Here is a 72,089-nt window from a genome sequence, read left to right as displayed (position 1 = left end):
TGACGTAAATTTCTGAACTTATTAATTAATTAATAGTTTTATTATACTTTTTATATTCTTTTTTGTACATTTTACTTGCACTTTTAAAGACTCTAAATTTACATTGGAATTGAGACGTCTATATTCGTCTTTTTGCTTTCATGTATACATATCTTTGTAATTTAATAAATAACCAAGCTGTCTGATAATGCATATACACTGAACAAAAGTTCTAACCGATCACCCTGAGTTTTCGCTTACATATGAAAAAGAATAATACCAATAGATCCGACTTTTATTTTATTTCGGAGAGAATGAACCTATTGAGAATAATAAAATCAAAACATTTTCTATTTAAATAATACGTTATCGATATTTAAAAAAATATATATATTTTTATGAACAGCCACTCACCTGTCTGATAGAGGCTCCAGCATTCAACATGCTACGGCACGATCCTGCATCGACATTCGTGCCATGTTTTATGTTTTTTCACTTATAAAGTTAACAAGGATTTATGCAATGTAAAATTTAATACTCATCACGCTCTGCACGAACATTTCGTGCCAAAATGTGTAAACCGTGCCCTGTCTCCCGCGTGAGTGCATGGAACCGTATTAAATTATTTTTCTTTCCACAAATCGGTAGAAAATGACAAAAAATCACCTCTGCAAAATGTTATAAGGTGCTATTGACCCGTTATATAATAATCAAAATTTAAAAAGTGATCGGTTAGAACTTTTGTTAAGGGTATATACTTACTTATATTCTCACTATTACATAAAGACCTCCAAATAACCATTTTCGCATACGAAAAGTGTAAAATAAATGTCCAATTTAATATTTTTAATTATTTTATATAAAAGTTTTTAAAAGTCTGTAATAATTTATGAAATATATGAAAAAGAATAATAATAAAATATAGGGGGACGAGTTAGGGACGAGTTGATCACGGGACGAGTTGACCAAAAAGGTGACGAGTTGACCACAGGACGAGTTGACCACGGGACGAGTTGACCCTAAATCAAAAAATGAGATCTTCATTTCGCTCACTTTGAAAAATACGAAAGCACGGACTTTAATCCGTGACGAAAGTGACTTGTAAAAAAATATAGAGTTTAAATTGAAATCTATACTCAAATTGCAGTTTGCAGACGTATATTATCAGAAATATATATTATTTATTTTCAAAAATAATCATTATGATGATTTAATCACCATTCGTTTGCATAATTTCTCTTACACATGTTCTGCGATCTACCTGTCGCTCACATTGAAAAAAAACGAAAGTGACTTGTAAAATATGAAATAAAGCGTTGAATTGAAAGTTATACTAATAGGCGTATATTATCAGAAATTAATATTATTTGTTTTCAAAAATATCATTATGATAATTTGTACCCCGTTTTTTAAAAATAATTTCTATATATACAAGTTCAGCAATCTTCCTTTCGCTCACATAGAAAATACGAAAGTGACTTCTAAAATATCAAATATAGTGTTTAATTGAAAATATTAATTTTACAAAGTGCAATTTATAAACATTTTCAATTCAAACTCTATATTTGATATCTTACAAATCACTTTCGTACTTTTCAATGTAAGCTAAAGGAAGATCGCTGAAATTACCCCCCCCCCAAAAAAAAAGTGGGGAATAAAACTATAAATCATCATAATGATTAAATTAAATTTAGAAAAAATAAATAATATTAATTTCTGATAATACACGTCTACAAACTGCAATTTTAGTTCATTTTCAATTTAAACTCTATATATTTAATACTTTACAAGTCACTTTCGTTTATTTTTCTATGCAAGAGAAAGGAAGATCGCTGAACTTGTATATAGATATTAGGCCAATAAATGGCAATTAAATCATGAGTATGGTTATTTATTATTATATATATAATTAGTTGCTAATAATATGCGTCTACAAACAGCAATTTTACTGTAAAATTCTATTAAAACGGTACAATTCAAATTCTAAAAGTCACTTTCGTCAAAAATCTCACTTTCGTATTTTAGGCAAACCCAACTTAAAGCAACGCCAGGTGTCAAAGCCACCACACCTACATGATTTTAGAGATGGGCTTAGACTCTAATAATTCAAACTTATTAAGTCCACTTTTACAATCACGAATAGATAAATTTAGGCTGCAATTTTTTGAAGTAATTGATAAATTATTTGAAATATAATTCTATTTTGTTTGTGGTTAACGTCGCACTATAAAAGTAATATGGCGACTATAAGCTTACCTAGTGGATGATGACCATAGGTACTTCGTCGTGCATTATTTCAGGCACAAACGGGTGCCTGTGTAGAACAAGCCAGCTGAACAGCCGACTCACATGATATGGCCCTTATATATCCAACAACAATGTAATAAATCAGTTAATAGAATAGTTTAATGTTATAATTAAAGATGTTCGACAGGGTATACACTTTATAAGCGGTTGTTTGCATATACATGTATAAACCCCGCCTTTCCTTGTTGATCTTGTTTACCTGATTTTGTTCATAAATTGTGTTTTTAGTTTACATAAATGTCACGATTACATTATCCTTCCTATACTTACACTGGCACAATGCAAATGACCGTAGATTTCATGATCAATCCTGTACATTGCTTGGTCACCTTCATTGTGATTGATCATGAAATCCTATGTACAGTTATTTGCACTGTACCTTTGCTCTGGCACAGTAGGTACAGTTTATTGCATAAATGTAGGCAATAGTAATGGTATACTACTGGAGAGTCTTCCCATGAATTATACAGTGGCTAAACTGTGATCCGGAGTTAAAAGTACCAACCACCACCATAAACTTGGGTTAAATGGTTACATAAACAGACACTAATGACCACCATTAATGCTTGTTTCCAATATAACCAAAGTGTTCTTCATATGTTTGGCCTAGTCGTCACATATATTTGTCATTTTGGACATTAAGTCACTTAATATAAATCAATTAAATGACCTTTTCGAATGCATCTCTGTTCACTTTTTTCAAGGTCAACCAGGACTTCTGAATGTAAGTAGTTCGCACATTTCTGTCTGATATGCCCTCGGAATGCCTTTTCCTGTCCGTCCTTTGGAACACGAGGCAGACAAATTTTAACATTATCTGCCCAATTATCACCACTATCTATATTTTTCATGGTAGTGTTTTTATAATTTTAATCAAGAAAACAAAATAGTATAAAAAGATTTTTTCTATTCAAGATATTGTATCTAGGAAAGGTTCCACAAAATGACCATCCAGGCTTGAAATTTGGGAGCTACAGAACTTTATTCGCACATGTATCTGCTATAAATGTTTTGTCCAAAAGATTTTTTGGACGTAAAACATGAACATGATTTTTTGGATTTATTTCAAATTCAAGTGATTGTTTTTCCAAGCAGCACATATCCTTGGTATCCCTTTTCCCCAACTCGAATACGGACAGAAGATTTTGTTGTCATTGATTGACAGACAGGAACTTGGTGTTCATCTGGAACAAAAGATCATTGGTTTTGATAGAAATCAAATAGATTACAGATACTTTATTTCATGCTTTCCAGTGTTTTATTGTAATATATCAGATGATTATATTCTGATAAACCACTAGTGAAATTTATAAAATATAATTTTCACTGTAGCCGGACTATATCTGAATGCGGATGAAAAGAAAATCAAAACTGAATGGAATAACAGGCAAAAATAAATGCCGTCATGCGTAAATTTTGCTTCTTTCGGAAAAGAATGTTGAGGTCACCATACATTATGTTAAAAATGTAACAAAATTAAAGAAATTTAACAGAACTATATTTCAAACTTGTTGATGTGACGTCATGATGTGATGACGTCACGAAGGAGAATGCGCGACGTTACGCGGCAAAATCAGTAAAATTACTTAAAATCACTTAAAACGCATGAAATAAAAAGAAAATTTATTTGTTTTACATATAAGATTGAAAATATATTTCATTCGTGAACACCAGCTATTATATTTTCACTCGTGGCTACGCCACTCGTGAAAATATTGCATCTGGTGTTCACTCAGTGAAATTATATTTCAATCTTACATGCAAAACAAACAAATATCCTCTATACATTTTGCAAATATTGATCAAAATATATTAAAAGATTCAAAACAATAAGATTCTCATAATAGTAAAACTATCAAGTTATATTATTACATAGCTATTTATCAAAAATGTTACAAAATAAGACAAAGTTTGATTACTATGTGTTTGTTAATCATATTATCTCGCAAATTACAACAAGTTTTAAAACTAAACTGAATGATCTTGCCATTATTATAATTGGTAATGACGCATAGAAATTCCTAAACAGTAATTCTGATTTTTTATTTGTGCCTACACAATGGTAAAACTTTACTTAAAGCGAAAAATAAATCAAAATAGAGTAGCAAAAATAATAATGTTAAATTTATGTTCCGTATTTGCTTCCGTAGAACAAAAATCGTCAATTATCAATTCATTCTTTTTGTTTCGTTTAAATTATAAAGAAATGACAAATCGCAAATGAAAGGATAATACAAAATTTACGTCTAGGTGTGTTTTCATGTCTTTTCAAAGCTTTTGTATAATAAGTATTATTTTTTTACAATGACGCAAGCATGAATTATTCGCCGATTTCTTTATTATTTAAATGTTATCTTCAAGAGATTTGCGATATAAACATCTGAAAAAAAATATTGGATTAATTTAAACCTATCTAGTCTGATTTGGAGAAAAACCTTGTATTTTACCTCAAACGGTTTAGAAATTCCAAAACGCAGGTTGTTGGAAGCCGTCATAGATTCTATAGAACTGTCGCGATTGATTATAAAGGGATTGGCAATACAAACAATCGACTTACCTTCCACGTCTGGATCGTAGCCACGCTAGGAATTGCCTAATTCTTCTTAGTAATATATAACACTAATATGGCGCCCAACTTTCAGACCTAACACACTAGTTCCAGTTGGTCCGGAACCATCCGTTAACTTCCGTCAACTCCCGTAACCAGTACCATACGGTACTACACTACTTCGTGCGCACGTAATACCTTCCATTTCTAAAATGGACAGGGAAGTGCTTTTTCATGACTTGTTTGAAATTAAAAGCTATCGCGTGTGCACGTAATAAATTGTACGTGCGCACGTAGTAGCTATCGCGTGCGCACGTAGTAGTCATAGCGTGCGCACGTGGTAGCTATCGCATATAGTAATTAATATCGTTTTAAACATCAAATAAACACGTTTCTCAGATGTCAAAGTAAGAAAAGGGCTGTACTCAATTGAAAAATGCCTTACGTCAAGTTAAATTCTTAAATAATACAAAAATGGTATCGGGCCCACCGCACTGCGTTGCAATCGAATCCACCGCCGTCTGCGACGAAAACTTTTTTTGTCATTTATTTTATAAACAGGCAATAACAATTTCCCAATTTTCCAAATTATGGTTAATTTGTGAAAGTATCATTGATTCGATGTGATGCCGATGTATTATGGGTCGTTTTGCACACATTTGTATGTGTTTTAACCAAAATTAGGCAAAAGTGGCGTCCCCTCATCAAACTGTACAGAAGTGTTTGCATAAACGGCAATGAATTGCACCGTGCCCGTGTAATAGGTTGAAAGAGTACATATGTGGGCTCCAGTCTCACTGAGTGTTTCCAGTAAAACATTAAAACATAAAACAAAATTCAGTCATATACTTACCGAAAACAACAAACGGCCATATTTTATCCATCGCTTCTGCGACGAATACTCCACCGTCGCTGCGGTAGACCCACCGCTTCTGCGAAAGCTATGGCCAGTGTGATTTAAATATTTTCCGATGTCCCCCATCGGGTGTGCACGTGATAGATAAGATATTTCTGATGTCCTCCATTGCGTTCCCACGTGATAGATAAAATATTTCTGATGTCCCCCATCGCGTGCGCACGTGATAGAAAAATATTTCTGATGTCCCCCATCGCGTGCGCACGTGATAGATAAAATATTTCTGATGTCCCCCATCGCGTGCGCACCAGATAGATAAAATATTTCAGATGTCTCCTTTATGCCGCCGTAATGTGCTCATCCAGAAATTTATTGAAATCTATGAAACGCTTACTGAATATGTCTAATTTGATTAAGGGAATGAATAAATTATGTATTGGCAGCTGTGTTCCCAATTACAGATCATGTAAAGTTGGCCCTTCCTTTAAAAAATGCCGTTTTTTTTAATGATTCTATATATTTATATTGTGACCACCTATAGTGTGAAGAGTTTAAAACATAACTTATGTACTTTGTGTAAAATCAAAACATGTTTTCTTTATTATAATCTTTTAGTAGACTATGAAGCAATTTTTAATATTTTCTAATATCAAATTTGAGCATAATAAAATCTTTAATCTGTTGATAAATACTAAAAATATTTGCGCATTACTTATCCTTGGATATTGACCAGAAGGCCAATCATCTTTCGGCATTCAAATTTTTTATATCTCTTTAGATTTTAAAACTTTAGTTATTTGCCTCAGCCTTATCATATAGTCTGATATTTTGAAACCTTTTCCCATTATCCATATTTCTCTTTCACAATTATTTCTATTCATTTTAATCAAATATAATTTTCTGTTCAGAAATATGTATGGCCGATTAATAAATAACTGTTATTGAAAATTTGAATGCTGAGGTAATCTTATAAATCATATCAGGCTTTGTTACAAAACTTCCACTTCCATTAGTTTCGTTTTTTTTTTTTGGAGAGCTCATTTTTACAACTAAATATACATGTATGTACGTTGTATACGATAACGTAGGTTGGAAGGTTGGATATCAATGTTTGCAGTAAATCATCGGCATTCAAGCATCTATATACAGATCGATTCTTAATTCGTAGATAATAAACGACTCTACTTATTAGTGCCATGACTTTAGAAAATATATAATAAATTTTGTAAACAGATGAGTATAATTTGCTCCATCACAAATAAAAAAATACGAACAAAACAGTGATACTTCTTTTAGTTTTAATAACAAAATGAACTACAAAACGTGAGAAAAATAAATAAATAAAGCAAAATGTGCTAATAATGCACGTGTAATAATATACAAAATTGAGCAACATATAACTTTTTCAACTTCTGTCACTTTTCTATACATGATATTAATTTAGTCATTTCTATACCGAGTGAAAATCAATTATGTTTAGTTCCATAATTAAACAACTAATCTTCTATGTACATACTTACAATAAAAGACAACAAAACACAGCAAAAGTATACCATCTTATGTACATTAACTATGGCACTTCTATAATTACATCATGGAATTATATTCCATCTTTTGTTTCCATTTATCAGAGACATAGATGTTATCTATGTCTCTGCATTTATATATAAAAAGACGATACGGCGGGCAAATCGAAGATATAACGTGCTACAACGGCTTTTACAGAAGCCAGGGTGTAACTAAGTATTCTGAATGTTTCCTCTCGTATCTTTTAAACATACGATGCATATGATATCACCCTTGTTAAAGTATTCTTTACGATTATCAAATGTATAAATTTCATCATATTCAATCTTTAATAAATGCACGTAGAAAGTATTTTTCACTCCTCATAAAGTATAAACGATGAATTTTCAATGTTTGCTCCACGTGATGGTCCAATAAAAGTCACTACTGGGTCCAATTTTAGTCTTGTTTTCATTTCCAAACCCAAGTCGATACTAATTATTGCATATCGTACTCCTTATAGCCTCGTTTTCATTTTTGCGACGGACGCGCCCTCAGGCGCGTTCAGAGCTAAGTCATCTACATGGGAATTCGTTGGCTACAATCGCGCAGTGTGTCCTAAACCGATTAACAGCCCAAGAAATAAAACATGAATTTGATCCTTCAAAACTCCCATACTTTGTCTGGATATCTTAAAATCTTCCATATTTGGCCTTTTCAATTTCAAATTAAGTTATCCAAGTTAAAATATGAACGTATATTATTGATAAAAACGTTGTAGTCCCGTAGTATTATTGCGCAATATGCAAATTACTGCCGAAACGATTTACCGCTGTCGAAAAAGTAGGACAGCAAATTATACTACAATAAAGGTGTAACCTCTGAGTTCCAAGACATTATTAGTAGGAAATAAATATTTCTTCATTATACAAAACATTATTATTAACAAATCGAAAGTTAATCAAAAGTTTTTCGTGACTCTAGGGATAACTCGCGCATTAATAAAAGAAGAACTATTTTCATGACTCATACCGCGGGTTAGCTGAATATTCAGCAGTTATTAATATCTGAGATACAGTACAATGGTTAGTAGAAATATCTATTTTTGAAAATGCATGTAAGAAGAGAGTTTAATTTTCAACACTTGACCGCCATGTTGTCTTTCATGGTAAGGAAGTTATAATATCAGTTCTACTTCCGATTCTTGTGGTTTGTTTTACATATTTTTCTAGGTCATGATATGAGTTAACCTTCGCTATTCTAAAAATAGATTCTGCTTCACCTGTTTCTGATTTTTGGACAGGCGATTAGGGAGTACACATTTATATACATGTAATAAACCAATACTTTTAGAAATTCTATACAATTGTAAGAAGCAAACAAGTTGAAAATGGAATTTAGTGTGAAATTGAAAAGGACAACTAAACACTGTAGTGCTTAAGTGACATTTAAATTAAAATAAAAACGATGTGCTCTGGCCTCTACATCTTTACCTTGTAAATAAAAAAAATCTAAAAAATACACTATTAATTGCTGATGATTTTAACCAAATTTATTTTTAATGAGACATAAAAAATACAAATGGCACAGGCTAAAACGCAGACGCTTATGCAGACAATATAGAATATATAGTAAAACGCAGACAATATAGGTACATGTATATAGTGTTTTCACAAAACGCAGACAATATAGATATAGAACAGAACAGAACATATATTTTATTTTGAATTAAGCATATACAGCTCATCTTCATATACAACAAATATATACATGCATGAATATGAAAAATGGTAAGCGCATATCAATAAATAAAGTAAACTAGTGAGAGTGTAATACAACACATGTAATATTTACAATCCTTATTTATTTCATGCTTTCCAGTGTTTTATTGTAATATATCAGATGATTATATTCTGATAAACCACTAGTGAAATTTATAAAATATAATTTTCACTGTAGCCGGACTATATCTGAATGCGGATGAAAAGAAAATCAAAACTGAATGGAATAACAGGCAAAAATAAATGCCGTCATGCGTAAATTTTGCTTCTTTCGGAAAAGAAAGTTGAAGTCACCATACATTATGTTAAAAATGTAACAAAATTAAAGAAATTTAACAGAACTATATTTCAAACTTGTTGATGTGACGTCATGATGTGATGACGTCACGAAGGAGAATGCGCGACGTTACGCGGCAAAATCAGTAAAAATTACTTAAAATCACTTAAAACGCATGAAATAAAAAGAAAATTTATTTGTTTTACATATAAGATTGAAATATATTTCATTCGTGAACACCAGCTATTATATTTTCACTCGTGGCTACGCCACTCGTGAAAATATTGCATCTGGTGTTCACTCAGTGAAATTATATTTCAATCTTACATGCAAAACAAACAAATATCCTCTATTTATTTCATGCTTTCCAGTGTTTTATTGTAATATATCAGATGATTATATTCTGATAAACCACTAGTGAAATTTATAAAATATAATTTTCACTGTAGCCGGACTATATCTGAATGCGGATGAAAAGAAAATCATAACTAAATGGAATAACAGGCAGAAATAAATGCCGTCATGCGTAAATTTTGCTTCTTTAGGAAAAGAAAGTCGATGTCACCATACATCATGTTTAAAATGTAACAAAATTAGAGAAATTTAACAGAACTATATTTCAAAATTGATGATGTGACGTCATGATGTGATGACGTCACAAAGGAGAATGCGCGACGTTACGCGGCAAAATCAGTAAAAAACACTTAAAATCAATTAAAAAGCATGAAATATAAGATTGAAATATATTTCATTCGTGAACACCAGCTATTATATTTTCACGAGTGGCGATGTCATTATTGTTGCAAATAGTACATTTCCGGTCATTTCTATCAATATTATTGTGTCTACCTGTTTCTATTAATAAATTGTGAGATGATAATCTAAGTTTAGCCAATATATTTCTTAATTTCATAGAGTCAACAATATCCAGGTATTTAGACCTGCTAAAATCGGTTTTGATATGTTTATACAAATACAAAGAAGAACAAATATGTACACTAGAATGCCAATTTGTGATATAAATATCTTTTAAACGACCATGTAGGACTGGTATTAATATATTTAGCTTAACTGATTCTGGATACATACACACTTCATTAAATCCAGCACTTTGCAAAAGTGTTTTAACTTTAGACAACCAATTTACAGTATTAGACTTTGACTCTATCTCCAATCTCTGACAATTAACAATATAATTTAATATACAATTGCTTGATTTATTTTGGTATATTTTTAAAAAATATTTAACAATTCTTACATGACGTGAAATATATAATGGAAATCGGCCTACTTCTGCAAACAGTGAAAGAGTATTTGTTGACATTTTCACATTAAGCAACCATTTACAGAACTTCCTATGTACAATTTTCCGATGGTAGGCTACCCCATACCTCGCAACTATAATTTAGAATTGGTAGAACATATGCATCAAACAGGTTGAACATAATATCAATTGGAACTTGCTTATCTCGTGTTACATTAAATAATGAGCTCATAGCCCGTAGTGCTTTGCCTTTAAGTGTGTTGGTCGCTGGTAGGAACGAACTTCCGCTTGACAAAACAATACCTAAGTAATTAAACGTTTTTACTATTTCTATATTTAAACCCCCATATATCCACTTATAACTTTTATTTAAAACTCCGCCCTTTCTAAAAACAACAATCTTAGTCTTATCTACGTTAACAGTAAGATGCCATTTGTTACAATATTTTTCTAAACTATTTAAGGAATTTTGTAAACCTTGAGCAGATTCAGAACAGATAACGGCGTCATCTGCAAATAATAGCAAATAAATCGATATTTGATCTAATGTTATACCATCATCTAAATTTTCTTGTAATAAATTTTCTAAATCATTCAAAAAGAGACTGAACATTATTGGTGAAGTTATCTCACCTTGAAAGAGACCCATTTCACTACTGAAAAATTCAGACAACGTATTTACATGTTTTACACACAATTTAACATCTTCATACATTGAATATATTACAGAAAACAATTTGCCATCAATACCACATTTTATCAGTTTATACCATAGGCAGTTCCTATCAATTAGATCGTATGCTTTTTTAAAGTCAATAAAACAGCAAAATAGTTTCTTCTTATCATTTATAAACCTTTCAACCAAAGAATGTAATATAAAAATAGCATCTACAGTGCTATAATCTGCTTTAAACCCAAACTGGGCATCCGTAATTTTGTCATTTTCTACAGACCATTTCTTCAGCCTGTAATCACTGTGAAAAACTTAGCAAAACAACTTGTTATCGTAATTCCCCTATATTTACTCGGGTCTGTTGAATCACCCTTTTTATGTAAAGGAATAATAATACCGGATGACCAACATTTTGGGAAAGATCTACTATCAAGAATATAATTAAAAAGCAATTGTAAAGGATTCACAATATCATTTATACATGCTGTAAAGTACTCGTATAAGATGTTATCAGCAGAACAAGCTTTATTACTACCTAAGCTTTTTGATGCTAGAACAATCTCTTCCACAGATATCGGTTTATCAAGTTCTTCAAATGTAGCATTGTTGCCTTCTGATTCTAAGAAAGTTTTTACAAAGTCATCGCAATCATTATTAGTTTCACGTTTATCATGATTTGTAGAAAGATTTTTAAAATGTTCATAAAAAGAGTCAACTGTTATTTCTTCACCCCGATTTCCTGGCGATTTCTGTTTAAACGTCTTCCAGAATTCACGTGGTGATTTATGTTTTATTGTATTTAGAGATTGGGCAAATGTTTTATTATAATTATTTTTACATTTACGACAATAATATTTATAGTCCTTTTTCTTGGTATAAACGTTCATTCTTTTCTCATCATTTGGGTTGATATTATATTCATACATTGCCTTTTTAAACAATTCATGTTTTTCTTTGCACACTTCGTTATACCACTTTTGCCTGTTTACGTCTGTACCAGTAAAATACACAGTTTTACTTTTTGTGCAGCGTTCAAAGTATTTCTATATATAGTAGAAATGGTTGTAATGGGAATTAAAGGTAAAGGAGGATGATAGCCCTATATAATGAAATAAATATATGTATATTTATTAAAATAGATAAATTTATTAGAATAAAACAAAATATATATTTATTAGAATTATTTTTTTAAAATGCATTTATGGATGGAAGGTATTTAAATAATTTAACAATGATCAAAGGGTATATATTATTAAGAATTACATACAGGCATTTTATTTTCAATTTTAATTGTATTTTGATAATCTACCCCTTTTATGTATAATTTGCACTTAAAAAAGATATTTTATTGGATGCTATTCTGATATTATTCTAAAGTAAATTGAATAATTGCAACCAATTAAAGGATGAAAGATCAAAGAGAAAATTAGTTTCCTATATATGTATATCATATACAAATCGAAATGACATGGTTTGTTTGATATTGATAATAATTGTTTGAATAAAAAGAGAAAACAAGAAATGTTACATGGGAGATGAACATTTATATATGTTTTTGCCGAATAAAATATTGAAATTTTTAACATTTATAAATGACAATATTATAGTTCAAAAGAATAATAATAAAAGACATGAACAAAAGAATTAGTCCAATAATATAATGTCCTTATAAAATTTGGACAAATAATTATATAATTTTAATCCTAATATCCAATCATATCATTATCAAGACATTAGTGTTAATGATAATTATTATTGAGCTACTATTTTTATAGTATAAAAATACATTTTTTGAATATCCTTTTCTCATACATCTTATAGTATTAATAATAAAAGAGTGATACATATTGTGGATAATTTCTGTTGCTGGATTTATCATTTGGAGATTATAAAATTATTACTGATATGTTTTATAGCGAACAAAATGTCATCAATGATGTGGTACCATTCTTTTCAGTAAGTGCATAAAGTATTTCAATGGCTTACTTATGTCATGCTTCATGATTGCATATAGTTGTTGATGATTGTTTGAAATTGATTAGATTAGTGTCACTTCACATGTGCATAATTAATTGCCTATAGCCAAGGGGATTAGAGTTACCCCCACAGTTTGTCCCCTGTTGATAAGGAAAGTGTGACCACATCCTGTGTCCAATGTTGCAACTCTTATTCTGAGTTTTTTGAATGTGCAGTTGGTTTAAAACAGGGAGAAGTTATGTCCCCTTTATTATTTTCATTATTTATAGAAGACTTAGAGTTATTTTTGCAAGAAGATTACACTTGTGGCCTTACGATAGATGACATTACCTTCATTTTGATGCTTTTTGCTGATGATATGGTTATATTAGGTAGAACACCTTCAGAACTTCAAAAACACTTTGATATGCTGAAAATATATTGTGATAAATGGGGATTATCAGTAAACACTAGCAAAACTAAAGTAATGGTTTTTAGAAAACGTGGGAATACAAAGCAAAATGAAACATGGACCTATGCTGGCAATAGCTTAGAAGTTGTAAATGATTTCAATTACCTTGGTACAGTGTTTAATTATACTGGAAACTTTGCATCTAATCAAGAATACATAGCTGGGAAAGGACTCAAAGCCCTTAATATCTTAATGACTAAAATTAAAGCTTATAAAATAAGCCCACAGACTGTGTGTCAACTCTTTGATGCTTTTGTAGGTTCAATTCTAAATTATGCTTGTGAAATCTGGGGTTTTTCTAAATCAAAAGAAATTGAACGAATACATTTAAAGTTCTGTAAACAACTACTTAATGTTAAAACTTCAACAAGTAACATGGCCATATATGGTGAATTAGGTAGATATCCTCTTTACATAAACAGATATACAAGAATGATAAAGTTTTGGTGTAAAATATTGACATCTGATAATATTATTATAAATACTCTGTATAAAGAATTATGTAAATCAGTAGATACTACAAATGTTAGGAACTGGGCAACTAATATTAGGTCCTTACTAAATGACTTTGGTTTTTCATATGTGTGGAATAATCCTAATGCTGTGAATATGAATACTTTCCCAGACATTTTTAGGCAGAAAGTATATGATGTCTTTGCACAGACATGGTTCAATTCTGTAAATAATTCAGAAAAACTTTATTTATATAAAAACTTTAAAACATGTATTGATTTTGAAATTTACCTGAATGTGTTGCCTAACACCCTTCGGAATTCACTGTCCAGATTAAGGTTGTCATCCCACAAGCTACGCATAGAAACTGGTAGATATGCACAGAACCGAATAGAACGAAACCAGCGTTATTGTACTATCTGTAACGAAAGAGATATAGAGGATGAATACCATTTTGTTATCAAATGTAAAGCCTACATGCCTTTAAGACAGATGTATATAAAACCTTATTTCTATAGAAATCCTAGCGTGTATAAATTCAATGAATTATTACAGTCAAAAAATGTTGGTGTAATAAAAAAATTAGGTAAATTTGTTTATGAAGCGTTTAAGCTTAGAGAAACATTAAATTGACATGAAATATTTGTGAAATGTAAATGTATGATACCTGTTTTAAAAGTAATTCAACATGCACAGGCCTGCATTACTTTTGTATGTTTTTTTTTTCTACAGTACGGTAAAATTGTAATAATAGATAATTTATTAATGTTATAATACAGTAAACTAAATTTATGTCTAGATTTGGTATACTGGTGCCTCGTATTTCCGTGGTACCCATATTTCCAAGGTATCAGACTTAAACAGTCTAAAGTGCCTCCTAAACTTCATGAATCTGCCAGTAGTTTTACTTTTACTATTTTATTGTATTTTTATCGAAATATTACAAATAGAACTAAAAAAAAATATTTTATTTAGTTTTAGAGAAAGGTTACTTAATATTTCACAATTTTTCTTTTAGATTGCATACCTTTTGAGAAAATCTTCTTTGTTAAACAACCATTGAGGTATTTGATAAGTGCCAAAGAGAAAATCGCCCCTTTCAGATGAGCCTAGGTATAGGTGTACTAATAGATAAAGTTTTACATTGGTTTTGCTTTTGAAACTGTTAAAAGGTAATTGCCTTGGAAATATGAGAACACAAATTTACTCACAAGGCTGCAGATGGGTGTGCATTGCAATGTTGTATACATAATTGCTTACATGCAAACATTAAATGGAATAAACTGTGATGCAATTGATATGTCTCTCCTACAATATTCACTGTATTTTCCAGAATTTTATCCTCTTAACTTCTGTTGTCTGGGTTAAACAGTTAAGTACCTCGGAAATATGAGGCACCAGTATATCTGTTCATGGTATTGTAAGATTTATGTTTTTTTTTTTGTTGTTTTTTTTCCTCTCTGTTTTTTCACTTATAAAAATGTATGATATATATGTTTTAGAATTATGTACAAAGATGTATATCATAGAGATGTATTATAAGTTATTTCATGCAGCGACATTTGCTAACAAAACATAGTCACAACCTATGGGCTTTTTACATAATCTTGGAACAGTGTTTACATCATGTATATATAAACTTGTACATGTGTACTATACATCAGTTGAGAATTATCAAATATCATGTTATTACGGGCAAATGTCGCTGCATATATTTGTTTGGAACACCTGCTCTGTACATTTATGTAACATACTGTCATATTTTTAACTTACCTACTCAAATATATATCCAGTAATGCGGTCAAATATGTTGAAAAACATCGAAAATCTTTTTCCAGTCATGAAGCGTGGTCGCAAAAAGGCGTGACGGTTTATTATTTCCGGTCTCCATATTTGGCATGGGGACGGTAATGATTGGTTGATATTAGTAAATAACAATGACGTCGATAAAGTTTATGAATGGGCAAATGAGTGTTTACTTTCGGTTTTCCTTATATGGTAATGTTTACTACGGAAATAGCTTACAGGTATTCTGACCCAATTACGGATATATTCACTGCAATTTTACACCTTCATGTATATATGTAATGGACCGAATGGACCACTCTCACTCGAATGCTAGAATTGACTTGTTCATTATTTAGCAGTTATGAACTTGATTATTTATTTATATAATGATTTATGTACAGTACATTATGTTTGTGTATATGTATATGACGAGAAACTATGTAGTTTAAGTCAATAAAATGTTCTTCTTCTTCTTCTGTGTATTATACGAATGCGAATACGAAAACTTTATTTGTATAAAGCATAGTACAATGCTTATAACAAGTATAAATTGTAATATATATAATGTTTGGAGATCAAAACATGGATTTTTCCAGCAAACATAAGATGTTTCATGGAATATAATGTTCAATATTCAATATAATATTTAACATGTTTAATATATATGTTGCGCTTGCATGCATAAGTTTCAAATAAACAGACACCAACCTACAATATCCTGAATAGTCTGCACTTAACTTATTCTGTCATTTTCTAAAATATAAAGACATGAAGAACACTAAAGTCCTACAGACTAAACGTAATATTCACTGTTGCAAGTCAGTTCCTTTGAAAGATATACATGCAAATGCAAACATCTTAAACAATAAATTATGGTTCGAATATATTTCATTTTCAGATATTACTAGAAGAGATACTATGAAATACGTTGTCTATTTGCTAAGTAAATAAATTTAGATAATGCACATATAGTTTTCTTAGAATTAGAAGACATTAGGCTGTCGAATTTTATAACAGACGGCCAGTGACAATAATAAGGTTTAAAAAGCCTTTTCCTCAATTCTCTAGCTATAACGTGGACAGACTAACAAAAAATGATACTCTGTTTCAGGTTGTCTCATTAAAACAAGATTTACATATTCTTTCTGATCTTGGTATATTTTCCTATCGACCAGATTCTACACATAGCTAAGTTATGTGATGACGTTCTAAATTTAGTAAGAGCAATTCTATGATTTTTGTCTGTGATTAAATCAAAATACTTTTCACATTTATAATCATGTTTAAAAATGCTATAAGTTTGCAGGCGACCAGAATTGTTTATATCAGTATACCACTTCTGTATAAAAGTATCTATAATTATTTGTCTGATAATGACAAAGGGAATATCTATATCAAACTGGTTAATCCATACATACGCTAAACCATGGGTTGTTAAAATGTTTTTAATATAAAAAGCCCAGTTTTTCGAGTTATATGTATTCCCAGAATCAACATCTTGCTTAAGCATTGAATAAACTTTTTTTAACAATCTCTGTATCGTCAAGCTTAATAATTTTCACCCAAAACTTAATCATCTTAATTTGTCTCATCACAGAAAAAGGGTAACGGCGTAATTCACCGTATAGCGCCGAGATGTTAGTTGATTTTCGAACGCATAAAAGTCGTCTCAAAAATTTTGTATGTATTTTTTCAACATCGCGTCCGTCATGCATTCCCCAAATTTCTGATCCAAAGTTAAGGATTGAGCCGACAAGTGAATCAAAAATTCTACATTTCTGAGAAACAGATAACTCAATATTATTAAATATGGTAAAAACGTTATAAAGAGCAAATGAGGCATGTTCAGATATATATTTCTGAGTTCTATACCAGTTTCCGTTCTTTAACAAAGTGATACCTAAATATTTGAATGAATTCACCAGTTCAATAAGGGTGTCGTTAACATAAAAGTCATGGTGTGTATGTCTGCCCTTTTCAAAAATCATTGCTTTTGTTTTCGAGGTATTTATCTTTAATCCCCAAAGACTACAGTATCTCTCGACATCAGACATCATCGACTGTAAACTCTGTGCATGGGGACTTAGCAAACAATACTTGGTCGTCTGCGAAAATTTTTAAGAATAGCTGAAGTTCATCAATAGAGAAAATACCTTCTAGGTCGGTATTAATATACCTTAAGATGTCGTTCACGAAGAACATAAACAGCAGAGGGGAATCTGTTTAAAATTAAATTCTTTTTGTTATAAGTAACAGTAAAATGCAGACACTATAGATATATAGTACAACTTTTGATAAATGCAGACAATATGCAACATATAGTAAAACGCAGACAATATAGAAATAATAGAGAAAATATTTGTTTAAAATTAAATTCTTTTTGTTAAAAGTAACAGTAAAATGCAGACACTATATATATAGTAGCATATAGTAAAATGCAGACAATATAGATATATAGTACAACTTTTGATGCAGACAATATGAAACATATAGTAAAACGCAGACAATATAGATATATAGTAAAATGCAGACAATGTAGATATATAGTAAATGCAGACAATATGTAGCATATAGTAAAACGCAGACAATACAGATATATAGTAAATGCAGACAATATGAAACATATAGTAAAATGCAGACACTATAGATATAATAGAGAACATATTTGTTTAAGATTAAATTCAATTTGTAAAATGCAGACACTATAGATATATAGTACAACTTTTGATAAATGCAGACAATATGAAACATATAGTAAAACGCAGACAATATAGATATATAGTAAAATGCAGACAATATAGATATATAGTACAACTTTTGATAAATGCAGACAATATGTAGCATATAGTAAAACGCAGACAATATAGATATATAGTAAATGCAGACAATATGAAACATAAAGTAAAATGTGGACACTATAGATATAATAGAGAACATATTTGTTTAAGATTAAATTCATTTTGTAAAATGCAGACACTATAGATATATAGTACAACTTTTGATAAATGCAGACAATATGAAACATATAGTAAAACGCAGACAATATAGATATATAGTAAAATGCAGACACTATAGATATATAGTACAACTTTTGATAAATGCAGACAATATGTAGCATATAGTAAAACGCAGACAATATAGATATATAGTAAATGCAGACAATATGAAACATATAGTAAAATGCAGACACTATAGATATAATAGAGAACATATTTGTTTAAGATTAAATTCATTTTGTAAAATGCAGACACTATAGATATATAGTACAACTTTTGATAAATGCAGACAATATGAAACATATAGTAAAACGCAGACAATATAGATATATAGTAAAATGCAGACACTATAGATATATAGTACAGTATAGTAGGAGACAGCCAAAAAGCATTAGCCATTAATATATTACTTTCTTGTCCACATTTCTTTTATGTTACAAATTATGCAAAGCTAGTATTAAATATTTTATTTCAAATTAATTTAATTAAAATCTAACATAGAATAAAAAAAACCCTTTCTTATATCACTATTTATATATTTATTGTTGATATTATGATACTAATAAAACATTTAAATAAAAACATTTCTAATCTCTAATTAAAATGTTATTTTTGTATCAAATAATAATTCTTATAAATCTCTTATTTTATAAAGTTAATCTGAAAAAAAAGTGGTGACAAGCTGTTAAGAGTCTAATTCACACCTTCTATTTCTATATCGTCTGCGTTTTGTGAAAACACTCTATATCTATATTGTCTGCGTTTTACTATATATTCTATATTGTCTGCATAAGCGTCTGCGTTTTAGACCGGCCCAATACAAATGACTTATATTTCATTGTCTATATGCCCACTATGATATAACACGAAGCAATTCTAAATAGCATTCTCGAATGTATAATGTATTAATTTATGTTTGAAGTTTATTTGCCTGGTTTTATTTTAGAAATATTTCGTTAACAGTTTTTTTCTATTTACATATCATTTCTTGGAATAAATCGATAAGGACACTGATTTACAAGTTTGATCAGAGTTTTTAGGCATAAATTTCATTCTGTATTTAAGTGCTTGAAAGTAGAAAATCTGAATTATATCAGTTTGGGACACAAAATATATTGCTCTACAAATCTCGAACTTGTATGGAACGAATTTTCTCTGTTATATATTTTGTGTTTTGTTTTGTTTTTTTCTAAAAGAAGCCTTAATGTCTCTCCGGTTGCATGTCCGTCGCATTCAGTGCTGCAGCACTTTGATTATAAATCAAATCATACTCCATCTAGCCAGGGTCTTTCAAATATCGGAAAGACCCTGATCTAGCGTAGTTTTTATTTTTGAGAGTCGAACAATGCATATCAGTTACTTATTGAACTTGAAGTAACAAAGTTCTGACAATATGTTACATGTCCAGAATGATGGTACAAAATAAAGAAGTAATTACATATTGTTGAGAACAATACTGATTTTATTGGACAAGTACACAGTTGCAAAATCTATTTCTGACTCGGCTGGCGCCTCGTCGATTTTCGGTATGACAACTGCATGTGTTCTCGTCCAACAGAATTCAGAACTGTACTAATTTCATATTACATGTATATTATTTAAGTCTATCAATTATACAATTTGACTACTGCTTATAAAGATGTACTACGAATAAACAAATGAGTTTTGGGATATACATGCACGGATATATTCAATGTCTAGACTGAATTTAACATGGCAAACATCTTATTATTAAAATTAATTAATTCACCCAATGAATGGCACTGTATTGAAGGATGATCTGTCATTTTTCTTTTTGTACGGAGAACAATGTGTCTGTGTCGTGTGTGTTCCAGTTATAATATGTGTAGACTGGTGCATATTCCACGGTGTCCTTGCTGCCTTTCCCTACTTTAATTTTCACTCGTCCTGTTGCACTCTCAGTCATTGTAGCAGTTGCTGAAAGTGATTTATGTAATCACAATTATTGCTATTTTCTAAATGATTCACAACATTTGTCTAAAACTTTTACAGTCAATGAAATCCAGCAATAGGTTTAAGGACCTCCATTGGGGCACATAAGCTTAAAGCATAAATTTGGTTACTGTGACACCTAAAATAGAAATATTAGCATACAACAATGGAAACTCTTTTCTTTTCTTAAAGATCGTGTGACTCAATCTTTTTATGGTTTTATAACTAAATATGATGCTCAAATGAAGATTAATCAATATCGTAAGTTACTAAAAACATTATTATACTACAGAATTTATCATTTCGTGTAAAGAAAGAGAGGTCATTAGAAATTTATTTTCGATATTTTTAGTCTTAGCCAACTTTTTCAATAAGAGATTTAATTATTACATTTCCTTATAGAGCGTATTAATAAACATTTGCAGTACATATTTTACATATTCTTGGATGTTTTAGAAGAATAATTATAAACATGTACATATACTAAATTTCATTTAAGTTGTGTACACATATTAAATTTCATTTAAGTTTTGTTACGCTCTTAATTACAACATACAGGTTTCCATTATTCGACCATTTTTAGCCATTTGTATACCAGTATTTATTCTGGGGAAAAAACTGAGTGACGAGTTGTCTAAATATTTTGCACGTAAGCTATTGGCTCAAACCCATATTAAATATAGAAATCTGGTGAATATATTTTAGTCATGTCAGTGTAAACCTTCTGAAAATAAACATTTCATGATATTCAAATGATTCAGCTGACATTGAGTTCCATATTAAAAATTCATGACTGTCATTCCTACGGTCATATGTTACGAGGATGTGGCAATACTATTATTAACATTTCATTTACAAAGTGGTACACTTCTAAAATGATATATTGACTCTTTGTAAAAGTGGGGCTACCACATTCCAAAAATATCTTTCTTAAATGCATTATTCTTGTAGAACAATATGAGCCGCGTCATGACGAATCCAACATAGTACGTTTGCGATCAGCATGGATCCAGACCAGCATGCGGAAGCGCAGGCTGGTCTGGATCCATGCTGGTCGCAAACCCATTATGTTGGTTTTGTCATGACGCTGTTCATATGCACTTACGTATATTTGTTGGCATTGATAAGTCTGTGTATAAGCCTCGAAGGCTGTTGCCTGGTTGGGGGAGCGAGACAGACATTGGTTCTTGTGTCGAAAGAGACAGACCATGCTGTTCTGCAACTGAGGTTAGTGGTATACTTCCTATAATAATCTCTACGGGAACCTCGAGATCAAAGCCTGGGCCTGAAGGATCTGCTATAATCTGTACCAATGATATTTTCATTATTTCTTGTGTATAAAGCCATATATCTACTGCACAACTGGGACATTAGAGCCGCGCCATGACAAAACCAACATGCGTTTGTTATCAGCATGGATCCAGACCAGCCTGCGCATCCGCGCAGTCTGGTCAGGTTCCATGCTGTTCACTATCAGTGTCTTTACTAAGCGAACAGCATGGATCCTGATCAGATTGCGCGGATGCGCAGGCTGGTCTGGATCCATGCTGGTCACAAACGCACTATGTTGGTTTTGTCATGGCGCGGCTCATTTTATCCTGTTTACGTAAAATATTTATGTGTGCTACATAACAGAGACATTCTACGTTACAACTATTTCAAGAATCAGTCATTAGATTATGGAAACAATATAAGTACAATGTTGATAAATTTTATAGATATAGCTTAAATATAGCCTTTAACTATTAAACATGATCAATTATTTATACAATGTGAACAATTAATTAATAATTATAAGTATTACAATAGAATATTGTGTTTGTTTTGTCATAAAAGAAGATATATTTGTTCAAATTTATAAGATAACTACACTCAGTGCAAAAATACATTAAACTCATTTGGTTTGATAATATTTGAGAAATTAATATTTCTAAATACAAATGCCCGGATGACCTCGGACAGGATTACCTCTACGAAGTAGTTGATGTCAATGATTTTACAACCATGGAGATAGGAATTCGATACAGGTGGAATGTGCAGCCTTTCATTGTTAAAGATTTCCGTCTCTCCACCTTTAAGTTTCCCATGTTTCAGTTCTCCTATGGTTTGTTTAAAAGCCATGGACTTCGTAGTTGCATGGTATGTAACCACCTGAAACAAAATCAGATTTGAGACGATTTGAAAAAAAAAAATCTTAAAGTAACTATATACATGTGTAAAAGGAAAACACATACCCCCTTTGGACGGGGCCAATGTGACCAAAAGGCTATAATCTGAACAATCTTGGTAGAGGTTTACAAGACAATGGCTTGTGCAAACTATCTATGCACTAGGTCTTTTGGTTCCAGAGAAGTAGATTTGTTTAAATTCCTTTACAGTATTCCTTTCGGTTGCCAAGGCAACAAGATTTCTGCATGGAATCAAAATTCTTTTGACAATTTCGGAATCCCTTTGCACAAGAAACAATCCTGGCAAGTAAAGTTGAAATCGGACTTTTTAAGAAGATTTTTTTAAGTTCACTATATAATCTATGTAACACACACACAGACGCACGTACACGCACACCAACACACACGTACACACGCACGCACGAATCGAATACATACATTCACATAAAGGTGAATCGGAATATGCCAACAAACCGCAGATTTTGGCATAAAAATAGATAATTCCATAACGTTAAAACGGAAGCACAGTGAAAATTATCAATATGGGAATTTATATTGTGCTTATGTTAATATGTAATACTACACTTTATTTAAGAAGAAATGAGAAAGAAATAAAAGATAAACAGAAAATGACCTAGATAAATAATTGAAAAGAGAAAACGGAGCCCCCTAAAATCGCCATAAATGACAAAATTTGTTCTGAAAATATCGGTAAACATGTATATATATTATATGTTATTTTGGTTTTGAAGTGATATATGTGGATATATTTAAGAAATAACATCGGCCTGAGAGGTGTATATCGGCTATTTAACACCGGTTTGGAGTTTTGATGCGTAGGAATTGACCACGAAGGCCGTAGGCCTGAGTGGTTAATTTTGTTGCATCAAAACGACAATACCGGTGTTAAATAGCCGATATACACCTCTCAGGCCGATGTTATTTCGATTCTAACACGAAGAATAAGGAAAATAACTAATGTTACTTTTCAAGCGGAAATAACTTCCGGTGCCGATTTTCGTATAACGCTGTTCGATTTTCGCACCCTACTGTTGCGAAGATATAGAAATTATTAAACAAAAGAAATAATAAGAAAAAACGTTATTTTATCAAGTTTTCAACAATAAAAACTTACGTCGTATTGTGTTTACATCAGTGCCCCATTTATCATTCTTGTCTGTATGAAATAACGTCAACTTGTTTATGAATGAGTTGTTTACTTAGGATGACGTCATTACGCTGCTTACGGATTGGCGCCGTTTTGTCAAAATATTTATTAACTGATATGGATCTAATATGTGGCGTTAGTGTATGTGAGATATTATTTCGGTATTGTATGGAAAAAAAACATTATAGGAACTGAAAATATAAATAAAAATGTTTTTTATTGTTGCTTTAAAATGCTTTGTAAACTATACAATCGAGGGTGAAAACGTAACAGCGCAAATACAAGTAGTCCCTAACCGGTGTTTATTGGCAGTTTAACACCAGTTTCTTTCCTTCTTTGTCTATAGTGACAAAATCACGTGAGTGTTAGAATACCTGTTAAGATTTTATATCACCCGAGCCGTTAGGCGAGGGTGATATTTTATCTTGGCAGGTAATATATCCACATATATCACTCCAAAACCAAAATAATAATTTTATTACCCTTCCCCTGCCGAGTTTAGACGATTTTTTAAAAAATCATTGCTGTTTCAAATGAAACGTCGAAATAAGATTCCCTTTAGGATACCTCTTCGTCACAACATGACGTCACATAAATACATGACGTATTTTTCCCGTACCTTACGAAAGTAAACAAGAGAAAAGGAGTAGTCTATTGAACGCACTTTTTTGTAATTAATATCAAGCTTTAACAAGGTCATATTTGTTTTCCATACTGATGGTAATATGTATCATTACTCTACTTTGGTAAATATTGATCATTTGATAGTTAAAAAGTGCTTTTAAATCGGAATTTACACCGCGTAAAATCGAACCGTACGCGCATCACCTCAGCGCATGTTGTTTACAACGTTGGGTACCAAACGGGGAAATTTAGTGTGTATATTACCCGTCTGGCTCGGTTATATCAATTTCTTTCGGGTGATCAATATCCAATCAAAAAGGCGGAAAAAATCTGGAAGGGTAATAAATATATATATATAGACGTACCATTTGTAAGCATACTTTTGTACAAGTCATTTTTCTGTTACTTTGGTTGTTGATCTCTCCCCGAACTATTATCATTTCTCCCGGGACATATCCTTTCCTGTCAATCGCGATCATGCCGGAAATCGGGTCAGATTCACAGCAAAGACAACATAATCTCTTCTCTCCAGTGTTTGTCGCTCCTTCCTAATAGTAATTTAAACCATAACCTATTAAATTTGTGAAAAATATTTGTACACCTTAGCATGAAGCTTGGTGAAACGATACAAATGTGAAACTGTACGAATTTGCAACTGTACGAATATGCAACTGTATGAATGAAAGTGTACGAATGTGAAAGTGTACGAATGTGAAACTGTAAAAACGAATTTGTAACTGCACGAATGTGAAACTGTAAGAATGTACAACTGTATAAGAATGGTCGCATACCCATTATGTTGGTTTTGTCGTGACGCGGCTTATATCTACAAACAATGAAAATGCTTGTACAATAAGAATAGATACATGTAGCGACTATGAATTGAATTTGATATCTAGAGTATCGACTTTTGTTCTTCTAACAGAAATCTTAAGAACACAGCATTTTCATTGGATGACAGTACAGTTTCACATTCGTACAGTTTCACTCCTGTCGCTATTGTTGTCGTCGAAGTTTCTATTTTCTGTAGAACAGCTTGGATAAACAATACACAGAACCAAATGTTCACAATATTGTTAGAAGTGAAACACATCTATTATAGAAATACACAAAGGTTTATCAGAAACAAATTAGCTGCGTCATGACAAAACCAACATAATGGGTTTGCGACCAGCAAGGATCCAGACCAGTCTGCGCATCCGCGCAGTCTGATCAGGATCCATGCTGTTCGCTTAAAAACCCTATAACAAGTAGAGAAACTGATAGCGAACAGCATGGATCCTGATCAGACTGCGCAGATGCGCAGGCTGGTCTGGATCCATGCTGGTCACAAACCCATTATGTTGGTTTTGTCGTGACGCAGCTCAAATGAAAGGAACAGTATTATACAGCACAAATGAGTATTCGGATATACAATTTTTTCCTCATGGAATCAGAGTGGTAGTGAAGTTACTTACCGTAACATTGGGAATTGTATTTAAATCAAGTGGCACGACAATTGTTATAAGCTTTTTACAGTATTTATCCTTTGCCCATCGGATGTCGATGTGTGCCTTTAAGGAATATCTCACTTGACCAACGAATGCCTCGAATGACGCCGGTATATTTGAAGGAAGCTGGACTTTAAATGGGTATTCATACTTCCCTGGTTTGAATTTTACACTGCTCTTACCTGATTGTTCTGCAAGTTAAAAACAACACATTTTATATACATGTAAAGGTATTGATTAATGTATAGGGATTATCCTGTCTTTGATGAGAAAGGTGAGAATTTACCTGTTTCCTTTATAATATACACGTACACTGTAGTATGTAGCAACGTATATGTAGCAACGCTATGTGTCGCAACGCCGCTATATGTCGCAACTAACGCTAAATGTCGCAACGCTGACGCTATATGTCGCAATCAACGCTATATGTCGCAATCGCCTACCGCTAAATGTCGCAACGTTGCCGCTATATGTCGCACAAAAATCGATCGCCGCTAAATGTCGCAACCCCTTGACGCTAAATGTCGCACTTGGTAGGAAAGTAACAGATGGAACTGAAACAAAAAGTAAGAGTTAAAACATTTAAAGTTAATACCATTTACACATGAAAACATATCCTAGTAAGCAAACAAAATTTTTATTTCGCGGTCTATAGCAAAAACCTTGTATGGCCATAAAAACGGTTTTTGTATTTTCTGATCGCAAGATCAGTAAATACATAGCTAAGATCCACGGTCTAACACAAATTTTCCTAACAGACCTAACAACGCAAAGTAGTTCTCACTCAGAACTGCTTAAAAACCACATTTAAAATAAAGAATAATTTTTAATGTATGCATTTAACGAATTACAGTGCATTAAAAGTTTAGAGTTGTCAATAGAAATATGAGGTTACAATCACAAATTTCGCGGATGAATATCTTTTTTACCCAATGAAAAATGTTCGGCTATTTCCGTAAAGTTTAATCAATGAAAATGCTATTTTTAGCTATGTCGATTACCGAATACTCCAGAGCGTAGTACACAAATAAATCTGACTGTCGAGTAGTGGAATATATACATGTCGTACTGTTTTGGCGAGAAGATTTTCGCTAAATTATTTTCATCAGTGTTAAACAACAGGTTTATAGTGAAGAAATACCTCGAAATTAGTAAGGATTACAAACACGGAATGGAAATTCTCAATTTAGAATTACAATCTATTTGTTATTATTCAAGCTACATATGTATTACTTCACCGTGGTGCAGAGGTAGCGCACTCGTTTAAGGTGTAAGAGGCCCAAGGTTCAAATCCTAGTCGAGGCAACTTTTTTTTTTGAAGTGTCTTTTTTAAGGAAGTAGCCACGATATGCAAGGATAAAGTATGGCTGTCATAAAAAATGAAAATGATTTTTGGATGCAACTCTAGTCATGCAAAATTCCATATGTATCAATCTCAAACTGTTATAGACGCAGTCGCTGCGTAAGATTAATTATAGTATATAAAAATAAACTTATATAGGAAAATACATACAGATAGTCAGTATGATTTAGATTGCAAAGATCAGAAAATACCACAGAGGTTGCAGCCCTTTGATTGATTAAAGGGAATTTGGTTCTCAACCACGGACCAGGTTTGAGATCAAACTTTCTCTTAGAGGATGTCTTTCTCACAAAATGCATCAACAAAAACATTTGGATATACATTTGTTATATTATTTGACATAACTGAGCAAACCGCTTGTTAATGCTAAGGGGGAACTATATCTTAATATATATTTTATATTATACCTGTTTATAATCTGACAAGATAGGCTTTACTACATGTAAGTATTAAATAATACCCAATTGATCTGTTGATCGATATTCGTAACTATGCGGTGTATTGATTTAGGTTTATGACAGAATTGTTGTACTTTCATAACTTTTTATATTTATCTCAATATTTCTTTGGGAACATTAATGAATCAATATACTATGGAATTGCCAAGTGTTGACTGCCTACTGCTTACTGTCAATTGCTTACTGTCAACTGCTTACGGCTTACTACTTATTATTCACTGTTTATAGCATTAAAATAAAAATGGACGACCTATTACAACTATATTGGTCAAAAAATTATTCAGTTGCCGAAATAGTTGCCGTTCTGGAGGTCAAACACAATATAGTGCAGTGGTTTACAGGCCACTTCCAACAGCCTTGCTGTTGGGTAAACCCTTAAGCGATGTGGTTGAGGTGTCCGCCTACGGACCAAGAGGACTGTTGTTCAAAACTCGGTTGGACCCTTGGTATTTTTCTGCCTCCTAATTTACTTTAATGGTGTCAGAAGTGTTTGACGGACTCATGCGGTAAGCAGGGAGTGTCATTCAGGAGAGCTGGCTAGCTCTGAAAAGTAAAGAGGAGAGGAGTGTAGTGGTTGTAGGTATATAGGCCACTTCCATCAGCCTTGCTGTTAGATTAACCCTTTAACGACGTGGTTGAGGTGTCCGTCTACGGACCAAGAGGTCTGTGGTTCAAAACCCGGTTGGACCCTTGGTATTTTCCTGCCTCCTAATTTACTTTAATAGTTTACAGGTATTCTTAGAACAACATTTAAAGGAATTCACTGATAAATTAATAAACGCATGGACTATAACATGGAATTCCATAAACGACAGCAACTATTGACTGCTTACTGTCTACTTCTGACTAACTACTGCCTACTGTTAACTGCCTACTGCTTACTGTCAACTGCTTACTGTCATTTGCCTACTGTCAACTGCTTACGGCTTACTGCTTATTGTTCACTGCTTATAGCATTAAATGTACCAAAACCTAAATAATTATGCGTGTCTGTGCAATAAATCGTTGATAACTCGGTTTGGAATCCTTTGGCTGATATATTGCAAATAAATACGCACAACACACGGTAGGCAGTAAGCAATAGTGTAAGCAGCGCGCAGTAAGCAGTCAACAGTTGGCTGTCGTTTATGGAATTCCATAATATACTGTATTATAATCAAAAATTTCCAATCGATCTTCGTAATGCACAATCACAATACATGAAAAGTTGGACGTAGCTTTGTTTTATCCAAAAATCTTTAAAAGGTCCTTTTGAATATAAATACATGTATATATTTAACTCATTTGAATATGCTAGATATGCTGACATACCAAAGACCCTTTAAGGCACACAGCGGTGTAGGAGCACATTTGTCTCGGAGCACATTTGTCTTACATGAGACCGATGCGGTAGCATTTGTCCCACATGAGACAAATGCGACCTCAAATGTCTACCCAAAAAAACTAATTTGTGCGACAAATGTGCTCCGATCAAGTTTTTTAAGGGACAAGAAAGCTCATTTGTCTCATGTGTTTTTAAGGGACAAGAAAGCACATTTGTCTCATGTCATTTTTTATTAATTATTTGTCACATATTTCCCCACGGCAGAAATACTTTTTTTAGAATCGATGTTCGCCGTTTTACCTCATTTCAAGTGTAATCATCAATAGGTTTGCTTATGCTTTCTTTATGAAAACCTAAAGTGAACTATTAATTATAATAAAATTATCTCTAATTCAAGAAATTGATTGGCTTAACCTGAAAGCGTACACTGAAACATATTAAATCCCGTTCACGATGATACAATGGTGACAGCGCGGTGGCACGATGTTACGTTGATAACAACGCGATGGTGCGATGGTGAAAACACAATGGTACGATTGTGAAACAACGATTGTACGATGGTGAAACAACGAAGGCTCGATGATGAAAACGTGATGGTACTATGGTGAAAGACGATGTTACGATGGTGAAAATATGATGATACGATATGATAAAACTGCGATGGCATGATGATAAAAACGCGATATTATTTTCTCTATCGTGTCATCGCATCATCGTGATTTCATCATCGTGCCATCGTGTTTTAATCATCGTACCATCTCAATTTCAACTTTGTACCATTGTGTATAGCTGTTCAGGGAGACAAAAATGTTACTAATGTCCAAACGGAACACCGTAATCGGTTGATATTGAATGATACAATATCGTAACTGGTTTCGCATCTCGTCGAAATCTCGCGTCTCGCTTCGCATCTCGTTCATCGACGCGAGACAAGAAATTGACTGGGTCATATACCGCTAAGTCGTATAACCTTTATAGTCTACATAAAATCACTTAAAGGCCCATTATTTTATTACTCGAAATAAAGAGAAACAAATCATACAGTCAACATACGTGTTTATTTTTTATACGTTTTACTTTCATTTATGTAGTACTACAAACAAGCTGTTATGACAACGACAAAGTTTGAATGGGATATTATTGGCCGCTCTAAATATAAATTCCGCCGACCGAAAGAGGAGTAAACGTGTAACATGTAACCAAAAACACACAAATTAAAAAACCAATGCAACTAGAAACCAAATGACCCTCTAACTGACCCTTTTAAATGGAGACGAACTACTTTAACTTAACCTTGCTAGCTAACATAAGTTTTTGACCCCATAGGAACTCGGTAGTGAGAGAATCATAATTCTAACACTCACGTGATTTTGTCACTTTAGACAAAGAAGGAAAAAAACTGGTGTTAAACCGCCAATAAACACCGGTTAGGGACTACTTGTATTTGCGCTGTTACGTTTTCACCCTCGATTGTATAGTTTACAAAGCATTTTAAAGCAACAATAAAAAACATTTTTATTTATATTTTCAGTTCCTATAATGTTTTTTTTCCATACAATACCGAAATAATATCTCACATACACTAACGCCACATATTAGATCCATATCAGTTAATAAATATTTTGACAAAACGGCGCCAATCCGTAAGCAGCGTAATGACGTCATCCTAAGTAAACAACTCATTCATAAACAAGTTGACGTTATTTCATACAGACAAGAATGATAAATGGGGCACTGATGTAAACACAATACGACGTAAGTTTTTATTGTTGAAAACTTGATAAAATAACGTTTTTTTCTTATTATTTCTTTTGTTTAATAATTTCTATATCTTCGCAACAGTAGGGTGCGAAAATCGAACAGCGTTATACGAAAATCGGCACCGGAAGTTATTTCCGCTTGAAAAATAACATTAGTTATTTTCCTTATTCATCGTGTTAGAATCGAAATAACATCGGCCTGAGAGGTGTATATCGGCTATTTAACACCGGTATTGTCGTTTTGATGCAACAAAATTAACCACTCAGGCCTACGGCCTTCGTGGTCAATTCCTACGCATCAAAACTCCAAACCGGTGTTAAATAGCCGATATACACCTCTCAGGCCGATGTTATTTCTTAAATATACAACTGCCGTAACGTCGGTCCAACGAACACCGCGTCACCATTCACACCCAGGACCGGTTGACCCAGGAAGTAGACGAAAACGGTGACCCGGGGCCCGTAAAGGGAAAGCAAGGCAGTGTAATCACAGCGAGGCAAGGCAAAGCAAAGCGAGCAAGAGCAAAGCTATATAGGAATCACCAAGTACTAGGGCGAAACCTATTACTGTCCAGTCAACACAACGACTGGTGAACCTATGATATCTCTCCGCAGTACCTATTTAAAATATCGTAAAGTTCGAGACCCGACGGCATACCCCACCCCCAAGCGGTTACCCCAGCCCAGAGATAGGAGACACAGCCGGGTCCCACTTCACAAAAGCTAATTTAATACAAGACTGAATAAGCCACGTCGGCTCGTCTTCCGGTCGACAGAATTTTACCGCCACAATAAATTTCTTAATTTATTCCCCCCAAAATTCTTAAGACCTTTTACAAATTTTTTAAAATTGTAATCCAAATAAAATTCTAACCCCACTTCATTTAAATGAATTCCATCTTGGCGAAAAAAGGCAGTTTTCGAATCAATATCAGGCTTAACCAAGTCGAAATTGCCCAAACTACTAACAAGCTGGCGGCCTATTCTATTTATCCTTGACCTTTTATTTTCTAAAATCTTATAGGCACTTGGGTCGGATCCCCAGACCCGTCGAGGTAAAATGTCAACCCATATGATAATTGTGGTTGGGAAAGCCTCTCTTAAGTATAATAATTCGCTTCTCATTACGTCCTTCATTTGTAAATTTGAAAGATTAATCAAATCGTTTCCCCCCCCCCCAATGTATTATGATAATTGAAGGAGGAGAAGAAAGGAGAACCTTCGCTTCAATCTCGTGACGCAAGGAAGTCCACTTCAGACCCCTAACCGCTAACCATTCAATAGTTCTGCCTGGAATGCGAAGATTCGGTTTCCTGTATTCTTGTGCTCGAATACCTGCCCAGTAAGGAATAGAATCTCCCAGGACCCAAATATCTAAATAAAGAAATAATTTACCGTAGTTAATATATAATTGCGGCAGACTTGTAAGTATGATTAAAACGATTGGACTATTTCGGATCTCGAATATACCGGTTATAACACTGGGAAGACCACCTGCCCAATCTCATGATTGACTCTGATGAAAGGCCTTGACTAGCTAAGTCAGTAGCTCTACCTATCCTAAAACTGTGAGTTTTATAAAGCACGTTTGGTGAAAAGTTCGCTGCTTGAATGCACTTATTCAAAACAGCCGAAAATTGACCCCGTGTTACTGGTACACCATCGCGGTGTATGAACCTTATAACTAAAAAATGTTGCAAAGCATTAACAGGGCAGACGGAAATTTCGTCCATCGGTATCTTTAATTTAAGTTCTCTTCCGGCTTGATTGGTCTTAAAATAATGAAGTCGAATGATGATATATCTATTGTCTATTATTGACAAATCTGACAATAAAATAACTCTATGAATTTGCGTCTTAGAAGGAGTTACAAGTTCACTGACCCGAAATAACCCAAAATATGCCAATGTAAACAGTGCTTGAAATAATTTAACCTCAGTCATTGTAACAAATGCGAGGTAAAAGTGAGCAAATGACTTTCAAAGTCGATTTAGTTATAGGTGCACGATTATATCACGTGAAATCCTACATCTACGACAACCTTCTAACAATTTAGATACGACAAAAACGTCATATATATTATAAAATCCTTGCAGTTTGTGAAAATAGTTCAAACCCGCAACATAAGTAGAGATTGTAACTGCTGATTTTCCCTTTTCAAAAGAGTAAGCAATAAATATAACCACATGTTGGCTTGGTATTGGCCAAAGGGGAGGTAATTGATAAGCAGACCGAAATTTCATAAAAACATTCAGCGCTGTGTTATACGTGGAATTAGTATTCGGTGCTAAGCTGGATTGTAATAATGCTCGAGCTCTAGATTGCAAATGTTCCAGAGGAATTCTGTTACTGGTTGAGAATGCAGGTCTGCTTCCGGTGCTAATTTTCTGAACCGGGTTAGCTGAAAACGAGACAGTGCATCACAAATTTCATTATTACGGCCAAAAATATGGGTAGCTTTAATCAAAATATTTAATTTTAAACAATGTAAAGTTAAGAAACGAATTAAGCACATCACTGTTTCTGATTTTGATGACAGTTTGTTTAAGATACTGACTACTGCTAAGTTGTCGCAACAAAATTTTATTTTTTTGTTTACTAATTCCCTACCCCAAATGAACACTGCGACTGCTATAGGAAATAACTCTAAAAATGTTATGTCCTTTGTAAGACCGTTTTTGTGCCAAAAATCGGGCCATTTTCCTTGGCACCAATGCCCTTGATAAAACACACCAAAACCTAAGCCTTCACCGCCTGCGCTATCCGAAAATAATTGTACATCCTCATTTGAAACCCAAAAAGCATCATGAAAAACCGAAATGCCATTAAAATTTTGTAAGAATACAAGCCACATTTCTAAATCCCTACGTATTTCTTTTTTAATTCTAATATGATAGTGAGGCTTCGATAAACCACAAATTGAGTTTATAAGGCGTCGAGAAAAAGGCCGTCCTATAAATATAGCCCTGCAACAAAAATTTAAGGAACCGATTAAAGACTGTACTTTTTTTAAAGTTGATTTTTGATGAGACAATATGTCTTTAATTTTTATAACTACTTCCTGGATTTTTTCCAACGGAATTTTCACAGTCATTTTGTTTGAATCTAATTCTAACCCAAGGAATACAAGTACTTCTACTGGGCCTTGTGTCTTTTCTTCTGCTAAGGGGACACCTTATTCCGATATTGTATTCTTGAAAATGTCTAAACCATAAGAACAACTTTCTAAAGTTTTATCACCCCCTAAAAAATCGTCTAAATAATGAATAAGTATTGTTGACTGTAATTTTAATTTTGCGCAAAATTCGAGAAATCTAGAAAACCGTTCGAACGTTATACAACTGATAGACGCCCCAAAAGGTAGTGCCTTGTCAAAATAAAACTGGTTGTTAAAACATAAAACCTAATAATTCGAAATCTGATGGATTGATTGGTATCAAACGGTAAGCGCTTTTAATGTCGCATTTAAAAAGCTTACAATGGCGTCCTAAGGATTGAACCATGCTTACTGCTTCGTCAAAGCTTGTATATTGAACTGTGCATAAAGCCGGGTCAATAAAATCATTTACCGATTCACCTGGTGGAAATGACAAGTGGTGAATCATTCTGAATTCGCCCGGGGTTTTCTTCGGCACTAAACCTATAGGGGACACAATTAAATTAGGCAGAGGACGTTTTGAAAATGGGCCGGCAACACGACCGGCGTTAACTTCTTTCTCAATTTGACGTGAAATTAGTTCTGGATTAAGAGTCGTCGATCTTAAATTTTTAGCATCCCTTGGTGAACGAGGCCCAGTATACTGAATAGAGAAACCATTTAAAAATCCTTCAAGTAGAAATTCTGCTTCCACCTTATCATAAAATTGTAAATAGTGTTTTAATCGAGTAATTTTGATAGGTGATTTCGCTATAGAATGAAGGCCGCCCTGACCATTATTTAAATTTTGTTTGCCTTTACTTCCTAAATTGTCCCCTAGAACGGGCTCGTCCCCTAACAAAGGGCTGTCCCCCTTTTGTCCGAAATGATGAATCAGCCGAAGTGGAGGGCTGATCTACCGATTTAGACTGTAAACCTTTATAACAGTTAATAGCCGAATGTGGCGCTGAGCATGTCGCACAAGTATGCGAAAATTTACAGTTAGGCCACGTGCAACTTCCGGCATTGAAATCGTTACACGTGTACCTATATGGATTTATAGTATTACGAAGGCTTGGTTTGACCTGAACACAACGCCACCACAAGTCATTATTTATTTTGCACCATGGAGAAGGCGTTATTGCCTGTCGGAGACGAAACTGTTCGTCATAGGCTTGCCAAGCTAAGCCACCCTGTCGAACAGCACAATCTCTAATATTGAAACATGTAGTGCAATATTTCGTAAACTTTATCAGCGTGGGTGGACAGGTAGATAGATGCGTAAATAATAAAAGCAATGGTCCATTTCTCAATGCTACTTATTTGGTCTTTACACTCCCTTTGTGCAGATTCGAGGTGGCCATCGCTACTTAAACGAAATACCGACCCCTTGCAAAACTCGGACAATTCAACAGACCCCTTTAATAGTAAAGCTAAATTGATATATTCACCCTTACAGATTTTCTGCTTAAGGGTCGCGGGCACATGAGCTGATAAATCGTCATCAGCCAGTCTAATTCCAGCCATAACAGGCAAGTCATTTATAACAATAGAAGTTGGATTATTACTGTGATTATCTAAATGTGAAGAAATAGTACTATTAGGTAAAGTCACGCCGCCACACCCAACAAATTGAGAATTACTGTTCGAATTTTCAGGCAAAATATTAGAAGCTTGATTGATATGTTCAAAATCAATAATCGGCGACTTACCAGCGTCTGATTGATTCACCCGTGGATCCACACAATCCTCAAGAACGTCAGCACCCCTCTTGTTACCACGGCTATTGCTGGTAAGGCCCTGGTTCGACGACTGACGTGTCCGAACTCCTGGCCGACTTGTGGATTCTGTTCTTTTGCGACCTCGTGGCATTTTGCTGAGTTTCACATAAACGTTTAAGCATATAGCGAATACGGCTGTTGAAAGCAAGTGAGAGGAATGCATTTTTTTTTTTAATGTGTTTATTTAAGGTCGCCGCCGGAAAGCCCATATGGGCGACCGTACACTCAAGTCGGGCCATCCTAGAGCGTCCCGTCGAGATTTTTTCGTCGATTTTTTTTCCAGCTTTTATTGGTGGAGGAAGACCCCAGGTGCCCCTCCGGGCATTATTTCAGGCACGAGCGGGCACCCGGGGAGAACCACCGACCTTCCGTAAGCCAGCTGGATGGCTTCCTCACATGAAAGATTTCGACCCAAGTGAGGATCGAACCTACAGCGGTGAGGGACCAGTGATCTCAAGTCAGCGACCTTAACCACTCGGCCACGGAGGCCCCTCAGGAATGCACGAGGTTCCCGAGCCTTATATAGCCGTGAGAAAGTGGCGGGAATTTTAGCGATCAGTCAAGTAGAACAATATCGTACTACCTAATGTGTTAAACACGTTTAACAAATACCCCTGCTAGCAGTCGATTTCAATAAAAAATAACCCAAATTATTTAAATGCTGAAAATAATTTTATTTATGACTGAGAAATGCTTTTATTTGTTTTCCTCAAAAGCTTTCTTATTTTTGTTATACTTTAATAGCTCCAAAAAGCTACTCATTGGCTTATTACCTGAAGCATTTTTCATCTGCTGCTTTTTTTTGCAGTTTGTACAGTTGAAGTGGTTTAGAATTTTGTATTGAAGTCAAAATACTACTTTGTTACATTTTGCTACTTTTATGACGCATTATTTCACATCTATCGCGAATTCTTTGGGTAACAAGCATCTAAATTCCTCAGAAATCATTATTTGAATATCAATAAATTCATACTTGCCCTCTCTAAAGAAGTGAAAATTTATTCATTTATGAAATCTCGTGGTACGGGATACTTCGACATTGCCAGATCTCGTGTTACAATATCGTGCCTCGCTTCGTGTCTCATCGGAAAGTCGCGTCTCACCCGATTCTGAGTGGCCCGATATTCCATTATTATGGCATTACCTTGATTATTTTAGGAACTCATGCATGTTGTAAGTGCTTTTTCAATGGCGGATCTGAAAGCCGCAATTCTTGGAAAATGGCGATATTTTTATACATATATTTCTGATGAAAACAAAATACGTGTGTAATGGTCTTCTTATTTTCTCCCATAGATCATTTAAGGGCCTCCGTGGCCGAGTGATTCCAAAAACTCACTAGCCCCTAACCGCTGTAGGTTCGACACATACACGGGGCGTCGAACTATTCATGCGAGGATCCCGGTCAGGGTCCAAATGCGGATTACATATCCGCGTGCGCATGTAATAGCTATTGCGTGCGCATGTAATAGTATCGCGTGGCCACATAAAAGCTATCGTGTGCGCACGTAATAAAAAAGGAAATTCTATGTCCCCTTTATGCCACCGTAGATACTACCTTGTTTTTGCTAAGAATATTTCTAGTGCCATAAATCATTTATAAAACTTTAAATATTGAAAATAAACGTATCAAAATTAATAACGATAAGAATAGACTTGCTGCATAAGTGTTTAGGTTCTGGATGCTGTACTTGTGGAAATTTTCATTGTGACATGCAGAACAGGGATATTCTTTAATTTAATATATGAGCCCTATGCAGTGGCAGGAAGTTTTTGACTGACCGGAAGTGACCTAAAAACGGTATTATAAATACAGAAAACATAGAACAATGGCTGGTAGCCGGTATACAGATGGACATTATGATTACCTTTTAAGAATTTTATGGAAGAATGTGAGACAAATGTGCTTCGAGTGTCCTTTCTATTGTGTGTCGAACACATCTGTCTCATTTCCAATTTGTCGCAAATATGAATGTTTACGAACACATTGGTCACACTTCGTGAGACAAATGTGCTCCGAGACAAATGTGCTCCTACACAGCGGTATCCATCAATTTAACCAAGAAAATTATAAAATAAGATTCTTTTACTTTAATGTGTTAGAACCGTTCTACGGTAGTCTACAATGGAATCCCTGTTTAAGGGATAAATTATTATCGAAAGTTGTTGAAATATTCGCAAAATAAATGATAAAGTTATGGAGCGGACAAGAATTTGACCTTCAAGTGTGACCTTGACCTTGACGCGGTAGGGACCTTGATGCTGCATGGGACACAATATCTAATGCCGGTGAACATTTGTGTGAAGTTTGATCAAATTAGCATAATAAATGAAAAAGTTATGGAGCGGACACGAATTTAACCTTTGACCTTCAAGTGTCCCGCTACCAACTATTTTGATGTTTAATTGTTGTCCGTTCCACTGTAAGACACATCACGCAGTAACGATATGAATTCACGCGGCTTATATTTAATTTCATTTTGTTACCGATATAACCTCTGTTAATGCGATATATGTATTTGTGAAAGGTAGTTTTGTTACAAATATAAATGGAAACCAATCGGTCAATGTGCCTGATCTGATTTGACTTTTCCACCAAGTGCGACATTTAGCGTCAAGGGGTTGCGACATTTAGCGGCAATCGATTTTTGTGCGACATATAGCGGCAACGTTGCGACATTTAGCGGTAGGCGATTGCGACATATAGCGTTGATTGCGACATATAGCGTCAGCGTTGCGACATTTAGCGTTAGTTGCGACATATAGCGGCGTTGCGACATATAGCGTTGCTACATATGTACACCTATCAACATCTTCATGCCTCAAGATTCATGCTAACTTTCACGAAAATTTGAAAATGTATTTAATATTTTGAAGTGAACAAGGAAAATTAATTTCAAATTAAAACTGCACTTAAAATCTTCATAAATGATCTAAAAGAGATCAAAATATGCAAGAACAGCCCTCACTGCGTTCGTCACGCATATAAGAATTATGGAAATAAATACTGTAAAATCAGTCTTTAATCGCACATAACATGTTAGTTATTACTTGAATCGTGAACCTTTTTTACTCTGCTTAAAATCTTAATACATTTTTTTCTCAAATTTGACTTTCTAGAAATCTCATCACTCATCTGGGAGGCAAACAGCTTTAACGAAATCATACTGATAAGAGGGATCAAAAGCTGATATATGATATTCCCATTAAATGTTTGAGTGTCGCGCATACGAGGAGATGTTTTAACATAGAAAATAAACATTTTGAAGCATTTGAATGGTAATATATTCACATCATTATATAGACCAAAAATAATATGTCATGTGATGTAAATGATTATATTAAATATGCATGTATGGCCTTATATTTTATAGGCCCTCGTAAGTTCACACAAGTTATCCTATTAAGGTAGTCTGGCATAGAAATATGGAAAAAAGATTTAAAAAAAATATAAAACTTATCAAACGTTTTATTTTGTTTGTCTCCTGTTTTTTACCTGCTAATAATATACATTATATTCCTACTGAACAATTCAACTCGAGTATAAGGATTCAAATAACTTGCCAACCATTGATGCAGGCGGGGTTTATTCTAAGAAAATAAACGTGGACAATCGGTCTCCTTTTAACATTAACAATGTCACCACTACTTCAGACTTTTACAGATAAATCTATAAAAAGAAACTTAAAAAATATCCATGAAAATGCACTCACGTTTTCCAAACAGACACTCTTTAAAATGGAAATATTTTTCATGTCCGTCGTAAAATTGGGCATTTTCTCCCGCTCCCTCTGTCCATTGACATTTTGCTTGGCCCTTGGAAATGAAGTTGATAGCTGAAATAAGAATGTAGAATTTACATAACCGTAGAACATTAACGTTAATACCGCGGGTTGTGTGTTTATAAATTGATTATGTCGATGGTTTGAGAACGAGTTTCAGCAGAAAGTTTTCGTTTAATTAATTTATTACAAGTTTAGCTAGTTTTTTCTGCCCGTAGTAGAATCCATATGAAAACTACACGAAGAATTGCCCTTTTTCTGATATTTGTCTTTTTTTATATTGAAAAAGATTTTCTTTAAATAAATTGCATAAACCCTGGCTGATACCAACTTTGTGAAATATCTAAATAAAATTTTCTGTCCAGTTCCTTTCTGCTCTGATCCGAAAGTCTCGCCGATTTTCCACAAATTCTTCCACAAATTCAGCCGCTTAATCCTTGTAAATTGTTCAAAACTGCCCATCGATTGAATCGTTTGGAATAAACGTGTTGTAGAAAGTGTTAAAATGATTTGAGTGTTAAAGTTTATGCCCCTCATTTGAAGAAATACAGTCAGTATAAAAGACATTCACGAAAAATCCGATTTAAAACGGTGCGGTTTTAAGCATTTTCTTTCGTCCACCATGGAAATATTGATATATTTTCAATATGACGATCTACAGTCTGTTAGCCAAAACAAACATCACCGTAGATAATTTTCCACTTGAATTCTAGTGATATTAGCAATATTAGCTAATTAGATTAATGGTAAAGGCTTGATTAAACAAGCAATTATCATAGTATTGCAAGCAATCCATAAGTCCCCTACCGGTAAGAGCCCAAGCAACATTCTGAAGAGCCATTGGCCATTCACTTATGTTTCTATTTTAAGTAAATTTGTTGAAAAAGTTCTTTAAAAGTGAACACCGGTAAACCGGTAGGGGACTAATAAAATACCTTAATCAGGTTAAAGCAGCGTGCCTCATATTTTATATAAGTTTTAAAAAATGTATCAAAAATTAAGTTTTTTTCAAGTGAAGGAAGAAAGTAATTTACACATTGCAAACAAAACGTAAATTACCAAATGAATGACAAAATATGTAGATTAACCCTTTATTGCGTAAGTCACACGCTAGAAATTACAAAAATATCAATAACTTGAATTGCAAATATCTTTACTTTTCTTATTTGGAGGTATACAGCTTTAAATCGTCTCAGTAATTAGAAATTACCGTGTATTAAAAATGTTTTACATGCATGGTCAGCTTTAAAGGGTGACTAAACTTATTATCGTAGTTAAGACTCACCTGTAATAGTTTTTTTCTCTGTAAGAACAAGTTCAAACTTCCCTGTAATAAGTTGACCAGGGTAAAAAACACCAGTAGGATTGTCTAATACAATTTGAGACAAATCTTGCAGAGCCATGTTTGTTTTGTTTTTTTGTTTCTATAGCCGTTAATGCCTATAAAATAAGATATTTACACTGTCAAGTCTGCATTTGTCATACGATTTAATGTACCATAGTTTAATACGTATAACTGTATCATTACATAATAAGCATTATACGAATAATGCACTATCTTACTATAAGGGAGACAACCCTGGAATGTCATTATGATCATATTTTATACTAGTCATCTCCCTTTACAAGTCAGGCGTCTTCTTTTTTTTTTAATTTTATTTTGAGTTTATTTCCATCACAAAGTTTAGTTTTTACTTATTTTGCTTCTGCTTTTGCTGTGCTTTCTTATTTCTAATTTCAGCTTCATTCATGAAGTAAATTTTGCAACATTTCTTATTTTTCTTATATTTTTACTTGACAAAAGAAAATAAAATTTATTTAGAGTAGGAAAGGAATAGTTTATACAATATCTTTTACGCAACTCTCTGTAAATAGGACAACAGAGTAAAAAATGATATTCGTTTTCAACATGAGTACTACACATTTTACAGATACGATCGTTTCTATCAATTCCAACAAATCTACCATTTTCAACTTCTAAATTATGTGACGACAATCTAAATCGAGACATTGTTAGTCTACAGGAACTTTTATCTAACACCGTCAAATATTTTTCACCTGTAATAGTTTTTTTCTCTGTAAGAACAAGTTCAAACTTCCCTGTAATAAGTTGACCAGGGTAAAAAACACCAGTAGGATTGTCTAATACAATTTGAGACAAATCTTGCAGAGCCATGTTTGTTTTGTTTTTTTGTTTCTATAGCCGTTAATGCCTATAAAATAAGATATTTACACTGTCAAGTCTGCATTTGTCATACGATTTAATGTACCATAGTTTAATACGCATAACTGTATCATTACATAATAAGCATTATACGAATAATGCACTATCTTACTATAAGGGAGACAACCCTGGAATGTCATTATGATCATATTTTATACTAGTCATCTCCCTTTACAAGTCAGGCGTCTTCTTTTTTTTTTTAATTTTATTTTGAGTTTATTTCCATCACAAAGTTTAGTTTTTACTTATTTTGCTTCTGCTTTTGCTGTGCTTTCTTATTTCTAATTTCAGCTTCATTTAAGATGGATGTCACCAATAGTGTTCATTACAGTTTATACAGTTTATTTTGGCTAAATCGGCATGAGAAAATGCCTTTGGCCATTTACAATAACTTTCATGATGGCCAAGGCAACAGAAATAAATACAATATAGATATAACACACAAAAACATATATACATCAAACGATTATTTTTACAATATTTCTATAACTTGAAAGTACTTTAAACAGATATTTTAAGGAGCAGCCATATTTGCAAGAAATTCTGCTCTTAATTTCATAGCACATGAAGTAAATTTTGCAACATTTCTTATTTTTCTTATATTTTTACTTGACAAAGAAAATGAAATTTATTTAGAGTAGGAAAGGAATAGTTTATACAATATCTTTTACGCAACTCTCTGTAAATAGGACAACAGAGTAAAAAATGATATTCGTTTTCAACATGAGTACTACACATTTTACAGATACGATCGTTTCTATCAATTCCAACAAATCTACCATTTTCAACTTCTAAATTATGTGACGACAATCTAAATCGAGACATTGTTAGTCTACAGGAACTTTTATCTAACACCGTCAAATATTTTTCAAAAGAAAATTCTGTCTTGAACAAACAGTAAAATTTAAGTTTTGGTTGATTTGTAATTGTTTCGCTCCACTCTTGTACGTATTGATCCCGTAATCTTTGCTTTAATACAAACATATAGTTATTATCAAAATTTGTTTCATTCCATAAGTATCCATAGCCTAAATTATTTAACAATTTTTTCACAGACAAAGTCAAGGAATTATTTGAGTTTAGATTTTCTGACGACTTTAATTCTGAAAAAAATGTTATACATAAGTGAACCTGGACATTTCATTATCTTTAACCATTGTTTCAATGCTCGCTCTTTACATAATACAGACAATGGAAAGCGACCAAGCTCACCCAGCACAGCAGCATTTGATGTCTGGGTTCTAACACCAAGAATTCTCTTGCAAAACGAAAATGAAGTTTATCAATTTCTTTATAATTAGATACTCCCCATACTTCTGAGCCATATAGAAGTATGGGGACTACAAGAGAATCAAACAGTGATAATTGTGTTTTTATATATAGATTTAGTCTACTTATAACTGAAAGAAGATTGTTGTATGCTCTGAGAGCTTGGTCGTTTAGAGCCTGAACAGCAAATTTCATGTTACCGGTATAGTAAAATTTAACACCAAGGTAACAAAAAGAATTAACGATATCTAGCTTAGCACCATTAACATACCAATTATAATTGCATTGCGTTCTTCTTTTCTCAAAAATACATATTTTAGTCTTGCCAGCATTGATTTTAAGGCCCCACTGCAACGAGTATATATAAATGTTATCAAGAAAGGATTGCAAACTATTTGGGTTTGTGGTAAATAGAGCTATATCATCAGCAAATAATAACATATGTACAGATAGTAAAGATAAATCAGTCTCTGTTAATTGTGACACATCAACAACATTTTTTACATCATTAACAAATAAAATAAATAATAGAGGAGAGAGTGGTTCCCCTTGTTTAACACCAATAGAAACATTAAACATGTCAGAAATGGTCAAGTAAGCTGTGTCTTTTACACAAGATTTTACGTTTTGATAGATGGCTTTTACCATTCTAACCATTTTACAGCTGATACCAGATTCTATAAGTTTAACCCACAATGCTTCATGTATAACCGTATCAAAAGCTCGTTCATAATCGATGAACGCACAGTAAAGTTTAGATTTTTTTGAAAGTATTTTCTGAATAATACTATGCAATATAAACACACAATCAGCAGTACTCCGTCCATCTCTAAAACCAAACTGAGATTCATTAAAAACGTTTTCCTCTTCACACCATTTATTTATGCGGTTTCTTAACGCTAATGAGAAAATCTTTGCTAAAACATTGACAATTGTAATCCCTCTATAATTTGAAGGTACCTTACGATCGCCTTTTTTAAAAATAGGAATGATAACGCCTTTACTCCAAGATTCAGGATATTCACCTTTATCAAATATATTATCAAAAAGTTTTACAAGATAAGGAGCAATAAAATCTTTAGAATCTATGAAAAAATCCGCTACATTTTTATCAATGTCACAGCTTTTATGCCTTTTTAAACATGCTATTGTCTTACGTATTTCATCTATACTAAATTTACAATCAAGACTCTCAATCTGTACCGTATCTGTTCTGTTAGAAAAATTTGCAGGGTTAAAAACATTTTCATGCTGTGTATTAGACATATTACTAAAGTATTCAACAAATTCATGTAAACTAACACCATGACTTGCATTACTCGATTTAGTTTTATACTTTTTAATATATTTCCAAAATTGTTTAGTATTAGTCTTGCTCAACTTAGAAAGCGTTTTCTTTTCCTGATAAAAATATTGCTTTTTAGCTTTGCGCTTACTTGCACAAAAAATGCTTCGTGCATTCAAAAACAAATTTCTATTGCGGTCTGACGGATCATCTTTAAACAATCTTTTGCACCTGTAAAATTCATTTTTATTTCGCTTACAATCATTGTCAAACCATAATGACGTTTTAAAATTGGAAGGTTTTCTTGTTGAACTCTTCTTTATAGTTTTACCATTCACTTTGAATGATATATCAAAAACTAAATCAGAAAACAAGTTTATACAAGTATCAATGTCAATGTTATCACACGATAAATTTTTTGTAATGTCATCAAAAGAATATTTATATTCATTCAATAATGAATCAAGTTTATCATTATCGATATCTTCCCATACTATTTTGTCATAAGTTATATCTTCATTTGCAATAGGTTTGTTATTAGTCGCCGGTAGAAACCGGCGACTATATTTGTAATAGTTTAATATTATAACTATGGTAGGAGAAGCCCTTAAAATCTGAAAATAAAAGCATATCAATCATTGAACAATTAAAGACAACAATTATTTTTCAGTAATCACAAAAAATCAAACATATGATAACTTTGCTCAGTGGAATGAAATATGCACATATTGACGTCTTAAAAAGCAACATTACAATTTTCATAAAATGAATCAATAACGTACCCCCAAGGATCAGTCATTGAATATTAGAGATACTATTACTTTTTTCTATTGTCAAGCATTGCTATTTTATAATAAATAAATCATGAATGATATTTGAAATGACTCTTTAGAATTATTTGGTTGTTTATTTTATGAGACCTTTTATATTACATTATTTTATCTAATTATAAACAAATGCTCCCTGGTCTTTCGTAAGAATCACGTGACTACATGTTTATATATGTTGTATATCGTTATAAAATCTATTAATAGTAACAGATTGCTGATAAGACAGGTAATTTGTTAATGGTGGTAACTGATAAGATGTAAATCATTGCAATTTTGTACAGATGATTACATAAGTTATTTTTCATTAATCAGGTTCATACTTTATATCATAAGAGAAACCTGTTTACTTTAAAAATACATTTTCAAAACCTTTTCCTTTCTTCTTGGTAAAGGGTTTAACTTGGCCCTTTCTGTCAAACATTCGACAAGAAAGTTCAATTGTTTAGTTTAGGTTGAACATCCCAAAATAATGTTATGCTTAAGAGGCACATTATTGAAATATATAATGGTAATCGTTGATTTCGGTATATTCCGTCGGTTTCCGTCACGCAGGTTTCCAAAACGGTATGACGTCAGGGGTCCGGAATCGTATTAGATACATAGAAAAAAATAATAAACTATTTTATATATCGTATGTAACGATTGGAATACGTGTATTGATTTCAACTAGATTATATATTTTTTCTATAGCACATAATAATGATGGACAACACTCTTACAGTAAAATTGTATTGTTTCATGTAATAATTAAACATATATATTTTCAAAGTCACTTTGCAAATATTCGATGATCGGTAATTATTTGTCGGTAATTATCTGAATCTGAACTAGTAACCTATACGGATTTCAATGTATGGTACAACAGTATATGTATAAAGTATAATTACAAGAAGAATTACCAGAATAGCACTTGCCTTACAAGCCTCAGTGGCAAACATTACTCAACTCATTGTTCCTCTTATTTTTATACTTGAACCATTAAACTTATATTTTCTTAAATTTATGATAATACAATCATTTTTCTATCCGGCGACTTGATGCTTTAGCATCAAAATCTCTACTTGTCAACATATGAAACTGAAAACGAAATTGGACAGTGATCAGAAAATTCTGAAAGGTCATGAACTTTCATAACATCAATAAGAGAAAAAACATTTGAATCGGCAATAATGTAGTCTACAACACTTGCAGCTTTGCAGTTTCTTATAAGATTATAACATGTAAAATGACCTGGTTCAAGACGGCCATTAACAACATAGACAGCATTTTCTTTGCACAATGTAATTAATTTTATTACCGAAACTATTTATTTGTTTGTCAAAGGAAGTTCGTGATTGGATTCCTATAGGAATATCGTCTTCTTCAGGTAAATTAATAAAACGCTCAAGGTGTATATTTTTCAATCATATCTGGTCTTTCACCAGTTCGAGCATTTAGGTCACCACATATTGTCACATATCCAAGCCGACTATACTTTCTGAAATATCATCAGATATTTGTTTCAAAAAGTCAAATTCGTATAAAGGTGATTCACATTGTTTATATACCTTTGGAATCTTCAGGAGGTATATAACAACCCAACAAAAAAACATACATTTGAACATGCAAACATTGATTTTTGTAATTTAAACCATATTATACCCTTTATTGTTTAATGAAACTAACTCAATTTGGGACCTTTAAATTCACTTCTAAAGTACACAAATTACCCACCACTGTACCTTTTAGCTTTCTTATTATATTTCGGCCTGAGGACATGAAAAATATTCAAAATTATTTTAAGTCAATATTTGATACATTTGAATTCCATGTTCTCTGTCAAAATCAAAATATCAAAGCCGTTCAGAAAGTCCAAAAAGTCATTACAAAGTTAATTTATTTTTAATTCCCTGGATATTCCACGAGAGAAATTTTTTAGCTGCCCCCTCCTTACGTTTTTCTACGCCTGCACACTATCTGTGACCATATGTTGGTTCTGGTCCCGACCTGAAATGTAAGGTTGTTTCCTTCGAGTGCGACGCTCGTTAGAATTGGGACAGGACCTGGCGGGAGACGGTCCACTGTGTAAGATCGATTATCGATATACAGTTTGTATCATATAAGGAAAGCACTGCTGTTTTTATTTTCTTTTCTCGCCTGAACAAGATAAGGGATAAGTTTTTTGGCGCCTCTCACGGATCTCCTGAGGGTATTGGTCACTTACAACCATCATCAGTTCTCAGATAATTTGAGCCTTGCTTTTTTTTTTCACCCCCATCTTATCTTGGTGAAAGTTAAAACTTAGCAACAATTTGGCGTATTTTTGCCAATGTTCATGACTTCCGACACGATGCGCCCTATCAATTTTTATATCTATATGCGGTCAATTATTTCCATCTTGTCAAAACAAAACTTTTAATACTTTCTTCTGTACAATTTTCTTTTTTTCTAGCCTCTCTATCTTTCTCTTCATCAATATTGTAGAATAACAGGTTATCTCTCATTGAGGTCAATAACAATCATTTTTTAACGAATCTTTCTCACGTCTTAGCGTCATCAACTGATTTTAATAAGCCATTACTTTTTTAATTTTTCTGCCTTCAAAGCATTCATAACTTCTTCATTTTTCTTTTTAAATCATCACACATTTTTCAGAGTCAAAGTTTCTGCTTGCTTTTAAAGAAATCGTTCAATTTTTGGTAGTAGTTTTGCCCATAGTGCATAGATTCCTCAAGAGACCATATACGGTTTTCAACTTTTTTCATATTGCTTGAAATTATTAAGAACATCTGACTCTATTTTAATTACAATCAAGTTTAGAAAGCTTTCTTTCTAAAGCGTATTGGCTTGATTTTATTGCATTCAACTCTGCCAATAATGTCAAGAACCTTTGATTGATTTTGAACATTTTAGCGGACTGGATACTGGATGAGGGATTATCTCAAGACTACCAGGCGAAATTGTGGCCGGCTGTTAGAAAAGTGGGAGTCTGCACAGATTGATTTGGAAACCCAATTGTTAAAGTGGAGGATAGTGTTGCCAGAATACTGCTGAGTCCAAGTTGAGGGAGGTGGGGAAAGTCAGATTGTATCCCGAAATAACATTGGCGGCTTGATTTGAGCCATTACCGAAAGACGCTTTTCTGGTTGCTCGCTATTCAAGTTTGGGGATACAGCACTTTTACGTCTCTTTTTGTTTTTATTTTTCTTTTTGCCACTATAAGGAGTATCGTTTGGATTATCCGACATTTAGAAAACATTTATAAAATTCAGGTGTAAAGACAAGTACTGTTACCTAATTATAGTAGTGTATTGTCCTGTTGTATTCATAGCGAAACACGGTGGTCGAAATCTCTATTTTTGCTTAATCCATTACAAATGAAACGTCATAGCTGGATTTCATATTGAGTTAGTAATTACACTTTTGAAACAAGTGCCTAAAACTTTAATTAAGCAATCTGTAATAATAAATGAGCCACGCCATGGCAAAACCAACATAATGCGTTTGCGACCAGCATGGATCCAGGCAAGCCTGTGCATCCGCGCAGTCTGATCAGGATCCATGCTGTCCTCTTACAAACCCTGTAACAAGTAGAGAAACTGATAGCGAACAGCATGGATCCTGATCAGACTGCGCTGATGCACAGGCTGGATTGGATCCATGCTGGTCGCAAACCCATTATGTTGGTTTAGTCGTGACACGGCTCAAATATGTTTTCTATCCCTTTATCGGATTTATAATTGTATTGTTTTTACGAGATCTGCATAAGCTTTGTAGTATTGATATAATGGTTGTTATTTCACATTGTTATACATGGTTTTAAGCAACCTTACATTAAATATTACGCTACATTGTATTTTTTCTTTAAAAGAGTATTTTGCTTAAACAGAACGTTCCTCTTTATTGAGCTGTATGTATTTTATACGTTTATTGGCATATCTAAGCACGGGCCGTTGTTCTATATTCCGAGGAATAGTCTGAGGAGGTTTCCTCCTTGCATGCCAATAGATTCTACGGTTCCTCTTAAATTTAAAAAAGAAAAAGGGGTTTTACGTAGGCGGCCAGTATTCCTAGTAATTGTCCTGGTTTGAAATGTCCTGGACATTGTATGGCAGTTTCGATCGTGATATGCTTGATAAATAAATATCCTTTTTTCTGATATAAAAACTAATGGCAGTATCTTTTTTTTTCAAAATGTAACTTTATGTTTATTTTATTTATTATATATCTATAAAACATAATTTATAAGCTTCTGCTGTTATGCACCAGTACGTAGTAATTTTGTAGCGTTCATTCCGTTTAATAAGGCTTTCATTAAGATTTGTATATCATCATCAACGTAGCTGCATGCAATTACCGTGGATGTCGTGCCAGAATTAGTAAGCATGCCAAAATTTTAAACAGTGCTTAAAGTGTGCCAGAATTTTAAACCGTGCCTGAATTATAAATTGTCATGTTTAAACCTTGACAGACCTTTAAACCGTGTCGAAATTTCAAACTGTCAAAATGCCAGCACGGCATCCACGGTAATTCAGGTATATCCCGACTCTCTATCATCCTGTTCTCCTTACGTTGGCCCAAAAGGATTTCTCGTGGCTACCGGGAACATATTGTATAGGTTACATTAGGTACCCAACAGGCTAAAATATGTCTGTGTTTATTTTATTTTCATTTTTTTTTCAGTTCTATCAAATCAAAACAAACCCATACATTCTACTTATGACAAGTAAATGTGGAGTAAAATATTTGGCAAATCTAGAATAGATAAAATAACCAGAAACAAGGTATCCATTTATGAATTGTGTAAAAAAATATCCACAGGTAAATCATGTAAATACGCGTATTTCGTATATTATTGATAAATAAGTGCTTCTCTTAAGCTTGAAATTATTACATTTAATTTGTAATTAGTAATGTATAAATGAAGTTTATCTTTAAAATTGTGATTTTAACTCACAATAATTTACAGACCTTAGAGCTTATCTTAACTGAACCCGAACTTTACTACGCAAATCAATTCTAAAAGTCTCAAACTTGAACCGCATTCTACATTTGTATCTTTAATTACAACAAGGTGTCTATGTAAAATAATCCTTACCTTATTTGTTGAGTTATTGGTTAATTAATCAACAAGGAATCGTGTTCAATCAAGCTTTGTCAAACTAGCTACACATTTAAATACAAAATAAAACTTTGTTTACCAAATATATCCATTTAAATGTTGTGACATATTAAAAAAACGTAATTATGTTAACTGAATATCGTTAAAAAGAATTCGTGAAACCACATGTGTTTCTTTTTATTTATCGCATGGTTTGGAATTTTTCCTTTGTTCTTATAACCCATTATACTCAGTACACTTCAATGAGCATTTCATATGGAACGCCGTGACTGTCTTATGTAATCAATGTTTTGTTATCTTGTGAAACAATGATATAATTTTGTTGTTTGAGTATGTTAACATGTGCAATTTACATCATGTCTTGTCAAAGGAACATGCTGACTTGTACAAACAGCATGTTAACTTGTCAAATTATTATGATGACATGTGGAGACAACATGCTAACTTGTCAAAGTATCGTGATGACTTGTGCAAATGACATGGTAACTTGTCGAATTATTGTGATGACATGTGCAAACAGCATGTTAACTTGTCAAAATGTAATGATGACTTGTGCAAACGACATGCTAACTTGTCGAATTATTGTGATGACATGTGCAAACAGCATGTTAACTTGTCAAAGTGTCATGATGACTTGTGCAAACGCCATGTTAACGTGTCAAAGTATAATGATGACTTGTGCAAACGACATGTTAACTTGTCGAATTATCGTGATGACATGTGCAAACAGCATGTGAACTTGTCAAAGTATCATGATGACTTGTGCAAACAGCATGTTAACATGTCAAATTACCATGATGACTTGTGAAGACAACATGTGAACTTGTCAAAGAATTGCGATGACTTGTGCAAATGACATGTTATTTTGTATCATGCTGACATGTCAAAACGTACTGTTAACTTGTCAAAGTATTATGATAACTTGTGCAAATGCCATGCTAACACGGAAGCTTGTATGTACCCCCGCTATGAAGACATGAAGTCGTTTCCCTCGACTTATAGAACACAACAAGTTGTCAAAATTACGACGACAAGTTTATATATACCATGTCATTTTGACAAAATATATGTCATCATGTCGAGATACGGCATCCCGACTTTCTTACATAAATAAATTTGTCGACTTGAAGTAACATGTATGTCGACATCCATGTTATTTCTAGTCGACAAATATATTAACGTATGAAAGTCGGGATACCGTATCGCGACATGATGACATATATTTTGTCAAAATGACATGGTATATATAAACTTGTCGTCGTAATTTTGACGACTTGTTGTGTTCTATAAGTCGAGGGAGACGACTTCATGTCTTCATAGCGGGGGTACATACAAGCTTCCGTACAAATGCCATGCTAACATGTCAAAATTTCATGATGACATGTGTAAACAGCATGTTAACTTGTCGAATTATCGTTATGACATGTGCATACAGCATGTTAACTTGTCCAAGTATCATTATGACTTGTGCAGACGACATGTTAACTTGTCCAAGTATAATGATGACTTGTGCAAATGCCATGCTAACTTGTCAAAATTTCATGATAACATGTGCAAACAGTATGTTAACTTGTCAAATCATCGTGATAACATGTGCAAACAACATGCTAACTTGTCCAAGTATCATGGTGACTTGCGAAAGCGATATGTTAACTTGTCAAAATTTCATGATGACTTGTGCAAACAGCATGTTAACTTGTCAAGGTATCGTGATGACTTGTGCAAATGCCATGTTAACTTGTCAAATAATCTTGATGACTTGTGCAGACAACATGTTAATTTGTCAAAGAACCGTGATGACTTGTGCAAAACACATGTTAACTTGTTAAGGTATCATGAGCATGTCATCACGATAATTCGACAAGTTAACATGCTGTTTGCACATGTCATCATGAAATTTTGACAAGTTAACATGTCGTTTGCACAAGTCATCATGCTATTTTGACAAGTTAACATGTCGTTTGCACAAGTCATCATGATACTTTGACAAGTTAACATTTGTCTGCACATGTCATAATGATTATTTGACAAGTTAACATTCTGTTTGAACAAGTCAGCATTGTCTTTATACAAGATATGATGTAAATTGCACTTGTTAATATGCTTAAATGACACAATAATATCATCACTTCACAAGATATCAAAAACATTGATAGTATAAGACAGTCACGGCGTTCCATAGTTTCATATAGGGAAAAAACTCGACTGTTATATATCGGTCTAGTTTTTTTCGCAGATTGTATATATCAATACAGTTTTTTCATAGAGGCTCCAATGGGGCAGTGGTAACGACCATTCCCAGTAGCAAAAAAAAAAAACACAAAAAAACCCTAAAATAAAAAACTGAAATCAATAAAAAAAAAAGATAAAATAAATATATAAATACAATGAAAAATATAAACAAAGATAATTAATGAAATGAAATTTACTCTAATTTAATAAAAAAGGTACATCCGCTGAATGAATTATTTCCACTGAAAAAAGCCTTTTAATCTTAAATCAATCTTGGTAACAGTATCCAACCCGTCTCTAATATTGGATGTCTTTTGTAAAATTTTTTTTTGCGGCAGCGAAAACAACTTGAAAAACTGCCTTATGATAAATAACTGTAATGTAGCTAACGATTAATTTATTTGTTTCTTTTACAAAAAAAGAAAACATTATGCCATTGCGATAAAACAGTTATAGTACATGAAACTCGTTAGTTACGGGGGTATAACACTGGCTGGGGCGACATCTCGGGATGTTTTTGCACACAAAAAATTGACTCGGCCTAACGGCCTCGTCATTTTTTAGCAGAAACACCCCTTGATGTCGCCCCAGCCAGTGTTATACCCTCGTAACTAACGAGTTTCATGTACTATAACTATAACGTATGTTTAAATTTTAAAATTACCACTACTTTACTGAATAGATTATTGATTAGGAGTGTAAAATCTATGAAATCTATGTAGATTGTATCATAGTTTGGAGACCTTTCTGTTGAAAATATGTCAGGGTTAAATCGTATACATATACATGCACAGTGCGTTAACTGGAGTGCGGGTATTAGTAGTTACCCGCACACCAGAGCATGCCCATTGATTGGCTCATTTTTTGCTGGGGTTTACATACTGTGACGACCGAGAAAGGAAAAGCGACAGAAATGTCATATTCAGATGTTCGTTCATTGGTTCATTTTTGCCGGGGTTTCATATTGTGACAACAGGGAACGTGCTTTTATGTTTGACTATGAGAACACCAAAACACTCGGCAATCTGATTTATAATCGGGGGCTACGCCCCCTCGTATCGTGTATCGGTGCTCTTTCTAGTACTTAAACCTCGCTTTAAGTCCGGGTATTCATCTAAAACTCTTTACAGAGATTATTACAAGAAAAGCATTGATGCAAAGCATCAAAGGGCGTCCAAGCAAGAAAAGCAGCAAGTGAAGATGAACTAGTAGACATATGATGACAAAATATTCTTATACACTTTTCAATGGTTAATTGGTTTTTACCAGAATTGTATATCACTTATGAATGAGTGTGTTCATTATGAACTTTGATTGGCATGCTAGAGATTAGAATATTACTTTTTATTTTTCTTTATGATCGTGGTTATTAATAGCAACGGATATACATGTATACAATTATTTATAATCCATATGTGTAACGCATGATCAACACGTACCACACCTTTGTAATTGTCCCTTATTATGTTATCGCTATTAGCGAAGACCCCCTATTAAGGTATCTGTTCACACTTTGTAAAAATATGACACTGGTTATATTAACATGTTGATTATGTTGAGCATAATTGTTTATTATACAATAATTGTAATATCTATTAATTTTAATTAAAAAAATACAAATATGAATATTGTTTTCTTTTCTTTTTTGTGTTTTATGTTCTATTTTAATACTGAGTTTTTATGTTTACGAGCGTACTACTCTTTTTTTTATTAAAATTGTAAAATAAATTTTAAGAATTCAATTGTCATATTGACTGACGATTATAAGTCAAAACTTAACTGGAAAAAGTCAGTAAATTATGGTTTATCTTTCAATATATAATATTGTTTATTCTTAAACCATGTACATGTACATTTGTATTTTTCTTTATCATTTTTTAAATTATCAATCAATTGAATAATTCATAAAATCTAATTTGTATTCCTCGGCATCTTTACTAAACACGGATAACAAATTAAATAAAATGTTTCAAAGTTGATAATGTCATATTAATACCATAAAAATGTACCCTTTTCTCAATTATTGTACATATTTATTGTTTTTATCTCATATAGATAAAATGAAACATGCTATTGTTGTTTTGTTTTTTTTAATTGTAACGATATCAAACATCTACAGTGAGTTAGCCAATAGCAGACCATAGCCAATAACGGATCAGTCAGTGATTTAACGAAATATTCTTCTAACAGTTTTGAGCTTATAAATGTTTTTACCTATATATATATATTAGGATGTTAGCTACTTGACAGCGGAAAAAAATGTAAACATCCGTGTAATTCATATCAGATTCACTCAGATGCTTAACCAAGCGTTTCCGTTTCTCGTGAAATTTAGCGCCGTTGACAACGCATATTTGAATTTAATGCCTTATATATCATAAAAACTCGAAAGATATTGGATCAAAGCTGGTAGATATTTGATGCCCAATATGTTAACTACCTGCAACACCAACCGTTTAAAAAATACTTGAGGAATTATTTTGATAGCGCTATTCAAATGAATTGCACCGAGTTACCCAATAGCTGATCATGCAATTTTATAGGAAGGGACCGCCTCAAAGTTATACAACCTGTTATAGAAAATATTTTTTTACAAAATTTTAGTTTGTAGACCAAATAAATAAATAAATAATATAAAGTTTAAATGATTTATGTTAATATTACAACTGAATTATGCAGTCCATGCCAAAAAAAGGTATTTTATGCAGTATAAACAGCTGCAACAGTTAAATACTGTTACAGGCTTCATGTACGTAGGTATCCGTTTTTTTTCCAGACTATATATAACATCATAAATCATTGTTATTAAATAAATCAGATACAAAGAACATATTTTTTTCATATTCAGTTATCTATATGACATATATATTGAGACTTGTCCTCACCCAGCGTCTGTGTCCTGATTTCAGTTTAAGATTTTTGTGCAGTAATTTTACAGTAAAATAATTTTTACATATACATTTTTTTCTTTAAGCATGAACTTCAAACTTCAAATCATAATTAATGTTCCTTATCATCAACCACATCTTATGTGACAAGGTTGATAACTCTGGCAAAACTATTTCCGTAATTATCTCCCCTTGGATTAAGATTTTTCATTAAAAATATTTTTTTTACTGCAACTTCTTTATTTCTTAATGTATCCACTCCAAACTTCAAATATATGTTCCTTTACATCATCGCCAACATGATTTGTGAAAGACTTTTTACAGAATTATTCCTACAGAATATGTGACTCCAAATGTATGTAGTATATTTTAATTAAGACTAGGCTTTAACTTAAAATTTAATTTGTTAAAAATTTAATAAAACTAAATTATTTTATTACTTCTCCATTTTCTTCATTTCTCAAGGCATCTACGTTACTTATTATCACCAACTTCAAATGTGATAAATATGTTACTCTAAAATGAATATTTCTGTGATTTACCCCCACCCCCCTCTCCCCATTATAAGACTTTAGAAAATTGTTCAGACAGTTCTCTGTCATTATTCAACGTTTTATTTCAAGAGTTACTTCCTCTTTGAACTATGATTTTCTTTTAAAACTTCACATAAGTTTAGCTCTTATCATTCTTTTTATTGAAGGGATTAATTTTAGATTTCAAAATGTTGTCTTTTCCATTAGAGCATAGGAATTGTCTGACATGGTCACTTGCATGTCATATGTCGCTCAAATATTGAACTAATACGTGGATTCTTGATGTTGATACAAAAAAAAATACATTTATATGATAATTTTGTCCATAGTCTTGTCTTCCTTTAAATATTGCATCAAGTAATTGATTAGTCGAGTGGAGCTGTCTCCTCTGACAGCTATGTCCCCTGTAATCCTGAAAAAAATGAATATGCATTTATTATAATGTCAACCAGCATTTGTCTTGTGGTGGTTGCCTACACAAATATCTAGTTCACCATTATTACAATCATAACATTTTTATGTTAACCACAATCATTCAGTTGCCTCTTGAATTCTTTACTCCATTTACACTCTGATATTCAGGGGTGACATATATTTGTGCAATATTTTCTTTGTTCAGGACGAATTTGACAGAAAATTCGTATTTTGAGACAATCCCCCATTCGTATGTCACATGATCCGCTAATGGCTGATTTGACCCGTTATTGGCATGTTTACTAGATGTTTGAAAAGGGTAAAAGCACCATGATGCATTCAAAATACAAATTCACAAGAAGTATACAGTAAAAGAGGAATAAAAATACTTCAAATCTATATACATTTATTTAAGAATTTAAAAATCATTCGTTCATAAACACTAAAAGTTTCACTAGTGATCCGTTATTGGCCAACTCACTGTACTTCAAAACCGGGAGAGACCGGACAATAAACGTGTGGTACTATTCGCCGGTCACTATAGACCGGGAGAGACCGGGAATTACCGATACGAGTGATAAATATATATATCTATAAATAGATTTTCGGAATATTTAGGTCATCAACTGATCATTCTAGGATACATGTACAACAACAATAACATACCCTGATAACCCATCGTGTACTACAAAATGATAAATAAAAAACCCCGAAGAGCGCGATTTATTGACGGAAAAGGTCATTTCATTTGAAAATGTTTGCATTGCGAAATTCTCCAGTTCACTATTCATTGCAACATATCGCGGCATTTAATTCTTAATTAATAATCAAGCACCCTCATACCGATCGGAATTATCGGCTTTTATTATGACCGACTAAAAGGCTCGAGAAGTTGCTGTCGCCCTTTCACAAAATCTGATTTCATTCCATAAGAGCGCCGCGCTTCGGCGCGGACGCCAATTAAAACCAAATCCATTCTACAGAATGTCTTTGCACCGCCCCTGTTTTAGCCATTTTTGTACTCATTTAAGTAATTTTTTGAAACAAAAACATTTCAAATTTGTGACTACTATGGTGGCTGATTCGTGCCATTAGTGGTTTCGCCCCGCGACCCCGAAAAGCAAAAAGTCGAAAATTAGCAAGTTAAAATGGTAGGGCGCGGAGCGAAAAAAAAACGCTAACGAACGGAGGCGTGGATATAAAATGACGGGGGCGCGGAGCGAAAACACGCTAATAAACGGGGTCAAGCGGCCACCATATGCTTCTGAACTTTGGGGGAAATCGTCCTTTACGTGTGCATGTGAATAATCAGAATATCTGAACTAGCGCACTAGTAAAAGAAGGGGGGGGGGGAGGTTACTCTAGATAACTAAAGTTTAATGTTTGCAAAAGCTGGGAGTATAACATTAACTTGAATGTAAGTTAGATTATTTTCATTCGCAAACAAAAAAATTTAAGCATTGTTACATCATGGCGTTTTTAAACTGTAAAACTGTACTGTTTAACGACTCAAATTACAATTCATTCCAAAAAAGAATATACACTAGTATAGTAGGCACGATGAAAAAGCTCGAAAAGGGTATAAATAATATGTTTTTGATTTTCCCGCACCATAATTTAACAATACGTACCTACGTATATGGTCTGACATTCTGCGAGTTACCAAGTCAAGTCTAGTCAATTGTACTTACAAACAACAAGCGAACATAAACCATAAATGAGCTTTTCACACCGACTCAAATATCAAGATGGATTCTTTGAGAGTTTGAAATATCCAATTCTAATATGAGGTTTTTCTGGGTAAAGAAAACAGATACATGTATCAAATATTAGAAATGATTAAAAAAATCACTGATATACACACCTACATACAAAATAAAATAAGATCAAAACAAATATGATATGTTGAGGATTGCAGAAAAGATATTTATAATGCGGTAAAGTTTCATGGAAAATTATTGTCAAAATTAGATATCCGAACAATTTAAATATTTTAAATAAAATCTTCGATTCACATAACAACTAACATAAATAATACTAACATAATTATAATAAAATTGTAGATTGTTCGATAAGTGAAATAAAATGAATATGAAAATCTAAGTCATTCGTTGCTTCATAAATTTAGAAGAATATATCTACTGTATCTAATTTATAAAATGAATTATGGGAATAAGTGGAACGTGAATGCTAGGGTTTCAAATGGCTGCAACAGGAACGCTGCCAAATGATCAATTTCTTATTGATCAATGCAATTTTGTTAAACAATTGATAAATGAGCCGCGTCACGACAAAACCAACATAATGGGTTTGCGACCAGCATGGATACAGACCAGCCTGCGCATCCGCACAGTCTGATCAGGATCCATGCTGTTCGCTTTCAAAGTCTATAACAAGTAGAGAAACTGATAGCGAACAGCATGGATCCTGATCAGACTGTGCGGATGCACACGCTGGCCTGGATCCATGCTGGTCGCAAACCCATTATGTTGGTTTTGTCATGACGCGGCTCAAATAATCTTTACAAACCATGAGGTCACAAGCTTGAGGGATTTTGAAATACCTCTTTGAATGCATGAATAATTAAAGAATACATAGAAACAATAAAATTAGAACATTAGACAATAGATTTGAAATACGAAATCAAGGTACGTAACTCCTTCCTAATCCTGATACTACATGTACATGGCCTGAAGGGTTGTCTCTTTTAAGCAGATACAGAGATCGTGGAGTTTTATTGACGTAATACTAAAATCTGATCTTCGCGACAATTAAAAATGATGGGATTAATTAACCTTTGCTTTAATATTTGTAAATCCATATTGTTTATAACTAAAACAGCTATTAGTGAACTTATAAAATGATTCTTAAGTGTTTCAACATCAAACACCAAGCAATAAACCCGTTCTCTTTTTTTTCCAAGGAAAAACTACTACTATGAGTCAACTGACAAAATGTCGTGGCGTGGGCTATGGATTTTGGATTACCGAATTCTTGGACACCGTCAACTGGTTAATTACCATTTCACTGTGAACTAGATACTAGTGATGGAAATCGGATGAAATATGTCCCAATCGATCATCGGTTCAATCGGATGGGACATAATCGATAACTTTCCGATTAAAGTCGCGTTAAAAAGAAATAGGGAAGGAACATTTTTTCCCAAGGCACTTGATTATATTCAGTAACATGAACTTCATTTAGCACTTTTCAACACAGTTTTAACCCTATTTCTAGTTATTGTTTTACGAAATAGATTTAATCTTCCAATGGATGTCAAATAATAACATTCACATCACATAATATTACTATTGTTTACTATTCAACTCCAAATTGTCTCTGAGATAATCTTTTTGCGTTCCTAAAAGAAAATTATCCTCAGAATTTGATACTTTAAATATTTTCGACGACATCGCGGAACAATTTTTTGTGAATCGATTATTGTCGCTTTACATAACAGTAACTGATTATCAGCGACTTGCGACAATCGGAACATCACTACTAGATACAGCCCCTGACTCTTTTGGAGCATAAATAAAACTTGGCAGTAAATAGCTGACTCATTTTCCAAAACAAACTTAGTCGTGGTAAAATCTAGTTTTAAAGTTCCTTTGAATGTTCTGATTGTTCTTTTATTGCAGAAATTGTGTTAAAGGTAATGACATAGCCAATTAATTACCTGTCGAGTTTGCTCTGTTGTTTTTAAAACTTTTATCGTTTATTACAAATTTACCAAAGTATCAATTAACATTTTTTTAAATAGATAATCAGTGGTACTATACTGTGATTTATGACCAGGTTGTTCTTTGTTAAACAAATTGTGACATTCCTAATACTTGTTTACATGGTTTAGTCTACAAGTACATTGTAATTATATCGGTAATCTCTAGGTGCACTTACTCCCCGTCCGTGTTGGAGAATGAAGCGCATCTTCTGTCAGTAAGGTGTGAGCTTTTTTTTTGGAGTTTTAAGAACACACTGTGGTTAACCAAAACGACTTCTATGAGGCCGATTTATACGTTCTTATACGATCTATTGCTTCTATACGAATTGTCACCGGTTGCTATACATTTGTATATAAAGCGAGTGTTTTAGGAAGGAGATGAGAGGTCTTAAAAAGTTGCACTTGTAAAGAGAAAGGTATTGTATTTTTTTTCAGTTTCTGCACTAAATTATAGTTATCTACCAAGTGTAACATGTAAACACACACGCAATGCATTTAGTAATGGGACAAAATTATGGCTCTATGATATGTAAATAATCAGAGTGACTAGTGAATACCTTCTGTGTTTTTCATTTAGATTATCTAAGATAGTTGAGTTTAAGTGAACAATCTAAATGTTTCTAAGGCTATGGATAATATACGAATATGGCACCGGATTTATAGTGGTATATGTTGAACATAAGTAATTTTACGAATATTTAATAGAAATTCAACTCAACGTGTCTTTCTGGTAATTGTTGGCTATTTTTATTTACGAAAACCAAAATAAGAAAGTCTATTTACAATGCACAATGTACTCGTTTTACATAGTGACATACACAGAACATACTGCAAACATTTTTACGTTAGACTGGTGGTGACATTTCAACTTCATGAATTCACGATTTCACGAATTCACGATTTGAACTTCACACCTTTGCATTTCATCTAGGTAGTTCTTAAAACGACTACAGCGTTTACATGACGCCCTTACAGCGTCGCCGTGTAGACCTTGTTTGGACACAAAAGTGCACACCCCAAGAGCACATAGGGCCGCATATATAATGTTATGTTTGAAAATACTCTAGAAAATAGTGGCTTTAAACCTATATTATCACAAACTTATCATGTACACGGATAGCATTGTGTTGTTATTTCATTCAACTCTTTTACTTTTGTTGGCCATATATCAACAAGTTAAAATGGTTTCCTGCGGGGGGGGGGGGTTAACATATAAAGATATTTCATTTACCTCTTTTAACATGGTTTGCAAAAAAACGAAATCGAGAATATATTTGAGAAAAAAATCGATATATAGAAGAAGGTCTATGGAGACCGGTGACCGCCGAAGACCGGAGACCGGAGAGGGTCAATTAGTTGTATCATTCAATAACGATCGTTATAGTTCATTTCTTTTAATAAAGTGAAATAAAACAATAAAATAATTATTTCTTTTTAAGAAAATTATTAAATACTATTGTATGCATAATTCCGTGCAAAATAAATCTAATAGCTCTATTTATTGTGACACAGGCCACTACGAATGTTTTAATTTTATAGATTTTCATTACAAATGATTTATTTTTTAAACATTACACAATAATGTCAAGTTTTTCCGCCTTAACGATAGAAAAAAAAAACGAAAAAAACACGTGTTTTTTAATGATTTAGTTTTACATTTCGTATCACACGCAATTCAATTTGGAACTTTCATAATAACTTTACATACATTTAAGACAAGCATGGTCCAGTTTACTAGTGTACACGTTTTAAATTGATTATTACATTACATACATAGTTGTACATATAAGTTGATTGTTGTTCCGACTAAAATTGATTTTGTAAATAATGCACATCATAAATGTACAATTCTAGATGTTTTGTGCATATTTCTAGATTATGAGTGAATATTATTTAACTAATTTATCATGTATTAATAACACCTGCTTACCTTTTTTAATTCATTTTGTTCATATTTATTGTGAATTCGTGAGGACATTTTAATTTGATTTATGTACTGTACAGTTTTACTTCACGTATTCTGTTTGTATTGTGTAAATATTTGTGTTAATAAATATATATAAATAAATAATGTAAACAGTCGGAATGAAAGTTATCTGTTGACTAGAAGTCAAGTGTATACATTCTAGCATTTTCGAGAATTGTCATAATTTCTATATATTTGCTAGCAATAAAGGGCCCCAAGCGTCCCGAGTGGTTAAGATCTCTAACATCGGACCAGGGAATTTAAATTATTTCATGTGAAGAAGCTATCCAGCTAGCTTATAGATGGTCAGCGGTTATACTCAGGTGCTAGCTCCTGTCTTAAATAGTGAATGGCGTTACATGTTGGGTCTTCTTCCACAACTTAAGTTGGGTGATCTTTACAAAGTGTCGGTGAAACTTAAACCCTTAAAAAAACTTCAAAATTTTTAATGTTTATGCTTTTCAAGTCGAGATATTGTATCGTTAAATGTGAGTATGCAGAAACCTGTGTAGACTTTAGCATGCATGTACAATGTGTTGTGCATAATTAACTTCTTTATTTCCAACTGATTGAAGTTCATCGATGGCAACCTGTCTAATCAATAAATGAGCCGTGTCACGACAAAACCAACGTAATGCGTTTGCGACCAGCATAGATCCAGACCAGCCTGCGCAGTCCGCGGTCTGATCAGGATCCATGCTGTTCGCTTACCAACCCTATTACAAGTAGAGAAACTGAGAGCGAACAGCATGGATCCTGATCAGACTGCGCGAATGCGCAGGCTGGTCTAGATCCATGCTGGTCGCAAACCCACTATGTTGGTTTTGTCGTGACACGGCTCAAATGACAAGTGAGACATTATATATAGCTTAGTACATTTAATATCATTTTATTAAATAATTTAATCAAAACGTTTAATTATTCATTATGAAGATCAAATAAAACCATTGGGAAAATCCCTTTATATCATTACTTATCACATAATTCGTCTAGGAAATGTTATTTGTCTTCACCCAATCTTTTGGTAATTCCATTATTGTCGAATACTGTATCTTTAATACATAACTCCTCATCTTTAACTATTTATACTTGATTATCATGATTATTGATTATGTCATTAAACTTGTCAGTAATTTCTACATTATTTATCATTCACCGCGATCATCGCACAATACATTATGATAACTGCCCTACAGATGCCCCAATCACTCCTCCTCGCCTCACACCCCACCCCCCCCCCCCCCCTTCAGTCCAAATAATAAAAACAAACCAACCAATAAAGAAGACACCAAAAAAAACCCAACAAATAATGATCTTCCGTTAACATAAAACGGTATTAAATATCCCATTTAAACATTTTTATTCAGTTCAATATTGTGATAATAAATGAGAGTTACTGAACGGACATACTCTTTGTAATGACATGGCATTTTTAAATTTTTGTGTTAAATAAATGATTGTCTAATTTCATTTTGTATTCATAACTCTTTTAAATATCTTAAACCGATCACACAAAAAAATCCATTAAATGTAAGTAAAACTTTTCAATAAAGTTGTTGGAGTTCTTCACAGACTACACAGAAAGGTGGGCCTATGTAAATTTACATAAATCTTGTTCTAAATTTCGGGTTAAATTAAATATATAATCCCGTCATGGTTTTGACCGATATCGATTTTGATCTATATTTAGCGAGGAATGGTTAAAATGTACATTCTACAATATGAATGCATTATAAAAAATCGATCTGTATAATTTTCTATACTATCTAAGGGTTTGAACATACAGTATACTTGATCAGGGCATTTTGAAATGTAAGCAATTATGAAATATCGAAGGAATAAAATATATATTTAATACAGTTAAATGATCGCGAATATTAACGTAATAAATGTATTAATGTTATAATAGTTTTGACATTTAAAGATGGGTAAAGAAGTGTTCCAGATAATATTAGACAATCAAAGTGGAGTGTTCTACCCTGGTCAACCCGTTACCGGAAGAGTAGACCTGGAATTGTTTGATAGTCTAAAAGTCAGGGGTGAGTCAAATATTTTCTTGCCAAAGATTACAAAACAACTTTTTTTCATGTTGAATAATTATTTTCCGTGGTAATGATTAATAAATATGTTGATTTTAAATTTATACAGCCATTGTTAAGCATTGTGATTCAAAATGTGCTCATCTTCAACTCAATAGGTGCTAATAGTATCTTCTTCTCTTTAACTCTTGTTTGATTTCTGCATCGACTTTGACTCAGGTCTGTTGAATTATTTATTAGGTCAAATAAAATTAAAAATCGAATTTTCAACTGTAGCGGGATTATTACATGCTTTACAACATAATCGGCTTATAAATCAACCTTTTGTTGGTGGAAGGGAGGCAACTGACCCATAATTTTGACGAGTTTGTTGTCTCGAAAGGGTAGTTACTGTTTGGCAGTTGTCATACGATTCACATTACATTCTATTTAACAATGGAACAACACTAAATAGACAATACAGGTATTTAAATGGATATGTTCGACTTTAAGTCTGCAAACTGCAAGTCTGCGGATTGAGAGGTTATTCATAAATGTATGCATTCATAATGTTTCATTCAAATCCATTATCATACGCACAGAGTTATTAATAATTAATTCGACATTTTGTTCTATTTAACGTTATTTATTGCTTTATGATTTGCAAATTTGCATGTATAAACACACAAACGTTGACAGAGCGCGTAACCAATGCCCAAAGGTATCATTATAATGGTAAGCTCAATGCACGCCAGAAATTAGTTCAAAATATACGTGTAAACATAGTCTGACGAAGGACATGTCGTTTCTTGATTAACTATATTTGGTGTAAAATAAACATGACCATAATAGTTAGTTTACTTCGGAAACAATTAATCCTATCGGTGTCAAAAAAGTTACAAAAAGAAATTACTGTATAAATAGAATAATACCTAATTTTTACTCCATGTACATAAGAGGAATACCTTCATTGTAATTAGATACTTATTAGTTTTTTGATTGGTAAGGATATATTTTTCTTGTTAATAGATGGTTTTTTAAGTGGACCGGGTACTCTGAGTGGGCAATGATGCTTTTCATATTAATAGATGCCTCTGTGAGTGGGACAGGAATGCCATTCTTGTAAATGGATGTTACTGGGGGTAGGACGGTTATAACATTCTTGTCAATAAATTGTTCTGTGAGTGGAACTGTTCTACCATTCTTGTAAATAGACCGTTATGTAAATGGGACAGGCATATCATTCTTATAAAAAGACGGTGCTGTGCGTGGAAACGGACATACCAGTACCCTAACTGTAAACAGATTGTACCGAGAGTGGCCCCTCTTGTAAATAGACATTTCTTTGAGTGGGACGAGCGTACTTATCTTGTTAATAAATGATTCTGTGAGTGGGGCGAGCCAACCCCTCGTGCAAATAGATAGTTCTCTGAGTGTGGCGAGCTTACCCCTCGTGTAAATAGATAGTTCTTTGAGCGGGATGAGCTAACCCCTCGTGTAAATGGGAAGAGCTAACCCCTTTTGTAAAAAGATAGTTCTTTTAGTGGGACGAGCTCACCTATCTTGTAAATAGACATTTCTTTGAGTGGGGCGAGCTTACCTATCTTGTTAATAAATGATTCTGTGAGTGGGGCGAGCTAACCCCTCGTGCAAATAGATAGTTCTTCGAGTGTGGCGACCTTACCCCTTGTGTAAATGGATAGTTCTTTGAGCGGGATGAGCTAACCCCTCGTGTAAATAGATATTCTGTGAGTAGGACGGATTCCTGGATATACTCGTCTTGTATGCATCAAAACAGTATATAATCTTATGAAGTCGGTTAGGGCTATAACACAATGACCAACTAGTAAAATTGAATTATTATTAGTGCCTATTGCAATGAAGTACTAGTACATAAATGCCAATAGAATATACCCAGAACCTCAATGCAGAACATTTCTGCAGCCTCAACTGTCCGCTCAATTCAAGAGTTTGATAGTCAGCTCCCTTAAACTAAGCTTGGATAGTTTAAGGAGGACAAAATCTGTTACAATATACGTGATTTAGTTTAGTAATTTATTGCTTCCGGTGTTACTTCATTGACATTATTATAATTTTCCTGACGCTACTTTTCAGCTATCAACCTGCATTTTAGGGGCTATGCAAACGTGCATTGGACAGAAAGGAGCGGGGGTAAAAACAAACGAACACGACATTACTCTAGTAATGAGAGTTACATGAACAATAAAGTATGCTTGTTTGGAAAAGGTAAGTTGTAAACATTATGATTATTCTATATATATTTACCAATAAATTAATTTGCATCTTTTCAAGTTAATAAATTTCTGCGAGGCGAGATGATGAATTTGATTGTGTGCAGTAATTGTTGGTTAACTTTGTTGTTACTGTATATAACGTTGATGGATGCAACATCTCGAATATTAAATGCATTTGAATGTAAATTTTTTATCTCTATCCAGAACAACATGGTGAGGACAGTGTGAAACTAGAACCCGGTAAATACAGTTACCCATTCAATTTCCAGCTACCGCAGGGAATACCGTCCTCTTACGAAGCCACTATCGGCCGGGTCCGTTACTTTATACAATCAGAAATCGACATCCCATGGGCGTTTGATAAGCAGACAAAAAGAATGTTTACAGTTGTTAATCTACTTGATCTGAACACAGTTCCAAACGCTATGGTAAACACTAAAGTACATGTATTTTGCATAGTTTGTGTAATATTAACGTATCATTGTCGTTTTGGTAGTCGTCACCCAGATCAAAAGTAACAGTTATAACTAGATAAAGTAAAAATGCACTCGGATTATTTATTTATATAAAGAACAAAACATGTCGTTTGAACAGACAAAATGCTCCCACACTCTTCCCCCTCAAAGCTGGGTTCATTAAAGGAACGTGACCTTTTACTCCGACGAATGCATGTACTATAAAGTAAGTGTAACAAGACTAATACAGTAACAAACACTGAGTCTTTCCTACTTTCTCAGTGTTCCCAAATATTTCAAGAATCACACCAGACACAAATATCAATGTACTATTTTAACATCAAAGTTCATGTAGCAAACTGTTTAACTGGTGTGGCAAATTTACGTACGTGCAATTGTGACCTTGACCTTTGAGCTGGAGACCTATTTTTGCGAGCGACACACCATCTTAAAAGCAAAGTTATTTTAAAATCCCTCAATATGGCTGGCTTGTTCACCGGACATAAACATCAATACTTTTTGGGAATAAAACTCTTTCAAGTAAAGTGTGACCTTGACTACCAGTTCAGCTCAATCTGCTTAACATTTATACAAAACTATTTCAAAATACATTGACGAAGAATGGACCGGACACGAACATCTATTCATATCATATCGAAACTTTAGATGTAAAAGTGTGGCATTGACCATGATAGAAAACACGACCATCATGACAAATGTCCTTGACCTTTAAGCTACAGACCTGCGTTTTGCGTGCGACATTTACGCAAAATTATTTGAAAATCATTCCATGAGTGCCAAAGATATTGAACGAACAGAGAGTATTGACGGACGGGGGGGGGGGGGGGGGAGGACAAAAGACAGACGCTGCAAAACTATATTTCTCCAAAAACTGATTGGGGGCATCAAAAGAGACACGAGTAAGCTTATCAAATCATACACCCTTTATAAGAGTGTCACATTTAGCTAACACCGATTTCAATACTACTTTCATCTCTATAGTACATTTAATTTTCCAATTTCTTTTTTCCGACCATGATCATGTAGAGTGGTGCTTCAAAGACGGACCAGAAGACGTTATGTTGTTTATGTTGTGAGTCGGACCCTATATCAGCAATGGTGACCATTGACCGGATAGGGTATGTACCGGGTGAGGGTATCGTGTTTAGGTCGGAGATCAACAACAAAAGTGACAGAGAGATGACATGTAGCAAAGCTCAACTTCTTATGGTAAATAATTTACTTATCTTGTTTCTAACTAATATAATATGTAATAAACAAATATTGCAATGCCAATGCACTGAGCTGGATATTGTTTTGTCTACAACATCAGAAAACATATAGAATGCATCATGGTAAGCGTTTAAGGCTGTTTACTTTGCGCCAGTTACCTGTTATTTCTACAATGTCGGGAATTAAATTCTATAAATTTAATTATATCTATATTCCAGCTTGAGTCTTACTTTCGGTAACATTCCAAAGTCAATTAAAAAGTATGATACATGTACAGAGAGACAAGTATCATACATGTATATACAACAGTAATTAAAGTATACAAGGCAAGGCTGATATTAGAGTAAAGTCATACTTGTCACTTCTAGTATTGTTCTTTTGCAACTCTATTGACCCAATTATTGAATGAAAACCAATGACAGGTACTTTAAAGAACCAATTATCGGGAATTTATATTATAAGACTTTCTTAGAAAATAATCTAAAGATTATGACCTCCACCCTTTCCACCCAAAGTTAGTAACCAGCACCAAACGTCGCATGGTATTACTTCCCTTATATAATAATCCCGATTTCCAGTGTTTTTACTTAATGCAATATTATTTGCACTTATGACTTCAACAATAATTGAGCCGTGTCATGACAAAACCAACGTAATGGGTTTGCGACCAGCATGGATCCAGACCAGCCTGCGCATTCGCGCAGTCTGATTAGGATCTATGCTGTTCGCATATAAACCCTATAACATGTAGAGAAACTGATAGCGAAGAGCATGGATCCTGATCAGACTGCGCGGATACGCAGGCTGGTCTGGATCCATGCTGGTCGCAAATGTATTACGTTGGTTTTGTGACGCGGCTCAGTTCATTCACCATTCATGTATACATACATTTTAAAAGCGAACGGTTGTACAAACATTCGTCCCAATGTTGTCTCTTAGGAGAAGCCACAATTTAGCTCTAAACCGAGGGGAAACGTGTAACATTTTTTCTGCTTAGCTTTAAAACAAAAAATGAGATATTGAGACGTACCAACTGTTTCATTTTAAGCACATTTGTTTCAAGGAAAATGTCGCGCTGTCACGAACTTCACGAACTTCATTTGTAGTTGTGCAAAATTTTTTAATGTAGGCCAATTAAGGCCAACACGAAACTTGGAAAAAAAGATTTTTCATGACTAGGCACAATTGTAAAACAAGGGGTGTTTTACTGATTAAATTATTTTTTGAGTTATGCCCCTTTTTATTTATTTATTTATTTATTTATTTATTTTTTTATTTATTCTATTTTTTATTTTTTTGTTAGAATTTGTTGTTAATAGAAAACTTTGAAATTGTACAACTCATTGTTGGTATATTGTATGACAAGGGACATACCTAAGTGATCTGAATGTTTAGAGTTGTGTCCATTTTTGCAAATAGAGTAATTAAACTTCTGTATTAATTCCAATATCTTGAACATTTACAATCACAAAGTCATTAATCTCTTGAATTTATTTTAGCTTTTGCCCCGTGTTAAGGAGAGTTGTTACCACATGCGTTGCCCTTGTTATTTTTTTGAAGTTCATAATATAGATATTTCTTCTCGAAATCATGGTGTTGCTTTCAAATATTACAGACGGTTCAATACCATGCAACTTCGAAGACAAGATCGGTTAACAACATAGTTAATGAAATAGCGCACGGGAAAATCGAGGGTGGAGGCACGGACATATGGATGAATGAAAAGTTACATATACCAGCGGTACCTCCGTCCTACCTCCAGGGTTGTAACATCATTGATATCAGATATTATTTAATGGTGAGTGTATATCAATTATGTTTTCCCTCACTTTAAGATAATTTATGATAATTTGTTATGAATTATGTTTACTTCAGTCCTTCACTTCTTTTTATTTCAATGAAGGAAACTGATAATTTTGATTCATGTCGTGAAGAGGGCGATAATGATTTGTCCATGTTAGCTTTAGGTCTTCGACATACAGAAGGACACCCGTAACAAAACAACATGTTAAAATAGCAGTTTATAAAGTTTTGGAAGACAGAACCAAGCCCATGTCATTACTTTAGTCTGCAATTATTTCTGGCTTCTCGATCTTAATATTTTGTTATCATGAAACGAACGTTACAAATAAACTGTAACTGAAAATATAGTTAATATATTAATATACACAATTCATGTACTAGGTAAGTGGGAAAATAGTAAAGACGAAATAAAGTTACATGTCTCTTTGCTTAATATTTTACTTTGCATTCCTAGCATGAAACAGTTTCTAGAACATTTGCAGTCCATCCTCAGTATATACAAGTAACATGTATAAAATATTTGCAGTAAACTATATATTTTGTTTTAGATGAATGTCGATCCGTCAGGTCTGGGTTTCGATCTTAATGTCCCTGTGGAGGTTGTTATAGGAAGTATTCCCTTGGCCTCAATAGCTCAACAGCATGGCATGACAGTACCTTCAGCACCATCTCAGCCTCTTCCACCCCTTCCACCGGGCGCACCCCAGGGACTCTATTCTGACTCTTCGTTGCCTACAAATATACGTAAGTAGAACAATAAGAACAACTTAATTGTTCATAATTGTGACAATAGATGTATGTTTAATCGCGCCAAAAATATCATTTAACCATTCGGTGAAGATCTTTCAAATACATGTAGTATATTTGACGATCCTGATTTTGGCCAATGGGAAATTAATAAATATTTAGAAACTCGTTTTTTAAAATGCATTGCATAGTAACAATTATCATACGTAACATAAATATGTTCCTTTTTTTTTTACTCTATATGAATTTCAGAAGAAAGGATTGGAGCAAAACACTAAATACGTATTCCGGTATATATACCGGACACGGCGCTTAAAATGATAAAATCTTGCCTTTTTACCCAACGGAATGAACTTTAAAAGGTCTAATTCACTGATTTATGTATGATAATGAATAAAAAAAATTAAAAAACAGCGAAAAAAAACGATATTTGTCTATTTTGTGATCATGATTTCTGCAAGCGTCTAGAGGTACTGCTCCAATCCTGTATTGAGTTAAATCCATTTCAGAAAACATATTAAATTCAGGATGTCCTTGGCGGTCCAGTGAATTATTGAACGGGCACTGGTCCAGTGAATTATTTAGCGGGCACTATTTTTTTTATCGGACCACTAAAATTTGGTGGTATATAACTGAGAAGGAAAATTTTGCATAATACGCATTATTCTATAGAATTCTGCTGAATTCTTTTCAGAACATTTTATTATAATATAATTTCTTTTCCCCGCAAAAAGTTTTAATATTTTGTTTCTGTTTATAGTAAACTCTCTAAGTCAGTCCAAACATTGAACGGACAAAATACGGAAATGTTTGCAAACTGATGGATCACTGTAATGCTTGGACGACTTTCATGTTATGTACTTTTTTCTTAAATGATTTCTAAATTTTGATATAGACCAAAATAAACGTTTGTAGTATATACTATATTTTATATATACTATACTATGGTAAAATTTGTTCACTTGCTCCCCATTATGAAAAATCTTAAAGCAAATTGTTGTTGTTTTTAATTTTAGCTCAAGCAGCATTGGCAGAGAGTGCTTTAGGTCGTGTGAATACAAAAGAAGAAGGGGACACTGACGAAATCACGGGGAACACAAATTTTGCCCCGGTGTATACCTTATTATCAATGGGACAAACCCGATCCGAACCAAACGTTCGCGGTACAGATGAACGAGGGTGACACGGAGAACTGAATGATGTCCCTATGTTATATAGACATTAAAACGTTTATGAAGTTAGTTTATTA

General features: G+C 33.3%; 2 protein-coding genes and 2 long non-coding RNA genes across 4 annotated transcripts in view; 1 reads left to right on the top strand and 3 right to left on the bottom strand.

The window, feature by feature from the left end:
* Positions 1-13,346: 13,346 nt before the first annotated feature.
* Positions 13,347-16,336, bottom strand: LOC132718313 (uncharacterized). The gene is made up of 3 exons (XR_009624072.1): positions 15,846-16,336; positions 14,364-14,491; positions 13,347-13,577 (listed from the first exon to the last, which is right to left on the bottom strand). It is a non-coding gene; the product is annotated as an uncharacterized LOC132718313 (long non-coding RNA).
* A 2,924-nt stretch (positions 16,337-19,260) lies between these two features.
* On the bottom strand, positions 19,261-41,299 carry LOC132718312 (arrestin domain-containing protein 3-like). The gene is made up of 7 exons (XM_060702015.1): positions 41,149-41,299; positions 39,795-39,917; positions 26,227-26,450; positions 25,135-25,317; positions 22,778-22,960; positions 21,915-22,113; positions 19,261-20,794 (listed from the first exon to the last, which is right to left on the bottom strand). The coding sequence occupies exons 1-7, from the start codon at positions 41,264-41,266 to the stop codon at positions 20,640-20,642; spliced, it is 1,185 nt and encodes a 394-aa protein (XP_060557998.1). The 5' UTR covers positions 41,267-41,299; the 3' UTR covers positions 19,261-20,639.
* A 741-nt stretch (positions 41,300-42,040) lies between these two features.
* On the bottom strand, positions 42,041-50,782 carry LOC132718311 (uncharacterized). The gene is made up of 2 exons (XR_009624071.1): positions 50,549-50,782; positions 42,041-42,076 (listed from the first exon to the last, which is right to left on the bottom strand). It is a non-coding gene; the product is annotated as an uncharacterized LOC132718311 (long non-coding RNA).
* Positions 50,783-64,091: 13,309 nt separating this feature from the next.
* Positions 64,092-72,089, top strand: part of LOC132718309 (arrestin domain-containing protein 3-like) — an 8,289-nt gene continuing 291 nt past the window's right edge. Inside the window, exons 1-7 of the mRNA XM_060702014.1 lie at positions 64,092-64,368; positions 66,463-66,594; positions 66,807-67,030; positions 68,105-68,287; positions 69,906-70,088; positions 70,642-70,837; positions 71,857-72,089. The exon at positions 71,857-72,089 is cut by the window's right edge and continues 291 nt beyond it. Coding sequence (XP_060557997.1) covers positions 64,254-64,368; positions 66,463-66,594; positions 66,807-67,030; positions 68,105-68,287; positions 69,906-70,088; positions 70,642-70,837; positions 71,857-72,023 — 1,200 coding nt within the window. The 5' untranslated portion in view covers positions 64,092-64,253 and the 3' untranslated portion in view covers positions 72,024-72,089. The remainder of the gene's footprint in view (positions 64,369-66,462; positions 66,595-66,806; positions 67,031-68,104; positions 68,288-69,905; positions 70,089-70,641; positions 70,838-71,856) is intronic.

Source organism: Ruditapes philippinarum, unplaced genomic scaffold (genome assembly GCF_026571515.1).
Source record: "Ruditapes philippinarum isolate M1 unplaced genomic scaffold, ASM2657151v2 ctg9169_1_1_1_1, whole genome shotgun sequence".
Taxonomy (NCBI): Eukaryota; Metazoa; Mollusca; class Bivalvia; order Venerida; family Veneridae; genus Ruditapes; species Ruditapes philippinarum.
The sequence above is the reverse complement of the archived record's forward strand: the minus strand, read 5'-3'. Positions and strand labels throughout refer to the sequence as shown.

Bases quoted from the DNA above. Each gene is read 5' to 3' on its own strand.
- LOC132718312 (XM_060702015.1), bottom strand. From the start codon at position 41,266: ATGGCTCTGCAAGATTTGTCTCAAATTGTATTAGACAATCCTACTGGT. The intron at 22,961-25,134 runs GTACGTCTATAT...ATTTTGTTTCAG, and splicing joins CAAAAGTATGCTTACAAATG to GTGGTTACATACCATGCAAC. The intron at 22,114-22,777 runs GTAATCCTGTCC...TCATTGGTACAG, and splicing joins ACATCAACTACTTCGTAGAG to ATTATAGCAGATCCTTCAGG.